At 40.8% G+C, this 72,089-nt stretch overlaps 3 protein-coding genes across 3 annotated transcripts in view; all 3 read right to left on the bottom strand.

Moving 5' to 3' along the window:
* The window catches only part of LOC137332059 (protocadherin alpha-C2-like), a 2,370-nt gene extending 2,163 nt beyond the window's left edge, over positions 1-207 (bottom strand). The window contains exon 1 of the mRNA XM_067995785.1: positions 1-207. This exon is cut by the window's left edge and continues 2,163 nt beyond it. Coding sequence (XP_067851886.1) covers positions 1-207 — 207 coding nt within the window.
* A 22,141-nt stretch (positions 208-22,348) lies between these two features.
* On the bottom strand, positions 22,349-25,869 carry LOC137332058 (protocadherin alpha-C2-like). The gene has a single exon (XM_067995784.1). The coding sequence runs from the start codon at positions 25,773-25,775 to the stop codon at positions 23,373-23,375; it is 2,403 nt and encodes an 800-aa protein (XP_067851885.1). The 5' UTR covers positions 25,776-25,869; the 3' UTR covers positions 22,349-23,372.
* A 14,715-nt stretch (positions 25,870-40,584) lies between these two features.
* Positions 40,585-51,017, bottom strand: LOC137332304 (protocadherin alpha-C2-like). The gene has a single exon (XM_067996015.1). The coding sequence runs from the start codon at positions 50,829-50,831 to the stop codon at positions 48,429-48,431; it is 2,403 nt and encodes an 800-aa protein (XP_067852116.1). The 5' UTR covers positions 50,832-51,017; the 3' UTR covers positions 40,585-48,428.
* Positions 51,018-72,089: the final 21,072 nt, after the last annotated feature.

Here is a 72,089-nt window from a genome sequence, read left to right as displayed (position 1 = left end):
GAAATATAGCATTCCCTCATCAGAGAGCAGCCTAAATTTCCGTGCTAATAATTCGCGAACGGTTATCCTTAAATCTTCAGCGATGTTTCCAACAGAGGCACCGACCTCCAGTTCCTCGGGAATAGAGTAACGAATCTGTCCAAAAACCAGGTCCGAGACGCAAAGCAGTAACATAAAATACGCCCCGCCGCTAAGCGTATTCGCCATTGCTCTGAATTGTATTCTACATATAACAAAATTCCTGACAATCGTTTCAATCGCCGCTTGTTCCCGCCGCAAAATACGGATTGTCTTACATCGAAATGCGATTATTAAATCCATAAATGCACAAACGCGAACTGAGCGATTCTTCTAAACATGGCTGCACCACGGAAACGCAAGCACTGTGTCACTTTCCCTTCGATTCTGGTCTGCATTTGATGATGAGAGTGGGGGTAGATCTCTCACAGTGCCTCAGCTCCTTATTGGTAGACTTCGACACAAAGAGCTTCAACCAATAACTGCACCAAGCTTTTCTTAAAGCAAGCTTTTAAAAAACATTTACTTACTAATTATTGCATTGAATAGTGTTCAATAAAAAATCCCAGGCATGTATGCTATTCATGTCTTTTATATTCTTATAATAAAAAAACAGCGTTTTAAAAGTGGATGAGTACAGTTTAAAAATCACAAATAACCATTATTTAATTTCTACAAATTCAACGCATTTCAGACATCTATTTACGGAAGCTTGTTATTAAAGTTTGTTGAAAATAAAGTTTTAAAAATTGAATTAACAACACAATCTGAAAGTGTACTCTCCCGTGTAATCAAAGTTTACAGGTTAAGTCCTTCGAAATTAAATGCCAGCTTCAAAATATCGAATGGCATGTTTGAATTCCAAGCGTACAGAGATAACTGATCTCTGCTCGGGTTGACGTTCCACAATATTCTATTGATGGAGAAAATGTGATTCGTAACATTGGTACAGGAAATCCAAATATATTCTGTCTTTGTTTTCATTTTATGGACAAGGTAATTGCATCAACAGTGCGACTATGTCCCGAACAGCATTTTAATTAGAAGACCATGAATGGCTTGGGATAGTGGCAGGTTAACACACTTTCCATTCGCATTTGGATCATTAGTTCAAAATCAGACCGAATTTAAGGAATGGAGGTCCATTATCTTGTTTATTCTTGGAGCTAAATCTCACAAACGTCCATAGTCAGAAATGACCAAGAGCGCAAAACTAACACGCGTTCCATGACATTGCCAGGCTCGCTCAGAAGGGCCGCAAGAATGGTTGGCGTCAGAAACGAAAATGTCTCATTATTCTCATACTTGATGTTGTTCTGAAGTCGGGGTGACGGCCCGTTTTTAGGCTCGAACCAAAAGAACTCTGCGGCCAACTCTTTTGTACCTCAGCTGGGTTTGCGTAATGCTGGTGCCAGTTATTGGGATTGGAAGCGTTCTTCATTGCGCAGTGGCCTCACGTTACCCTATTCGCCTTAAATACAGTAACTGAGAAAAAGTCTTGAGCTTTGCAGACTGAGCTGCCCTCTGCTGGAAATGTAGGTGCCTTATTGCTTTCCACGTTTGGAGAACAGTCTTGGTCAGCCGATGCATGAAAATGAGCAATAAAATCTCTTTAAATTGTCCTGTCGTCTTTATGGAACTAAACACCATGATGCTGAACGCAAAATTATGCACCTTTACATTTCCTTTTTTTTCCAAAAGAAAGCCAACGGTTATACATTCAATAATTTCTTAAGGCACTATTATACATTATTAAACCAGCAGTTAAACGACCGAAGCAAGCCGCTGTACTTTTCTTTGCATTTAGCAACTAATAATGAACCAAGGACTGGAACTTATTAAAGTTAACACAGGGAAAAACATGATCAGGAAAAATAATAGCACTAAAGACTAACAAATCCCTAGGGCCTGACCGTTTCCACACATGGTTTTGACGGAAGCAGGCGAGGCAATTTCAGATGTTTTAGTCGTAATCTTTCAAAGCTCATTCAGAAATTGCCCCTTTAAATTGGAAATTTGCAAATGTAACTCCATTATTTAAGAAAGGAGAGAGGAACCAAAACATTATAGACCTGTTAATCTATTTGCTGCCGTCAGTCATGCCATTAGTTAGCCTTACCAAAATCTGAAATCTTACCAACTGTGTTAAGGCTCTCCTTGTCACACCTAATATTGAATTCGATCATATTATAATCATTGTTCCCTTACTGTTAGATTATTAACTAAGTCTGGTTCATTACTGTGGGGAAGTTATTTGGATCTATAATTAAAGTTAGAGTGACTGAGCACTTCAAGAAATTTGAGCTGATTAGAGAGAACCAACATGGATTTGTAACGGGTGGGTCATGTCTAACGAAACTATTCGAATTTTTTGAGGAAGTAACTAAAGTAGTAAATAGGGGAATGGATATGAATGTATTTTATATGAACTTCCAAAATGAATTTGATAATGTTCCACGTAAGGGACTGTTAGTTAATACCAAAGTATTGAAGGGAAATTGTTGTCCAGGTCAGAAGATTAGTTGGTTGGTAGAAGGCAGAGTTTTGTGAGAATGGTTATGTGCTTGAATTGGAAGGAAGTGATTAACAATGACCCAAAAGGATCTTTGCTGGGACCTCAACTAATCACTATATTGATTAATGACTTAGATAACACAATAGAGAGCTAAATGTTCAAAACTGCCGACGACATAAAGATTGGTGGCATAGTAAGTAATGTAGACGGGAGCACAAAATTAGAGAGAGACTGATAGATTAAGTTCGTGGGCAAAACTGTGGCAGATGGATTTCAACGCAGATAAGTGTGAGGTCGTCCATTTTGGATCTAAAAAATGATCGATCCGAGCACTTTCTTAAATGGTGAAAAGTTAGGAACCTTGGAGGTCCAAAGAGTTTTAGGGGTCCATGTATACAGATCGTTAAAATGTAGTAGAGGTGCAAAGAATAAGCAAAAAGGCTAATGGAATGTTAGCCTTTATAACTAGAGAGCTAGAATACAAAGGGGATAAAATTGTTCTACAGCTATACGAAGTCCTGGTTCGAACTAATCTGGAGTAAAGTTTTGGGCATCGCACAGAAAGGATATACTGGCCTTAGAAGGAGTGCAGCGCAGATTAGCCTGGGTGTTACCAGGGCTCTAATTTATGAGAAGATAGATTTTGAGAAGAGATTACATAAAAAAGAATTGTACTCCCTGGAATGTAGAAGGTTAAGGGATGATTTGATTTGAGGGCTTTAAGATTTTGAAAGGAATTGATAGGGTAGATAGAGTGAAGCTTTTGCCACTTCCAGGGGAATCAGATCCACGCCAAACAGGAGAGAAGTTAGGGAAAACTTCGTCACACTCAGATGGTAGAAATTTGGAAATCTCTCCCGCAAATAGTACTGGATGCGAGCTCAATTAATATTTTAAAATGTGAGATCGATAGAGTTTTGCTAGCAAAGGATATTAAGGGATAGAGCCAATGAGGATGGATGGAGTTAGGATACAGATCAGCCACGATCTCATTGAATGGCGGAACAAGCCATGATTTCATTGAGGGGCTGAATGGCCTACTCCTGTTCATATGTTCCAATATTTCGATGTTCATATCTTCCTAAGTGTGTTGAAATGTTGGCCAGGAGATCCAAGTGACCAGCCCGGACATATTTTATGTTTGTTTGTAGGATTAAATGCATTTACATCCAATGCCGTGCGCGTATTACAGAAAAGCCGTTCGAGACTCTTTTCTCCCAATTGTCAGGTCAGCTCCTTCACTCCAGATTCAAATCATATCCAGAATTTATACTACAAATTTAAAGTCAGTACCAAGCGGAAATTGGTTGGCACCCATGATGCACTTTTAGAGTAAATGCACCTTAGTACTTAACCTCCAGTTCACACGTATTGTTCGTAACATGCAAAACAACATTCCCGTTGCATGGAACGTCTCCCGTATCTCAGCAAAGAAGATTCGGATCCATTATTATCATTATTTGATGCCCTCCCGTACATTAAGTCGCTGACCTTCTTATTTATTCCAATCTTCCTCTTTTATTTCACGGTGTTAGAAGATTAGACATAGAATAAAAATGTAGTCACATGTGTAAATTACATTTAGAATGAAAGTGTAATCATAAAACCGATTTTCTTTGTTTTATATACATGCATGTTTATGAACCAAACTATGAGCTTCTATATAAAAACACTTTGCTTACCAGAAACTCTAGCGTTGCAGGTGACTTTGCAGCACTAGCAGTTTAATTATGCATTCGATATAAACAATTCCCTGACAATCTTAAAAAGGCTTTGGGTTCATCCAGGGCCTGCGTGTGTGTGAGAGAGACAACGGGCTGGATTTTAGGGTCGGGTTACCTGCGGGTTTCCAGCGGGGGGGGGGGGCGAAAATCCCGATCTCCGGTCACGTGACCGGATCGCGACGAAATCCCGGCCACTTCCGGGTACCGCGCTGACGTGCGGGGCTGCGCGGGCAAGCCCCGCTGGTGGGAATCCCGCAGGCAATTAAAGCCAGCAGGGTTCCACTTGAGAGTACTTACCTTGCTCGTTGTGGTCAGTTAATGAGCTGAAGCAGCTGTCAAAAGAGGAAGTGTGGGATTTTAGGTTCAAGGCAGTGAGTTTCCCACACTGGGCGAAACAGTCTCCATCCAACCAGGCGTGTTGCAGCCAGCAGCCTGTGGCAGGTGCAAAGGTGCGCTCCACGGGGGAGAGCCCGCACCCACGCAGGAGGCCACCGCGTCACATAGGGCAACCCCTGTCCTCCACCACCCCCGCCAAGCCAGAGGACAGACCGACATGAGACCGCAGCCCCAGTCCGAGGAACCACACACCTACCCTGCACAACCCCTCAGACCAACACCTGCCAGTTGGGTGGTGTGTGGATACCCTCGGAGGACGAAGAGCATGACCAGCACCAGCAGCCTCGCAGTCCACGCCGTCCGCCGCAGAGACGTGGATCCCCCCAACACGGTGTTGTTGCACGCCCACCTGCACAGCAGGAGGGAGGGCTACCGCAGAGAGAGACGCGTCGCAGAGGGCACTACCCTCGCCACAGGGTCCACAGACCGAGGCGCAGGTCCCCGGACCTCTCCGAGCAGCAGTGCACAGGGAGGCGCAGATTCGCTCGACATGTAGTCGTGGAGATCTGCAGCCTCTTTCATGCCGAGCTGCTCCTGGCTGGCCCCAGCACCAACTGCTTACCTGTCGCTGGCAAAGTCACCACTGCCCTCCACACCTTCTCCTCCGCATCCTTCCAGGGTGCAGCCGGCTACACCGCCGATGTCTCTCAGTCGTCTGCGCGGACGAGCCCTGCAAATACACCTGCACCTACTCTGCAGTAACACGATGGGTGGCATCAGTGGTGGGTCCTCAGAGTGATACCCAGGAGCGGGCATTATTGGACACAACGGACAGGATTCGCGGAGACATGGCAGTGGTGGTGTCAATATAATGTGTGCTGTTTGTTGCTCTGAAATTCAATATGGGTAACACACATGACAAACCCTCAGACACCCTTGTGCACCCCCTTCATGCTGACGAGACGTTTGCCTTACGCTGCCTACTGCACATATGTGATGCATGCCCTGTGGCTGCAGCACAGGTGGTGGCAGGTTGAGTGAGGCTGGCCGTGAGGGAGATGCACGAGAGGGTGAGTATGGGATGGAGCAATGAGATTGTATGAGGAGTGGATTGCGTGTTAGTGGCAGGGTGAGTACTGGCGAGGTGAGTAGGTGGAGGTAAGATGAGGACGGGGTGTGAGTGGGTATGAAGGGTGATGTGACAGAATAGTGTTGGCGGTGCCGAAGGAGATTTGGGGTGGGGGCAGTGTTGTGGCAGATGGAGTGTAGGGGAAAGACTTCGTGTTCTCACTGTGGCGGACCTACTGCGGTCATTGCAGCGCCTCCTGCACTGTATGCAGGTGGGCCATATGTTGGTGGCGCAGGTGACCCCCTCTGCCACCTCGAGCCAGGCCTTCTTGGTGGCAGAGGCAGGCCGCTTCCTCCCGCCCGTCGGGGGGAAGATCTGTGTCCTCCCCCTCCTCCTAACCCCATCTGATGATACCTGGGGTGAGGCATCATTAAACTGGGAGCAGCCTTCCCCCTGGGCTGCTCCATGCTGCAATTTGTCCCATTGGTTGCAGCATCTGTCAGTGGAGGACTGCCCCTTTAACTAGAGAGCCTCCAGCTGACAGATCGTACTGCGCATGCGCAGCCCGACCGACGCGCAGGCCAGCGCCGTGTACCCCGGGGGAGCAGGTAATTGATTCCTATTAGTGGGTTGCCTGCTACCATCGCGTGGGCAACCCACTAATTTCGCCGTCCGCGTTTTCGACGCTCCCGGAGGACCACCCGCTGGGAACCAGCAGGCCTGCTAAATTCGAGCCCAACATGTCTGCACCCATTCCATCCATCTTTCCAGGTTCACGGCGAAGCAGGAGGTGTTTGATTTTCTTTTTGATGGCTCGGGGTCGTTACAGGTTGATGAAGCTGATGATGTCTGCGCAGGAAGGAATGTTGGGGAGATACATAAACAACGTTTTGTTGTTTAGTTAAAGGGCAACGCCTGGTGTATTATCTATCAATTTAAGAAGGTTGTAATTCCTGAGGCACAACACCTAATCGTGGGAAAAATATGCTAAAGGATTGTTAGTTACTAAGCCCGTGATGCAAGGTGGAAGGATGGTGTTTACAAAAGAAATAAGTTGTCCCTCGGAATCAAGCATTTTATTGCATTATATTTACGGAAAATGGAATGATGCTTTTCAATTACTGGTCAGAGTTTGTCAGCGCAGCGATGATAATAACGATAAAACGGTAAGTTATTGAAAGAATATTGAAGCAGGTATTACTGAGGAAATCACAAAAGCGTCAACTTTAGACAGGATTTACTATCAATTTAATCAAGATGTACGTCAGCTGCTGCAGTTACTTATTAACATAAGGAAATCACTATTACGCAGTAAATCATTACAGCGTAATATATCAGTTCCTCAAAGAGGTTTGGTTATAAGGAAGTGATGCTTCTTTAGTTAGATAGAGAACACCTGTGAAAGGAATGCAATGGATGATAAGGGAGCAATACGCCTTGCAGTCTTAGTTAGTTCTGTAATGTCGCCCTTTTTCATTTTACTTTGAAAGTGTCCTGCAGCATAATGACCTGATCAACAGGTGCAACAATAGTCACGTAGGCTGTAATTTTTAGGCCATGACATGATCAATAGCTAGCAGCCTAGTTGATAGTCTGCGCCCCGGGATAAAAAAGCTGACAGCTACAGTGAAGGTGAAACATCTTTTGATGCCTCCCAGGTTTGGTAACTATCAATCTGTTCAGTTTGCCGACCCGGCCTATTCGGTGAAGAACTTTATTATACAACTATAATAATATATGCATATTACAAGAATTCTTTTGTAGAATCTGTTATGTAATGAATCTTATGTACTTATTTAGTATATGAGGTGTATTACTGTGGAATCTACAGCTTAAAAATAAAACCTGACCTCAGAGGGGCTAAGGTGTGTGGATTGTTTTATAGAAGGGTTCGAACTAAACCATGATATCGAAATAAGCATGAAGGTTAACAATTGTCGCAGTCCGCGTGTGCGGTTATGATTCATATTGGAATATTAGAGAACCTCAGACGTTCACAGTACACAAAATGGTCAATTGCGGACTTAAGGCATTTTTTGCTGGATAAATCCAAAATTAATCCAATGACACCACTGTAGTCAAATAGACTTATGTTTCCCTCTGCGTCAAATGTTAATTCACATTTCCCTTAAAATGTTGAAAGGTCTCTGCATCAGCTACTTCCTCCAACACATAATTCCATGATCTAACAACTGTGTAATATTAATTCCGGCTACACCCCTCGACTTCATTATTACATGAAGTGCGCATGTGAATATAGAATTGTTCCAACATGCATTAATCTCTACTCAGAAACCATTATCACACAAATTAATGCCCTTCTGATTACGAGGCAATTAAATGCGCGATTGTCGTCGTCAAATTGTAAAATAGGCAATTTAAGGAATGTACGTATAATGGTGCTACTTTTAAAGAATGGTGTTTACAAACGAAGTAATGTGTTCTTCGCAATCAAAAGTGAAACGAAACGTTTTAATACATTATAGTTACTGTGGAAAATGCTACTATGGCGTGATGCTTCAAAATTACTGGTCAAAGTTTGTCAGGGAAGCGATGATAACACCTGTAAACGGTAAGTTATTGAAGGAATATTGAAGTAGGTATTGCTCAGAAAATCAAAAAGGATCAACTTTAGACATGATTTACAAAAAAATATAATCAGTATATACGTCAGCTGCTGCGGTTACTTACGAACAAACACTGAACTCACTCTTGAAAATTGCTGCGTAATATATCAGTTCCTCAAAGAAGTGCATTACCCATCACCCGCAATATAAAGTTGCAATCTAAATTACAACCTGAAACTGGTGTCATCAACAATGATGTCACTCAGAGGTATGTAGGATGGCAAGAATTTAGAAACAAAATATCATTTTTGGATGATTCCGGGGCTAAGCGAACCATGTAACGATGAGTTTTGGAAGAAGGGAGCATCTGACCAGTTACATAATAATTCAAAGATTCGTTTGGTGCAGGTCTCCGATTAATGACATCATTCGAATTCCTCCGCATGCAGCAAACTAAATTGTATGGCTGTAGTAACGTATGTTATTTCAGTCTTGTTTACACTTAAGGGCGACTAAGAAGATCATGGTTACAAGAAATATGAAGCTCGTCGATCCAAAAATTATAATTAAATATACATTTGGATCCGAGAGATATTCAGCCTGTCTGGGGTGGTTTATTTTTTCAGTCGGGGTTCAGTGACTTTCGCTGCGATCGAAAAGAGGATTGTGACCGTGCTTGACAGATTGGGTTGTCCGTTGTTCTTCACCAAGACCACCACTCATTGTGTGATGGTGTCTTGGTCCGTAAAGCTCCTGGTTGTCGTGATTTCTAAGGAGTAAAGGTACACATTGAAGAGACTCTGATCAGTGGCCCCAATCAATTCGTTGGAAAGCCGTGCGTTCTGCCTGGAATCTGCATCATTAGCCATGACCTTAGTGACTATGTACCCTGGATATATTCTCCGGTGCACAATCTCCGCTGCCGCTGAACTGTTCCACATTAATGGTGAAATCATAAGCGGAGCATTGTCATTTAGTTCCAAGAGAATAATGTTCACCCTAGCAGTGCTGCTCAGTGACCGAGATCCAGCACCCTGAGCTTGAAGTTGATCTGGCAATTTTTCAATTGCTCATAGTGAAAGGAGCGCAGCGAATAAATGCTCCCACTTTTTGAGTTAACTGTTAAATAAGGAAGCGCAGGGACGTCTTCTATCTGATTCACCAGAATAGAAGAGGAGGTGACGCAGTTCTTGTGCAAATCAGGATCCAAAGCGGTAACAGAAAAAATAGCTGCACCAGGTGTTTTTTTCCCATTTGATACACATTATTTGAGGACTGTGTAAACCGCGAAACGTTGTCATTTATATCAGACATAAGCGACAATGGTTTTATTTGTGGAAAGCGCGGAGGACCCAGCATCCCATGCTGAAATTGATAAGTTGTATATTGCAGTAGTTTCACGGTACAGTATATCACTGGTTACTAACTTGTAGTTATTCATCCAAGTCGTTTCAAGTTTGAATGATATATTGATTGGAATTGATATCGGACGAGGCCGTTTCCCCAGAATCTCGATCCGTGATACTGAATACCGCCAGTAGAGAACCCGGTGTTGCGACCTCTGGTACCATTTTCTTTACTGAGGTCAGCTTTATCTCGGGGGCTTTATCATTCACGTCAATAATTTGAATCAGAACTTTGGCATCCTAAAGTGTGGAGCGCTGTCCACAGCCTGTACCTCAAGCTAATAAACGTCCGATTTTTCAAAATCCAGAAAATTTGAACACTCATCTCTCCCATATCCGCGCCCAATTTGAACAACTTTTGCCCTCTTTGTGAAGCGTAATTACTGAAGTAATATTTGGATTCAGCGATTGCACTTTCGTCTCAATCAACTGAATGTAGTTTCATCATCAAGGTGCCTTAGGTGAGTTTGCTAACACACTCCTCCTTTATGTTTCAAGATCGAATACTGGTGCGTTATCGTTAGCGTCGCAATCATGAAGATAATCTGAGCTGTGCCAGACCTGTACAGGATCCCTCTATCAATAGCCGTCAATACCAGTTGAAATAACGACTGTTTACGTTCTAACTGTTTCCCCTACAATGATTTAACGATTTTGCTACCATCGTTTCTTGTCTGCATCTTGAGGCCGAAGTGCTCATTTGAACTAATTTGATAAGTGCTGATAGTGTTTGTGTCCACGTCTGCGTCCTGCGCGCTCTCGAGACCGAAGCGTGCTCCTGGTGCAACGGACTCTGCAACCTTGAATGATTATCTACATTGCGGAAAAATCAGTGAACTATCGTTTAGATCTAATTCCTCCGCTTGGATAGGAAACACTTCGAAAGGATTTTCCACCGCTCGTTCTGAAGACATGGGTCAGATCGACATTTTCATGCAAAGCTGTTCTATCTCGAATCTTTCATGAACAAATAAAACCCCATTTTCCACATTTACCTCGAAATATTGCTTTCCGTCCTCAGAGAGCAGCTTAAACTTTCGGGCTGATAATTCTCGAACGCTTATCCTGAAATCTTCAGCGACGTTTCCAACAAAGGCACCATTCCCCAATTCCTGGGAAATAGAGTAGCAAATTTCTGGGATAACCAGGTCCGAGAAAAAAAGCCAGAACATAAATTATGCCCTGCCCCTAAGCGTATTCGCCAATGCTTTGGATTTTATTCTACATTCATCAGAATTTATGGCAATCGTTTCAATCACCGCTTTATCCAACCACAAAATGCGTATTTTCTCGCATGGGATGCCGAGATTAAACCCAGAAATGCACAAACTCGACCTGAGCGATCCTTCTAAACATAGCTGCTCCGGGTAAACGCAGGCACTGTGTCTCTTTCCCTTCGATTGTGGTCTACATTTGATGATGAAGGTGGAGGGCAGATCGCTCACAGCGTCTCTGCTCCTTATTGGTTGACAGCAACACAAAGATCCTCATCCAATAATTGCGCCAACCTTTTATTAAAGCAGGCTTGTTTTTCAAATTATTTACAAATTAAGTATGATGTTTAAAAGTGCTCAATAAAAAATGGTTGGCATGTAGGCTAATCAGATTGTTTACATTATTATTCATAAAGAAAAGTATGTGTGTATTACAATTAGATATGTGCAGTTTAATGATCATAAATAATCATGATTTAATTTCTAGAAAGTCATCTCAAATAAATGTTTTCCCACATATACCCATTTCAGACATTTGTTTTTGGAAGTTTATACCAATATTTGTTAAAAATAAAGTTATCAAAAATGATTGAACAATGCAATCTGGAATCCACTATGCCTGGACATAATGTGATTCGTAATATTGGTACTTAAAATGCAAAACCTACTTCTCTTTCTCTTTTTATATTTATACATGACCCATTTACATCAACAGGGCTGTTATGTCCGCAAATATTTTAAATGTAGATTCAAAAAGGGCTTTGTGGTTTGGCAGATCAACACACTTTTCTTTCGCATCTTTTTCATTAGTTCAAAATCAGCCCAAATTCGTGGAATGTACATCCATTCTCTTGTATATTTTACGAGCTAAATCTCAGAACCGTCCATCGTCGGGAGTGAACCAGAGCGCAAAATTATCACTTCTTCCCCGACTAGTCCAATATCTTTCAAAAGCGCTACAAGGATGGTTGTTGTCATAAACTAAAATATCGCATTATTCTGATATTTGATTTTGCTATGAGTTCGGGGCGAAGGCCCATTTTTCGGCTTGAACGGAAATAACTCTGCGACTATCTCTTTTACACCTCAGCTGGAATGTACGTAATACTAGCACCAGTTATTTGGAATGTAAACGTTAGAATGGGCCTATATGCTCTGGAATTTGGAAGAATGAGAAGTGATCTCATTGAAACATTTAAGATTATGAGGGGTTTTGACAGGCTAGATGCCAAGCGATTGTTTCCCCTGGCTGGATAACTAGGGGGCATAATCGCAGGATACGGGGTGGGCTATTCAAGACTGAGATGAGGAGGAACTTCTTCACGCAGAGGGCTGTGAATCTTTGGAATATTCTACCCCAAAGAGCTGTATATGCTGAGTCATTGAATACATACAAGGCTGAGATGGATAGACTTTTGTACTGTGGGGAATCAGGAATATGGCGATCCAGCTGGAAGGTGGACTTGAGGTCGAAGATCTGCCATGGTCGAATTGAATGGCGGAGCAAGCTCGAGGGACCGTATGGCCTATTCCTGCTTATATTTATTGCGTTTTATGTTTGCTTCTTTCTTAAATTATTTCTTTATTTTTTCATTTTATTCTTCCTTCCTTCTTCCTTCTCTCTGTATGTATCTATGGAAGTCTGGCAATAGATATCTCTCGCAAATATTTTCCTTGGATTTATCTTAGTCTCCTGGACACTAGCATTTATCGTTCTTTGTTTTTCCGCTATAAAGACCTGAAGGCCGATTCAGGCTTCACAACTCCGATCAGCACAAAAAAAGATTGCGCCGCTCCCCACACACACACTCTGCGAGCAGAAAGCAGATGTGTTTATCATCTTATTGCAGCCAGCAATTCATTCACTCTTCAGGACACAGTCAAGGGCCTGTAAAAGGTCAGTTACAAGGTCATGAAGGGAAATCAATGGGTTTTCGACCGGATAACCAGTATCAATTATTTGTAACACTGGGTGAATTCTGTGGTCAACATTCTTCAGGCAATTCACCTAAGTAGTGAATACTCCCTGTCTTTTGGCATGACATTCACACTGAGCCAGTGATGCAGATTTCTCCACGTCTCTCAAAAAGCAAATGAAGAGAGATAATGTAGAATCCCTCCGAGCATATCGTTACCAATAGGAAATGGCCTCATACTATGAATTTCGCGCTGTCTCCAAAATATAAATAACCTAAAGGTTTTGATAAGCCACAACAAGGATAAGCATGATATTCTCCTTTCACTTTATAGATTCCAAAATCATCTTTTCCACCAGTGCGGTCTGCCGGTCTTTAGTTAACCTATAAGCTCCATAATTAGATCATCTATATTATTTGATGATTTTACTTGTACCAACCACTACTTACACCGTTTAGGCCGCACTAACTAGATATCTACTAATATACCTGTATAATATTATACATGAACACAATCCCTCTACTAAAGGATGTCCATAAGTGCAGAACACCAATTTAAAGCCCACGTTTTTCACTTTGCAGGCAATACATGCATAACTGTTTTTGATCATCTCTCACACATCCTCCATGTAAATTAGTTATTTCCAATGATCACCACTTGTTCCTTTACTGCTCCCTGCTATGTTTTCAACCCATTTATCAAGTCCATTATCTAGAAGACATCTCCGAAAAAGAACAATTGCCTTCCTTGCCTAATCTTACTACAAAATAAAGGAGCCACTATCGAACTGTTTTCCCCATTTCCCTCGACCGACCTGATCCTTATTCAAGTGAACTGCTTTAATTTACTGTGATCGCATGCGTCCTTTCTCTTCATAGCACTCCAGTGCCTAAACCATAATTATTAATTTAATTTGCTCTATCTCTCTGCTTCATATGGGCATTCTTCTATTTGTCTAAGCTTTAGCCCGTTGCCAACCAACCCAGTTGTTGTCTTTGTTCTCTGTCACTTCAATGAAAACTTCTTCAGTGCTGATATAAAACAGGAAACATTGAAAAAACAAGGCTAGTCATTTATCACGTTTAAAGATTCAAGTTTCAGACTTGCACGCTTCCTCCCTAAAGCTCAGCAGTTTCTATTTCTGTGTCAAAAACCAGCCTCTATTCTCTATGAAGTTACTAGATTTTAAACTATGACATACACCAAATGAAGAACACATCGATTCCAATGCTAATCTCGATTGTGCTCTCTTTCATCTCTATAACAATTGAGCAAAAATGGCATCCTCTGCGCATTAATACTGAAATGTCAGCATATCCCATTGCCCTACATTCTCTTCTCTCTGGGCTCAGTAAATTTATAAGCACCTTTTAGTATACTGTCAATGGATCTTATATCATGGGACATGGAAACAATACCACCTACACGTCCCCCTCCAAGTCACACAACATCTCGACTTGGAAATATATCGCCGTTCCTTCATCGTCGCTGGGTCAAAATCCAGGAACTCCCTTCCTAACAGCACTGTGGGACAACCTTCACCACACGGAATGCAGCAGTTCAAGAAGGCGGCTCACCACCATCTTCTCAACGGTAATAAGGGATGGGCAATAAATGCCGGCCTCGCCAGCGACGCCCACATCCCATGAACGAATAAAAAAAATTCTCTGCGAAACCCGAAACATCAAAGTATTTCCCACTGAAGGCATTGTAAAATTTATACTCTACTACTAAAGTGACACTATTTCCTTCCAAAAATATTTAACTCTAATACCTTAATATATGCGTGACCCAATTCAAACAGCTTGTGTAAACTTCAAACCACATTTTTAAAAATGACTTTAAAATTACGTGTAAGCGTAGGCAGTATTGAACTGCAATCACAGTTGTCGGGCGATACAGCAATTCCGGTTTCAGCCTGGTAATGCGTTCTGTGTAAGAATAGAAACGTATAGATCAAATAGAATAAGTTAGCTAGTATTATGTTGCTGTATATGGATAATAATCAAAAAGTTTGAAACGGTTAAGTTGGATAAAACACACTTCAGACACAAACACATATCATGTACCAGGCTCTGCAGCCAAGTGTGGAGAGAATCCCTGAATAGAATGTTGATTGTTGAAGTGAGGCCAGAGTGCCTGGGAGACACCTGCGGAGAGTGGATGGGGAATCAGCCCACTTTCGAATAAATATCAGAAGAGATAAAACAATAAAGGCTACAGTGAATCGTAATGGCCGCTCATGAACGGGAAACACCCGGAGGGTATTAAGCCTAAAACACACTGATTGACGCCAAATTGAACAACTCGCGCCCTTTTTGTGAAACGTGATTACTAAAGGAATATTTGATTCAGCCTTTGCGCCTTCGTCTAAATTAGCTGCGCGTAGTTTCATCAACAAAATACCTTTGGGTTTTCTAACACAATCGTCCTGTATATTTCGTGATCGAATACAGGGGCGGTTTCATTAATGTCCGCCACCGTGATAATCTGAGCGCTGCCAGTTCTGTGCGGGATCCCATCATCTGGGGTTTTCCCCAACTTCCACAAAGCGATATCCTACCATTCTTTCTTGACTGCATTTTGAGGCCGAACAATTCAATCGAACTATTCTCGTAAGTGCTGATGTGCGTGTACCCATGTCCGGGTCATGTGCACTCTCGAGATGGAAGCGTACTCCTGGTGCACGGGACTCAGCGATCTGCAATGATAATCTACTTGACGGCAAAATCGTTGAATTATCACTTACATCTAATACCTCCATTTCAAAGGGAAACAATTCGAATGGATTTTCCGCCGCGAGTTCCAAATACATGGAACAGGTATAGCTTTCCATGCAAAGCTGTTCTCAGTCGATTCTTTCATTAGCAAATAAAATCCCATTTTCCATATTTACCTCAAAGAATTGCTTTCCGTCATCAGAGAGCAGACAGAACTACCGGGCTGATAACTCACGAACGCCGACTCTTACATCTTCAGCGGTGTTTCCAGCAAAGACACCAATCTCCAGCTCCTCGGGAATAGAGTAACGAAAACCAGGTCCGAGATTCAAAACAGGAGTATAAAATAGGTCAAGCCACCATTGCTCTGGCTTTTATTCTACGTAGATGAGAAATTCTGGCGCCCGTTTCAATCGCCGCTTTATTCCATTACAAAAGTTAATCTTTTCTCGCATAGGTATGCAGATATTAAACCCAGAAATGCACAAATGCGACCTAAGCGATCCTTCGAAGTATGGCTGCACCGAGTAAACGCAGGCACTGTGTCCCCGTCCCTTCGAATCTGGTCCGTATTTGATGATGATGTTGGGGTAGATCTCTCACAGCGTCACAGCTCATTATTGGTAGACAGTGACACAAAGAACACCAAGCAATAACTGCACCAACCTTTACGTAAAGCAGGCTTGTTTGTTTACATCGTTTACAAGTGAAGTATTATATCCGAAAGTGTTCATTTCAACATCCCCGACACGTATGCTTATCATATATTAATGCTCTTATTTACGATATAATGAGTTTTCAAATTCGATATGTACAGTTTCATTATCATAAATGACCATTATTTAATTTCTAGAAAATCAACTCAAAAGAAAGTTAATTTTTTGCCACATGACTCCATATTAGAGAGCTGTTTATATGAGATGAATATTAATGTTCGTTTAGAAAATGAATTAACAACGCGAGCTGGAATTGTTCTCTCTTGTTTAATCAATAGGTCCCAAACAATACTTTAATTCGAATTTCGTAAATGGCTTGAGGGATTGGCAGGCCAACGTTCCTTCCTTTCGCATTGGATCTTTAGATCAACAGTAGTCCAGATTCAAGGTATGAAACTCAATGCTCTTGTGTATTTATGAACTAAATCTCTCAATCGTCCCTATTCGGAAATGACCCACAGTGCAAAACTACTACTACTTCCACGATTTTGCCAGGCTCCACCAGACGGGCCACGGATGATGGTTGGTGTTAGAAACGAAAATATCGCATTATTCTCACATTTGATGTTATTGCGATGTTGGGCTTATGGCCCATTTTTCAGCTAGAACGGAAAGAACTCTGTAGCTATTTCTTTTTTACCTCAGCTGGGAGAGTGCAATGCTAGTTATTTGGATTGGAAGCGTTCTTCAATGCCCAATGGCAACATTTTCACCTCTTCGCCTTGAGGACAACAAGTGACAAAAAAAATCATGGGCTACGCAGACACAGCGGCCCTCTGCTGGAAAGGCGGGTGCAATATCGATTACCAAGTTTCGAGGAAAACCTTGGTAAACCGATGCAAGAAAATGCAAAATGAAATCACTTTTAAATTGTTTTATTTTGATAGTATTACGCAGTTAAGAACATAAGTGTATAAGAACATAAGAAATAGGAGCAGGAGTATGCCATACCACCGCTCGAGCTTGCGCCGCCATTCAATAAGATCATGGCTGGTCTTCGATCACAACACCACTTTGCCGATTGATCGGCATATCCCTTCATTCCCCCAGAGTCCAAAAATCTATGTATCTCAGCCTGAAGTATGCTCAACGACTCAGCATCCAAAGAGTACGTAATCTCTCCTCATCAAAAAACACTCTCATCCGAGGAATCAATCTACTGAATCTTTGATGCAGCGCCTCCAAAGCAAGCTTATCCTTTCTTAGATAAGGAGACCAATATTGTACACAGTACTCTAGGTGTGGCCACGCTAAAGCACCGTGCAATTGTAGCAAGGATAATTTACCCTTGTACTCCAATCCCCATGCAATGAAGGCCAACATACCATTTGCCTTCTTAATTGCTTGCTGTATATAACTGCTAACTTTCTGTGTTTCTTGTACGAGGCCATCCAAGTCTCTCTGAACACCAACATTTAATAGTTGATCACCATTTTAAAAATATTCTTTTTCTTAATTCTTCTTACCATAGTGAATAAACTCACATTTCCCCACATTAGACTGCATCTGCCACCTCCTTGCCCAATCATTTAACCTGTCTATTTTCGTTTGCAGGCTCTTTGTGTCCTCCTCACAGCTTACTGTCCCACCTAGCTTTGTATCATCAGCAAGCTTGGATGCATTACATTCGGTCCCTTCATCAAAGTCATACTATAGATTGTAACTTGCTGAGACCCAAGCACTGATCCTTGTGGCACCACACTAGTTACAGCCCGCCAACCTGAAAGTGGGCCGTATATCCCTACTCTCAGTTTTCTGTCCGATAACCAATCCTCTATCCATGCTAATGTATTACCCCCAACTCCATGAGCCCTTATCTTGCATAACAACCTTTTATATGGCACATTATCGAATGCCTTTTGAAAATACAAATATACTACATCCGCTGGTTCTCCATTATCTACTCTGTTAGTTACATCCTGAAAAAAAACTGTAATAAATTTATCCCCACCTCCCATTTTTTAGTTTAATGCCCTATCTACCACCCTATTTATTCGATTCGCCAGGACACTGGTCCCAGCTCAGTTTGAGTGGAGCCCATCCCAACTCTGACGTTGTGTGCAGAACAATCCAACTTTACTGCTCCTAACCTTATTGGCAAAGAAAAAAAACATTTTACATTGAGCCGGAAATTGCTGTCAAAGTAATGGCGCTCGCCGTTATTTATGGGCACAAACAATTGTTAAGCAGCCAAACCCCACCGCTGCATATTACATTGCATTTAGAAAACAAAGGTAACATAACACAGATTATGTTCAGCAACTAGAACATGTCTATTTCATTTTTTTCCTCAGCTACCTCTGTTTCGTGAACACGTTAAATCTGAAGCTATCCTGCACTTGAAAATTAAATTTAATCATAGACTTCCTTCAATCAACCCTTCTCTTATACAATGAATTCGCGCTTTTCTGTTTCTCTCATACATCTTTCTTTCTTTCCTTCTTTCTTCTTTCCTTTATTCTTTTCTTCGTCCGTTCCTTCATTCATGTATTTCTCTCTGTATGTATCTGTGGATAACTGGTAATCGATATCTAACGCAAACATTTTTTTCTGAATTTATCTTGGTATCTTGTACTCTATCAATGACCGTTGTTCTTGTTGCTGAAGGCAGTTTCAGGCACCACGAAAAAAAATATCGCCACTCTCCAATTCTGGGAGACGTGGGCAGCAGTCCCTATCATCCTGTTGCGTATAACAATTCATTCATTCTTCAGGCCATAATCACGTTCCTGTAATAGGCTAGTTTCAAGACCATGAAGAGAAATTATGCTTTTATCGACTTGATTGCCAATAATAATTGACGCGTTTGTTATCTCGAACTCGACTATTGCAATGGTCCACTGACCGGCCTCCCAACTTGTACCTTCCGTAAACTTCAGCTCATCCAAACCCTGCTGCCCTTAAATTAACTCGCACCAAGTCCCCTTCACCTATCATCCCAGTGCTGCTCCAGGGATAGCAAAAACACAATTTTAACATTGTCGCCCTTGTTTTCAAACCTCTCCTTGGCCTCGCCCCGACCTATCTCTGTAACCTCCTCCAGCTCTACAATTCCCCGAGATCTCCGTGCTCCTCCAATTCTGACCCCTTGCGCAACCCGATTTTCATCGCTCCACCATTGGCGGCGTAGCATTCAGCTGCCTAGGTCCTAAGCTTTGGAACCCCTCCCTAATCCTCTTCCCCTCTCTCGCTCTCCCTCCCCATTAAGATGCTCCCTGATATCCACCAGTTTTTGGATGCTTTTGGTCACCTCTTCTAATATTTCCTTAAGTGGCTCCGTGTCAAACTTTGTTTTCAAAACAGTCTTGTGTTGCGGCTTGGGAATGTTTACTACAAAATGCAGATATGGAAATGCAAGTTGTTGTTGTTGTTGTTAATTATTTCTAATACTGGGGGAATTCAGTGGCCAACACTCTTTGGACATTTCACCTCAGGAGAGATGACTCAGCGTCTTTTGAACTGATCAGTGATATCTCCATCTTTCCCAAAAAACAAATGAAGGGAAACACAACAGAATCTATCCCAGTATATATTTAACGATATGAAATGGCCTCAAAAGTGACAGTACTATAAATTCAGTACAGTCAACAAAAAATTAAAGTGCCTCAAGTATTTAATGTTATTTAAATAGGCCACGTAAATGATCTGTTACGCATTATGTAATATTCTTCTTTCACTTTAATAGCTTCCAAGCTCAGCTTTCCCACCAATATGGTCAGGACCTCTTTATTTAACCTTAAAGATCCTTACTATGATTATCTATATTAATAGATGGTTTATCTCGTATCAAGGAATGCCTGCACTATTCAAAATGCCGTAACAAGCCAGCGACTAATAGAAGTGTATCATATTACGCATGCACTGATTACCTTCACCGAATTCTACTGTTAAATGCACAACACTAAATTAAAACCCACATGCTTCAATTTGCAGGCAATACATGCACATTTGCATTAAAGCATCTCTGACACCTGTTTGTCTACATAACTTAATTATTATCAATGATCACCAGTGAATCGTTTCCTGGCCAGTGCACTGCGTTCAATCCTTTCATTCATGTCAATAATTTCGCTAGCCCCTCTGAAAATTAATCATTGCCCTTCCTAGCTTAATCTATGCTACAAAATAACCTAGTCATGATCTCACTATTGAAACTCCCAATGTTCGATATTTCGCCCCAACGATCTGATCATTATTGCAGTGACCTGTTTAAATTTACTCTGGTCAATTCCATCCTTTTGCTGCATATCATACAAGTGCCAAAACATAATTATTTTGTTGATGCCCTCGAAAACTCTGATTCTCACATTCGCTATCTTAATTCTCTAACCCTTAATCAATGCGGCCATGAAACAGAAAACGTTGAAAAAAAAACAGCTAGCCATTTATAAAAATTCAAGTATCAACTTGTACCCTTCAACGTTAATGCTGCTCTTTCTCTTTCATGAGACAAAAAACAATTTCTTCTTCTCTATGAAGTTACAATCTATTGCACTATGACATTGACAAATGCAAAGAGCACATCAAGCCCAATTCTCAACTCTATTGTCCTCCCTTTCATCTCAAAAACCAGTGAGCAATAGTCACTGCAATGACCTTATCTGAACTCAAATGCTGAAATGACAGCACAACTCATTGCACTCCATTCTCCCATCTGTGGACTGAGTAAAAGTATGAGTAAATTTTAACAGACTTTCAATAATTCCGAGAACATTCTCTATTAAACCTTAAACATTAAACTATTCCAATATGTTCCATAGATGCATTTATCGTGCAGTCCAGATAAAAACACGCATGTCTAAATGCACTGCAGCAACTCGCCGAGGCTTCTTCGACAGCACCTCCCAAACCCGCGACCTCCACCGCCTTGAAGGACAAGGGCAGCCGGAGCATGGAAACACCACCTCCTGCACATTCCCCTCCAAGTCACATACCATCCTGACTTGGAAATATATCGCCAGTCGCCACTGGATCAAAATCCTGGAACTCCCTACCTAACAGCATTGTGGGAGAACCTTCACCACACGGACTGCAGCGGTTCAAGAAGGCGGCTCACCACCACCTACTCAAGGGCAATTAGGGATGGGCAATAAATGCTCGCCTTGCCAGCGACGCCAAAATCCCATGAATGAATAAAAAAACACATGAGGGAGAATGGAATAGCAGGATATGCTGCGGGGATTAGATGAAGTAAGGAGGGAGGAGGCTCGTATGGAGCACACACACTCATATGGCCCTATTGGCCGAAAGGCCTGTTCCTGTGCTGTACATCCTATGTAATTTTATGTAATCTATGTACAGGTTTTGCAGCAAAGTGGGGTAATAGCGTGTGAAACGATTGCTAACTATTGGCGAGACACCTGAGTGTTTGGAAGACATCTAGGCAGCACGGATTGGGAATACGTCCCCTTTGTAATAAATATCACAAGAGATCCGACATTAAATGCGACAGAAAATCGCAATTGTCAATCATGTATGGGGGACATCCAAAGTGTGATCTACCTAAAAGACATTAATTTACATGCGGGCTGAATGATAGCAGCTGACTTAACCACTAAACAAGCTGACGGAACAACAGCATCTACGCAGAAGGTAATGACGTATTGGAACCAGTAATTAACCACACAAGCACAGGCTACACTGTTATATATTAGGAACTTTGCATAGTCTGACCCTGAACAAGAGTAAGCAGTGGGGAGAAGCCAACTCACCAGGCTTGATGAATTCTACATCTGCAAGTATATTTAGCCTGGATCTCATGGACAATGCACCTAATGTGTTGTAGTTGTGTGCTTATTAATAAAAGTATGTAATCAGACGTCACGATCTTTCCTGGTCATTGAATTGCATTGAGGTGAATGATAGTGAGGTTTACAAGCCTTAATTAGCAGCCAAGTTGAGAGTCTGCGCGCTAGGCAAAAGAAAGCTAACAGCTATAATCAAGGTGGAACATCTTCTGGTGCCTCCCAGAGTTGGAAACTATCAATCTGTTCAGCTTGTTGTATGATTTACTTTATATACAACTATAATATTGTATCAATATTAAAATAAATATTCCTTTGTAGAATCTTTCATATAATGAAGATTTTGCAATTTATTATACGAATTGTATTACTGCCGAAGCTAAATATTAAACATAAAGCCTCACCTCAGCGTGACAAATGAGTGTGGAGTGTATCATTTAAAATCTCGAACCAAACCAGCAGGAAGCAGAAAGCAACTGTCGCATTGCGAATGTGCGGTTATGATTGGTTTTGAGATAATATAGGGCCATGGACATTCACATCACATCAGTAGGAAATTGGGCCAATTGTATCCGTATGATTTCTACGCGAGATCTAACCTGAATTAATTTAATTGCACTGCCCTTTCCAAATAGCCCTACATTTTCATCTGTGTCAAATGGTAGTTCAATTTTCCCTTAAAAGATTGGATGGGCTCTGCCTCAGCTACTTCCTCCAGCCAATCTATCCATGCTCTAACAACTTGTAGTATAATGTTACTTCCTGCTCCATTCTTAGTTTTCATTAGTATTTGAAGGGTCTTTGTGGATATAATCTTTGCAAGACTATTTCGCGTGGATGTACCGACTCTGTGCGATCTGATTAAAATAGTGCTCTCGTATAAATCTGCCTGATCACTCCAATATGCAATAACCTCACCTCAGAAGTGATTGTCACACAATTTAATTTCCTTCAGATTCCAAGATTTTGTATGGGCGATTATATTCGGCACATTGTAAAAAAAAATTCTCATGGAAGGCATCTACGCATAATGGCTGATACTTTAAAAGGACGGTGTTTACAAATGAAGTAAAGTTGTCTTCACAGTCAGACAGGCAACGAAATATTTTACTGCATTATTGTTTGTGCGGAAAAACGCTGTTATTGGATCATTCTTTAGAATTAGTGGTGACAATTTTTCGACAGAGCGATGATAAAAACTGGAAATTGGAAAGTTATACCAGGGCTAGGAAAGTAGCTATTAGTCAGCAAATCACGAAACAGGCAACTTCAGACAGGCATCACGATCTTTACATCACGGTTACGTCATCTGCTGTTGTGAATGATTAACATACACGGAACTCACAATTGCGTTGTACTGCGCAATATATCAGTTCCTTGGAGAAGTACATTCCCCAGCCCTCGCACAATAAATGTGATGACTAAATTATGTCTTTACACTGGTTTCACCAACACTGTTGTCACTCAGAGGTAACTTAGGATGGCAGGCCTTTAGAAACAAAAAATCACTGTTGGATGATTCCGGGGATAAGCGAACCCTGTAACTATATGTTTCGGACACAGGGAGCGTCTGACCAGCTCCGTAGTAATTTAAGGATTGATTTAGTGCAGGTCTCCGATTAAAGACATCGTTAGAATTCCTCCGCAAGCAACAACAGCAAATTGTAGGGCTGTGGTAACGCATGTTATTTCGGTCTTGTTTACACTTCAGGACGAGAAGCAATAATATCGTTATCATAAATATCAAACTCGTTGATCCAAAAATTATTATTAAATATACATTTACATCTGAGAAATATTCACGGTGCCTGAGATGGTCCAGACGTTCAGAAGGGTTATCAGTAACGTTCGCTGAGATCGAAAAGTGGATTGTGACCGTGCTTGACAGACTCGGTTGTCCACTGTCCTTCACTAAGACCACGACTCTTTGTGTGGTGGTGTCCTTTTCCGTAAAGCTTCGTGTTGTTCTGATTTCTCCGGAGTACAGGCCCATAGTGACGAGAGAACGATCAGTGGCCTCAATCAGTTGGTAGGAAATCCGTGCGTTCTGACCAGAATCCGCATCATTAGCCGTTACCTTGGTGACCAAGTATCCCGGATATATTGAGTGGGGCCTAATTTCCACTGCAGCTGAATTGTTCCACCTTAATGGAGAAATAATAAGTGGGGCATTGTCATTTTGATCCAAGATAATAATGCTCACCAAAGCTGTGCTGCTCAGTGGTGGAGATCCAGCATCTTGAGCTTGAACTTTAATCTGGAAGTTCTTCAGTTGCTCATAGTCAAAGGAGCGCAGCGCATAAATGCTCCCACTTTTCGAGTTAATGGTAAAGTAAGCAGGCGCACCCACGTCCTGTATCTGATTCTCCAAAATAGAATAGGAAATATCTCCATTCTTGTCCAAATCAGGATCCAAAGCGGTAACAGAAAAAAATGATGCCCCTGGAGTATTGTTCTCCATCAGATACACATTATACGTGGACTGTGTAAATCCTGGCGCGTTGTCATTTACATCAGAAATGGAAACGACGATGGTTTTATTGGTAGAAAGAGAGGGAGACCCAGCATCCCATGCTGAAATCGATATGTTGTACAGTGCAGTCTTTTCACGGTCCAGCAACTCAGAGGTCACCAACTTGTAGTGATTTTTCAAAGTCATTTCAAGTTTGAATGGGACACTCATTGGAATCCGACATCGAACGTGCCCGTTCTCCCCAGAATCTCGATCCATGACACTGAATACAGCGATCAGAGTGTCTGATGCAGCATCCTCGGGTACCATTTTGGTTACTGAGGTCAGCTTTATCTCGGGGGCGTTATCATTCATATCAATTATTCTGACCAGAACTTTTGCATGGCCGACGTGAGGAGCGTTATCCACAGCCTGTACCTCAAGCTCATAAACGTTTGATTTTTCATAATCCAGTAACCCGTGAACTTTGATCTCTCCGGTATCCGCGTCCAAATTGAACAACTCTCCCCATCTATGCGAAGCGTAATTACTGAAGGAAAATTTAAACTCAGCGTTTGCGCCTTCGTCTAAATCAGCTGCTTTGAGTTTCATCACCAAAGTGCCCTTCGGTGCGTTTTCTAACACACTGGTCCTGTATATTTCATGATTGAATACAGGCGCGTTATCGTTAGCGTCCGTTACAGTAATAATAACCTTAGCTGTGCCAGATCTGTGCGGGATCCCACCATCAACAGCCGTCAATACCAATTCAAAGCTTGATTGTTGTTCGCGGTCCAGGGGCTTCTCCAACAACAATAGAGCGATTTTGCTTCCATCAGTTCTTGTCTGTATTTCGAGGCCGAAGTGCTCATTTGAACTAATCTGATAAGTGCTGATTGTGTTTGTACCCACGTCCGGGTCGTGTGCGTTCTCGAGATGAAAGCGCGCCCCTGGTGCAAAGAACTCAGCAAGCTGCAATGAAAATCTACTTATCGGGAAAACCGGTGAATTGTCATTTACATCCAATATCTCCACTTCAACAGGGAACACTTCGATAGGATTCTCCACCGCTAGTTCCAAAGACAGGGAACAAGTTAAGCTTTCCAGGCAAAGCTCTTCCCTGTCGATTCTTTCATTAACAATTAAAATCCCGTTTTCCACATTTAACTCGAAATATAGCATTCCCTCATCAGAGAGCAGCCTAAATTTCCGAGCTAATAATTCGCGCACAGTCGTCGCTAAATCTTCAACGATGTTTCCAACAAAGGCACCGATCTCCAGTTCCTCGGGAATAGAGTAACGAATCTGTCCAAAAACCAAGTCCGAGACACAAAGCAGTAACAGAAAATACGCCCCTCCGCTAAGCGAATTCGCCATTGCTCTGAATTGTATTCTACATATCTCAAAATTCCTGACAATCGTTTCAATCGCCGCTTGATCCCGCCGCAAAATACGGATTGTCTTACATCGAAATGCGATTATTAAATCCAGAAATGCACAAACACGAACTGAGCGATTCTGCCAAACATGGCTGTACCACGGAAACGCAGGCACTGTGTCGCTTTCTCTTCGATTCTGGTCTGCATTTGATGATGAGAGTGGGGGTAGATCTCTTACAGCGCCTCAGCTCCTTATTGGTAGACAGCGACACAAAGAGCTTCAACCAATAACTGCACCAAGCTTTTCTTAAAGCAGGCTTTTAAAGAATATGTACTTACTAATTATTTTATTTTAAAGTGTTCAATAAATAATGCCAGGCATGTATGCTGTTCATGTCTTTTATATTATTTTACATTTAAAACAACAGCGTTTTAAATGTAGATGAGTACAGTTTAAAAATCACAAATAACCATTAATTAATTTCTACAAATTCAACGCATTTCAGGCATCTATTTACGGAAGCTTGACATTAAAGTTTGTTAAAAATGAAGTTTTAAAAATTGAATTCACAACGCAATCTGAAAGTGTACTCTCCCGTGTAATCAAAGTTTACAGGTTAAGTCCTTAGAAATTAAATGCCAGCTTCATAATATAGAATGGCATTTTTGAATTCCAAGCGTACAAAGATAAATGATCTCTGCTGGGGGGATGATCCCCAATATTTTATTGATGGAGAAAATGTGATTTGTAACGTTGGTACAGGAAATCCAAATATATTCTGTCTTTGTTTTCATTTTACGGATAAGGTAATTGCATCAAAAGTGCGACTGTGTGCCGAACAACATTTTAATTATAAGACCATGAATGGCTTGGGATACTGGCAGATTAACACACTTTCCTTTTGCATCTGGATCATTCGTTCAAAATCAGACCGAATTTAAGGATTGGAGGTCCATTATCTTGTTTATTCTAGGAGCTAAATCTCACAAACCTCCATAGACAGAAATGACCAAGAGCGCAAAACTAACACGCGTTCCAAGACATTGCCAGGCTCGCTCAGAAGGGCCAAAGAATGGTTGGCGTCAGAAACGAAAATGTCGCATTATTCTCATACTTGATGTTGTTATGAGGTCGGGCCGACGGCCCATTTTTCGGCTGGAACCGAAAGAACTCTGCGGCTAACTCTTTTCTACCTCAGCTGGGTGTGCGTAACGCTGATGCTGGTTATTGGGATTGGAAGCGTTCTTCATTGCGCAGTGGCATCACGTTACCCTATTCGCCTTAAGTACAGTAACTGAGAAAAAGTCTTGAGCTTTGCAGACTGAGCTGCCCTCTGCTGGAAATGTAGGTGCCTTATTGCTTTCCACGTTTGGAGAACAGTCTTGGTCAGCCGATGCATGAAAATGAGCAATAAAATCTCTTTAAATTGTGCTGTCGTCTTTATGAATCTAAACGCCATGATGCTCAACGCAAAATTATGCACCTTTACATTTCCTTTTTTTTTAAGAAAGCCAACGATTGTACATTCAATAATTTCTCAAGGCACTATTATACATTATTAAACCAGCAGTTAAACGACCGAAGCAAGCCGCTGTACTTTGCTTTGCATTTAGCAACTAATAATGAACCAAGGACTGGAACTTATTAAAGTTAACACAGGGAAAAAACATGATCAGGAAAAATAATAGCACTAAAGACTAACAAATCCATAGGGCCTGACCGTTTCCACACAGGGTTTTGATGGAAGTAGGCGAGGCAATTTCAGATGTTTTAGTCGTAATCTTTCAAAGCTCATTCAGAAATTGCCCCTTTAAATTAGAAAATTGCAAATGTAACTCCATTATTTAAGAAAGGAGAGAGGAACCAAATCATTATAGACCTGTTAATCTATTTGCTGCCGTCAGTCATGCCGGTAAAGTTAGCCTTACCAAAATCTGAAATCTTACCAACTGTGTTAAGGCTCTCCTTTTCACACCTAATATTGAATTCGAAAATATTATCATCATTGTTCCCTTACTGTTAGATCATTAACTAAGTCTGGTTCATTACTGTGGGGAAGTTACTTGGATCTATAATTAAAGTTCGAGTGACTGAGCACTTCAAGAATTTTGAGCTGATCAGAGAGAGTCAAAATGTGGAGATGCCGATGATGCACTGCGGTTGACAAATGTAAACAATCTTACAACACCAGGTTATAGTCCAACAATTTTATTTCAAAATCACAAGCTTTCGGAGATTATCCCCTTCGTCAGGTGAATGAAGGGGATAATTTCCGAAAGCTTGTAATTTTAAAATTAAATTGTTGGACTATAACCTGGTGTTGTAAGATTGTTTACATTTGAACTTCGAAAAGGCATTTGATAATGTTTCACGTAAGAAACTGTTGGTCAATGTCAAAGTATTGAAGGCAAATTGTTGACCAGGTTAGAAGATTGGTTAGGTGGTAGAAGGCAGAGTGTAGTGCTAATGGTTATGTGCTCGAATTGGAAGGAAGTGATTAACAGTGACCCACAAGGATCTGTTCTGGGGCCTCAACTATTCACTATATTGATTAATGACTTAGATAACACAATAGAGAGCTAAATATTTAAGACTACCGACGAAATAAAGATTGGTGGCATAGTAAGTAATGTAGACGGGAGCACAAAATTAGAGAGAGACTGATAGATTAAGTTAGTGGGCAAAACTGTGGCAGATGGATTTCAACGCAGATAAATGTGAGGTCATCCATTTTGGATCAAAAGAATGATCGATTCGAGCACTTTTTTAAATGGCGAAAATTAGGAACCTTGGAGGTCCAAAGAGATTTAGGGGTCCATATACACAGATCGTTAAAATGTAGTAGTGAGGTGCAAAAAATAATCAGAAAGGCTAATGGAATGTTAGCCTTTATAACTGGAGAGCTAGAATACAAAGCGGATAAAGTTTTGCTGCAGCTATACGAAATCCTGATTAGAACAAATCTGGAGTACTGTGTAAAGTTCTGGGCAACGTCCAGAAATGATATAATGACCTTTGAAGGAGTGCAGCGCAGATACGCCTGGGTGTTACCAGGGCTCTAATTTATGAGAAGATAGATTATGAGAAGAGATTACATAAAAAAGAATTGTACTCCCTGGAAGATAGATGGTTAAGTGATAATTTCATTGAGGGCTTTAAGATTTTGAAAGGAATTGATAGGGTTGATAGAGTGAAGCTTTTTCCACTTCTAGGGGAATCAGATCCACGCCAAACAGGAGAGAAGTTAGGGAACACTTCGTCACACTTAGATGGTAGAAGTTTGGAACTCTCTCCCACAAAAAGCAGGGGATGCAAGCTCAATTAAAAATTTTAAATGTGAAATCGATAGAGTTTTGCCAGCAAACGATATTAAGGGATGGAGTCAATGCGGATGGATGGAGTTAGGATACAGATCAGCCACGATCTCATTGAATGGCGGAACAAACCATGATCTCATTGAGGGGCTGAATGGCCTACTCCTGTTCATATGTTCCTATATTTCGATGTTCATATCTTCCTAAGTGGGTTGAAATGTTGGCCAGGAGACCCAAGTGACCAGCCCGGACATATTTTATATTTGTTTGGAGGATTAAATGCATTTACATCCAATGCCGTGTGCGGATTACAGAAAAGCCGCTCGAGACTCTTTTCTCCCAATTGTCAGGTCAGCTCCTTCACTCCAGATTCAAATCATATCCAGAATTTAAAGTCAGTCCCAAGCGGAAATTGTTTGGCACTCATGATGCACTTTTAGAGTAAATGCACCTGAGCACTTAACGTCAAGTTCACAGGTACTATTCGTAACATTCAAAATAACATTCCCGTTGCATGGAACGTCTCCCGTATCTCAGCAAAGAAAATTCGGATCCATTATTATCATTATTTGATGCCCTCCCGTACATTAAGGCGCTGATGTACTTATTTATCACAATGTTCCTCTTTTATTTCACGGTGTTAGAAGATCAGACATAGATTAAATATGTAGTCACATGTGTAAATTACATTTCGAATGGAAGTGTAATCATAAGACCGATTTTCTTTGTTTTATATACATGTATGTTTAAGAACAAAACTATCAGCTTCTCTATAAAAACACTTTGCTTACCAGAAACTGTAGAATTGCAGATGACTTTGCAGCACTAGCAGTTTAATTATCCTTTTGATACAAACAATTCCCTGACAATCTTAAAAAGGCTTTGGGTTCATCCAGTGCCGGCGTGTGTGTGAGAGAGACAACATGTATGCACCCATTCCACCCATCTTTCCAGGTTCACGGGGAAGTAGGAGGTGTTTGACTTTCTTTATGATGGCTAGGGGTCATTACAGGCTGATGAAGCTGATGATGTCTGCGCAGGAAGGAATGTTGGGGAGATACATAAACAACGTTTTGTTGTTTAGTTAAAGGGCAACGCCTCATGTATTATCTATCAATATAAGAAGGTTGTAATTCCTGAGGCACAACACCTAATCGTGGGAAAAATATGCTAAAGGATTGTTAGTTACTAAGCCCGTGATGCAAGGTGGAAGGATGGTGTTTACAAAATAAATAATGTGTCCATCGCAATCAAACATTTTATTACATTATAGTTACTGCGGCAAGTGCTACAATGGAATGATGCTTCACAATTACTGGTCAGAGATTGTCAGCGAAGCGATGATAATAACTGTAAAACGGTAAGTTATTGAAGGAATAGTGAAGTAGGTATTACTCAGGAAATCACAAAAGCGTCAACTTTAGACAAGATTTACTAACAATTTAATCACGGTGTACGTCAGCTGCTGCAGTTACTTATTAACATAAGGAAATTACTATTACGCAGTAAATCATTACTGCGTAATATATCAGTTCCTCAAAGAGGTTCGGTGATAAGGAAGTGATGCTTCTTTAGTTGGATAGAGAACACATGTGAAAGGAATGCAATGGATGATAAGGGAGTAATACGCCTTGCAGTCTTAGATAGTTCTGTAATTTCGCCCTTTTTCATTTTACTTTGAAAGTGTCCTGCAGCATAATGATCTGATTAACAGATGCAACAATAGTCACGTAGGCTCTACTTTTTAGGCCATGAAATGATCAATAGCTAGCAGCCTAGTTGATAGTCTGCGCCCCGGGATAAAAAAGCTGACAGCTACAGTGAAGGTGAAACATCTTTTGATGCCTCCCAGGTTTGGTAACCATCAATCTGTTCAGTTTGCCGACCCAGCCTATTCGGTGAAGAACTTTATTATACAACTATAATAATATTTGCATATTACAAGAATTCTTTTGTAGAATCTGTTATGTAATGAATGTTACGTACTTATTTAGTATATGAGGTGTATTACTGTGGAATCTACAGTTCAAAAATAATACCTGACCTCAGAGGGGCTAAGGTGTGTGGACTGTTTTATAGAAGGGTTCGAACTAAACCATGATACCGAAATAAGCATAAAGGTTAACAATTGTTGCAGTCCGCGTGTGCGGTTATGATTCATATTGGAATATTATAGAACCTCAGACGTTCACAGTACACAAAACGGTCAATTGCGGACTTACGGCATTTTTTGCTGGATAAATCCAAAACTAATCCAATTACCCCACTGTAGTCAAATAGACTTATGTTTCCCTCTGCGTCAAATGTTAATTCACATTTCCCTTAAAATGTTGAATGTTCTCTGCCTTAGCTACTTCCACTAACACATAATCCCTTGCTCTAACAACTGTGTAATATTAATTCGGGCTCCAACCCTAGACTTCATTAGTACTTGATGCGCCTTTGTGGACATAGGATTGTACCAACATGCATTAATCTCTACTCAGAAACTATTATCACACAACTTAATGTCCTTCTGATTACGACGCAACTAAATGTGCGATTGTGGTCGGCAAATTGTAAAATAGGCAGTCTAAGGATTGTACCTATAATGGTGCTACTTTTAAAGAATGGTGTTTCCAAACGAAGTAAGGTATTCTTCGCAATCAAAAGTGAAACGAAACCTTTTATTACATTATAGATACTGTGGAAAATGCTCCTATGGCGTGATGCTTCAAAATTACTGATCAAAATTTGTCAGGGAAGCGATAATAACACCTGTAAACGGTAAGTTATTGAAGGAATAGTGAAGTAGGTATTGCTCAGGAAATCAAAATGGTCAATTTTAGACAGGATTTACGAAAAATGTAATCACTATATACGTCAGCTGCTGCGGTTACTTACGCACAAACACTGAACTCACTCTTGAAAATTGCTGCGTAATATATCAGTTCCTCAAAGAAGTGCATTACCCATCACCCGCAATATAAAGTTGCAATCTAAATTACAACCTTACACTGGTGTCATCAACACTGATGTCACTCAGAGGTATGTTGGATGGCAAGAATTTAGAAACAAAATAACACTTTTGGATGATTGCGGGGATAAGTAAACCATGTAACGATGAGTTATGGAAGAAGTGAGCATCTGACCAGTTACATAATAATTCAAAGATTCGTTTGGTGCAGGTCTCCGATGAAAGACATCATTCTAATTCCTCCGCATGCAGCAACCTAAATTGTAGGGCTGTAGTAACGTATGTTATTTCAGTCTTGTTTACACTTAAGCGCGACCAAGAAGACTATGGTTAGAAGAAATATGAAGCTCGTCGATTCAAAAATTATAATTAAATATACATTTGGATCCGAGAGATATTCAGCCTGTCTGGGATAATTTATATTTTCAGACGGAGTTCAGTGACTTTCGCCGCGATCGAAAAGAGGATTGTGACCGTGCTTGACAGATTGGGTTGTCCGTTGTTCTTCACCAAGACCACCACTCATTGTGTGATGGTGTTTTGTTCCGTCAAGCTCCTGGTTGTTGTGATTTCTCCGGAGTAAAGGCCCACATTGAAGAGACTCTGATCAGTGGCCCCAGTCAATTCGTTGGAAAGCCGAGCGTTCTGCCTGGAATCTGCATCATTAGCCATGACTTTAGTGACTATGTACCCTGGATATATTCTCTGGGGCACAATCTCCGCTGCCGCTGATCTGTTCCACATTAATGGTGAAATCATAAGCGGAGCATTGTCATTTAGTTCCAAGAGAATAATGTTCACCCTAGCAGTGCTGCTCAGTGACCGAGATCCAGCACCCTGAGCTTGAAGTTGATCTGGCAATTTTTCAATTGCTCATAGTGAAAGGAGCGCAGCGAATAAATGCTCCCACTTTTTGAGTTAACTGCAAAATAAAGAGGCGCAGGGACGTCTTCTATCTGATTCTCCAGAATAGAACACGAGGTGTCGCAGTTCTTGTGCAAATCAGGATCCAAAGCGGTAACAGAAAAAATAGCTGCACCAGGTGTATTTTTCCCGTTTGATACACATTATATGAGGACTGTATAAACCGAGAAGCGTTGTCATTTATATCAGACATAAGCGACAGTGGTTTTATTTGTGGAAAGCGCGGAGGACCCAGCATCCCATGCTGAAATTGATAAGTTGTATATTGCAGTAGTTTCACGATACTGTATATCACTGGTTACTAACTTGTATTTATCCATCAAAGTCGTTTCAAGTTTGAATGACATATTGATTGGAATCTGACATCGGACGTGACCATTTCCCCTGAATCACGATCCGTGATACTGAATACCGCCATCAGAGAACCCGATGTTGCGTCCTCTGGTATCATATTCTTTACTGAGGTCAGCTTTATCTCGGGGGCGTTATCATTCAGGTCAATAATTTGAATCAGAACCTTGGCATCCCAAAGTGTGAAGCGCTGTCCACAGCCTGTACCTCATGCTCATAAAAGCCCGATTTTTCAAATTGCAGCAAATCTTGAACACTCATCTCTCCCATATCTGCGTCCAATTTGAACAACTCTTGCCCTCTTTGTGAAGCGTAATTACTAAATCAATATTTGAATTCAGCGATTGCACCTTCCTCTAAATCAACTGAATGTAGTTTCATCACCAAGGCGCCTGAGGTGAGTTTTCTAACACACTCCTCCTTTATGTTTCAAGATCGAATACTGGTGCGTTATCGTTAGCGTCGCAACCATAATGATAATCTGAGCTGTGCCAGACCTGTACAGGATCCCTCTATCAATAGCAGTCAACACCAGTTGAAATAACAACTGTTTACGTTCTAACTGTTTCCCCTATAATAATTTAACAATTTTGCTACCATCGTTTCTTGTCTGCATCTTGAGGCCGACGTGCTCATTTGAACTCATTTGATAAGTTCTGATCGTGTTTGTGTCCACGTCCGAGTCCTGAGCGCCCCCGAGACGGAAGCCTGATCCTGGTGCAACGGACTCTGCACCCTTCAATGATTATCTACTTGCCGGAAAAATCAGTGAACTATCGTTTGCATCATATTCCTCCGCTTGGACAGGAAACACTTCGAAAGGATTTTCCACCGCTCGTTCTAAAGACATGGGACAGATAAACCTTTTCATGCAAAGCTGTTCCATCTCGATTCATTCATGAACAAATAAAACCCCATTTTCCACATTTACCTCGAAATATTGCTTTCCGTCATCAGAGAGCAGCTTAAACTTTCGGGCTGATAATTCTCGAACGCTTACCCTGAAATCTTCAGCGATGTTTCCAACAAAGGCACCATTCCCCAATTCCTGGGAAATAGAGTAGCAAATTTCTGGGATAGCCAGGTCCGAGAAAAAAAGCAAGAACATAAAATATGCCCTGCCGCTCAGCGTATTCGCCAATGCTTTGGATTTTATTCTACATACATCAGAATTTATGGCAATCGTTTCAATCACCGCTTTATCCAACCACAAAAAGCGCATTTTCTCGCATGGGATGCCGAGATTAAACCCAGAAATGTGCAAACTCGACCTGAGCGATCCTTCTAAACATAGCTGCTCCGGGTAAACTCAGGCACTGTGTCTCTTTCCCTTCGATTGTGTCGAAATTTGATGATGAAGGTGGAGGGCAGATCTCTCACAGCGTCTCTGCTCCTTATTGGTTGACAGCGACATAAAGAGCCTCAACCAATAATTGCGCCAACCTTTTCTTAAAGCAGGCTTGTTTTCCAAATTATTAACATATGAAGTATGATATTTAAAAGTGCTCAATAAAAAATGGTGGTCATGTACGCTAATCAGATTGTTTACATTATTATTTATAAAGAAAAGTATGTGTGTATTACAATTGGATGTGTGCAGTTTAATGATCATAAATAATCATGATTTAATTTCTAGAAATTCAACTCACAGAAACGCTTTCCCACATATACCCATGTCAGACATTTGTTTTTGGAAGTTTATACTAATGTTTGTTAAAATTAAAGTTATCAAAAATGATTGAACAATTCAATCTGGAATCCACTATGCCTGGACATAATGTGATTCGTAATATTGGTACTTAAAATGCAAAACATACTTCTCTTTCTCTTTTTACATTTATGCATGACCCATTTACATCAACAGTGCTGTTATGTCCCCAAATATTTTAAATGTAGATTCATAAATGGCTCGGTAGTTTGGCAGATCAACACACTTTTCTTTCGCATCTGTTTCATTAGTTCAGAATCAGCCCCAATTCGCGGAATGAACATCCATTCTCTTGTATATTTTACGAGCTAAATCTTAGAACCGTCCATAGTCGGGAGTGAACCAGAGCGCAAAATTATCACTTCTTCCACGACTAGTCCAGTATCCTTCAAAAGCGCCACAAGGATGGATGTTGTCATAAACTAAAATATCGCATTATTCTGATATTTGATTTTGCTATGAGTTCGGGGCGAAGGCCCATTTTTCAGCTTGAACGGAAATAACTCTGCGACTATCTCTTTTACACCTTAGCTGGAATGTACGTAATACTAGCACCAGTTATTTGAATTGGAAACGTTAGAATGGGCCTATACGCTCTGGAATTTAGAAGAATGAGAAGTGATCTCATTGAAACATAAAAGATTATGATGGGTTTTGACAGGGTAGATGCCAAGCGATTGTTTCCCCTGGCTGGAGAACTAGGGGGCATAATGGCAGGATACCGGGTGGGCCATTCAAGACCGAGATGAGGAGGAATTTCTTCACGCAGAGGGTTGTGAATCTTTGGAATTCTCCACCCCAAAGAGATGTTTTTGCGGAGTCATTGAATATATACAAGGCTGAGATGGATAGATTTTTGTACTCTGGGAAATCAGGAATATGGCGATCCAGATGGAAGGTGGAGTTGAGGTCGAAGATCAGCCATGATCTAAATGAATGGCGGAGCAAGCTCGAGGGACCGTATGGCCTATTCCTGCTCATATTTCTTGTGTACTTATGTTTGCTTCTTTCTTAAATTATTTCTTTATTTCTTCTTTTTATTCTTCCTTCCTTCCATCACGTATGTCTCTCTGTATGTATCTATAGAAGTGTGGCAATAGATATCTCTCGCAAATATTTTCCTTGGATTTATCTTAGTCTCCTGGACACTAGCATTTATCGTTCTTTTCTTTTCCGCTATAAAGATTTGAAGGCCGATTCAGGCTCCACAACTCCGCTCAGCACAATAAAAGATTATGCCCCCCTCCCACTCTGCGAGCAGAGAGCAGACGTGTTTATCATCTTGTTGCAGCCAGCAATTCATTCACTCTTCAGGACACAGTCAAGGGCCTGTAATAGGTCAGTTACAAGGTCATGAAGGGAAAACAATGGGTTTTCGACTTGATAACCAAAAGCAATTATTTGTAACACTGGGTTAATTCTGTGGCCAACATTCTTCAGGCAATTCACCAAGAAGTGATTAATCCCTGTCTTTTGGCATGACATTTACACCGAGCCAGTGATGTAGATTTCTCCACCTCTCTCAAAAAGCAAATGAAGAGAGATAATGTAGAATCCCTCCGAGCATATCGTTACCAATGGGAAATGGCCTTATGCTATGAATTTCGCGCTGTCTCCAACATATAAATAACCTAAAGGTTTTGGTAAGCCACAACAAGGTAAATAATGATATTCTCCTTTCACTTTAGAGCTTCCAAAATCAACTTTTCCACCAATACGGTCAGCGCGTCTTTAGTTAACCTATAAGCTCCATAATTAGATCATCTATATTATTTGATGATTTTACTTGTACCAACCACTACTTACACCGTTTAGGCTGCACTAACTGGCTATCTACTAATATACCTGTATAATATTATACAGGAACTCAATCCCTCTACGAAAGGGTGTCGATAAGTGCAGAACACCAATTTAAAGCCCACGTTTTTCACTTTGCAGGCAATACATGCATAACTGCTTTTGATCATCTCTCACACATCCTCCATGTAAATTAATTATTATCAATGATCACCACTTATTCCTCTATTGCTCCCTGCTCTATTTACAACCCATTTATCATGTCCATAAACTGGAAACCCTCTCCGAAAAAGAACAATTGCCTTCCTTGCCTAATCTTACTACAAAATAAAGGAGTCCCTATCTCACTGTTAAGACCCCATAATTTTCCCCACCTCCCTCGACCAACCTGATCCTTATTCAAGTGAACTGGTATAATTTATTGTGATCGCATGCGTCCTTTCTCTTCATAGCACTCCAGTGCCGAAACCATAATTATTAATTTAATTTGCTCTATCTCTCTGCTTCACATGGTCATTCTTCTATTTTTCTAAGCTTTAACCCGTTGCCAACCAACCCAGTTGCTACCGTTGTTCTCTGTCACTTCAATGAAAACTTCTTCAGTGCTGACTTAAAACAGGAAACGTTGAAAAAAATTTATCACGTTTAAAGATTCAAGTTTCAGACTTGCACGCTTCCTCCCTAAAGCTCAGCAGTTTCTATTTCTGTGTCCAAAACCAACCTCTATTCTCTATGAAGTTACTAGATTTTAAACAAAGACATACACCAAATGACGAACACATCGATCCCAATGCTTATTTCGATTGTTCTCTCTTTCATCTCTATAACCATTGAGCAAAATGGCATCCTCTGCGTATTAATACTGAAATGTCAGCATGTCCCATTGCCCTCAATTCTCTTCTCTCTGGGCTGAGTAAAATTATAAGCACCTTTTAGTAGACTGTCAATGAATCTTATATCATGGTACATTGGAGCAATACCACCTGCACTTCGCCCTCCAAGTCACACACCATCCCGACTTGGAAATATATCGCCGTTTCTTCATCGTCGGTGTGTCAAAATACTGGAACTCCCTTCCTAAAAGCACTGTGGGAGAACATTCACCACACGGACTGCAGCGGTTCAAGAAGGCGGCTCACCACCACCTTCTGCTAAACCTTAAACATCGAAGTATTTCCCATTGAAGGCATTGTAAAATTTATACTCTACTACTAAAGTGATACTATTTCTTTCCAAAAATATTTAACTCCAATAACCTAATATATGCGTGACCCAATTCAAACAGTTGTGTAAACTTCTAACCACATTTAAATAAATTACTTTAAAATTGCGAGAAAGCGTATGCTGTATTGAACTGCAATCACAGTTGTCGGGCGATACAGCAGTTCGGGTTTCAGTCTGGTAATGCGTTCTGTGTAAGGATAGATACGTATAGATTAAATAGAATAATTAGCTAGTATTATGTTGCTCTATATGAAACGGTTAAGTTAGATTAAAGCACACTTCAGACACAAACACATATCACGTACCAGGCTCTGCAGCCAAGTGTGGAGAGAGTCCCTGAATGGAACCTTGATTGTTGAAGTGAGGCCGGAGTGCCTGGGAGACACCTGGGGATGGTAGATGGAGAATAAGCCCACTTTGTAATAAATATCAGAAGAGATAAAACAATAAAGGCTACAGTGAATCGTAATGGCCACTCATGAACGGGAAACACCCGGAGGGTAATAAGCCTAAGACACATTAATTGACGCGAAATTGAACAACTCGCGCCCTCTTTGTGAAACGTGACTACTAAAGGAATATTTGATTCAGCCTTTGCGCCTTCGTCTAAATTAGCTGCGCGGAGTTTCAGCAACAAAATACCTTTGGGTTTTCTAACACAATCGTCCTGCATATTTCGTGATCGAATACAGGGGCGGTTTCATTAATGTCCGCCACCGTGATAATCTGAGCGCTGCCAATTCTGTGCGGGATCCCATCATCTCGGGGCTTCCCCAACTGTCATAAAGCGATATCCTACCATTCTTTCTTGACTGCATTTTGAGGCCGAACAGTTCAATCGAACTATTCTCGTAAGTGCTGATGTGCTTGTACCCATGACCGGGTCATGTGCACTCTCGAGATGGAAGCGCACTCCTGGTGCCCCGGACTCGGCGATCTGCACTGATAATCCACTTGACGGCAAAATCGTTGAATTATCACTTGCATTCAATACATCTATTTCAAAGGGAAACAATTCGAAAGGATTTTCCGCCGCGAGTTCCAAATACATGGAACCGGTATAGCTTTCCATGCAAATCTGTTCCCTGTCGATTCTTTCATTAGCAAATAAAATCCCATTTTCCATATTTACCTCGAAGTATTGCTTTCCGTCATCAGAGAGCAGGCAGAACTACCGGTCTGATAACTCACGAACGCCTACCCTTACATCTTCAGCGGTGTTTCCAACAAAGACACCAATCTCCAGCTCCTCGGGAATAGAGTAACGAAATCCAGATCCGAGATTCAAAACAGGAGCATAAAATAGGTCAAGCCACCATTGCTCTTGCTTTTATTCTACGTAGATGAGAATTTCTGGCGATCGTTTCAATCGCCGCTTTATTCCATTACTAAAGCCAATCTTTTCTCACATAGGTATGCGGATATTAAACCCAGAAATGCACAAATGCGACCGAAGCGAACCTTCGAATCATGGTTGCACCGATTAAACGCAGGCACTGTGTCCCCGTCCCTTCGATTCTGGTCCATATTTGATGATGATGTTGGGGTAGATCTCTCACAGCTTCACAGCTCATTATTGGTAGACAGTGACACAAAGAACACCAAGCAATAACTGCACCAACCTTTACTTAAAGCAGGCTTGTTTGTTTACATCGTTTACAAGTGAAGTATTAAATCCGAAAGTGTTCAATTCAACATCCCGGACACGTATGCTTATCATATATTAATGCTCTTATTTACTATATAATGTGTTTTCAAATTCGATATATACAGTGTCATTATCATAAATGACCATTATTTAATTTCTAGAAAATCAACTCAAAAGAAAGTATTTTTTTAGCCAAATGACTCCATATTAGAGAGCTATTTATATGAGATGACTATTAATGTTCGTTTAGAAAATCAATTAACAACGCGAGCTGTAGTTGTTCTCTCTTGTTTAATCAATAGGTCCCAAACAATACTTTAATTCGAATTTCGTAAATGGCTTGAGGTATTGGCAGCCCAGCGGTCCTTCCTTTCGCATTGGATCTTTAGATCAACAGTAGTCCGGATTCAAGGTATGAAACTCAATGCTCTTGTGTATTTATGAACTACATTTCTCAAGCGTCCATATTCGGAAATGACCCACAGTGCAAAACTACCACTACGTCCACGATTTTGCCAGGCTCCACCAGACGGGCCACGGGGATGGTTGGTGTTAGAAACGAAAATATCGCATTATTCTCACATTTAATGTTATTGCGATGTCGGGCTTATGGCCCATTTTTCAGCTAGAACGGAAAGAACTCTGCAGCTATTTCTTTTTTACCTCAGCTGGGAGAGTGCAATGCTAGTTATTTGGATTGGAAGCGTTTATCAATGCTCAATGGCAACATTTTCACCTCTTCGCCTTCAGGACAATAACTGACAAAAAAAAAATCATGGGCTGCGCAGACACAGCGGCCCTCTGCTGGAAAGGCGGGTGCAATATCGATCGCCAAGTTTCGAGAAAAAACTTGGTAAACCGATTCAAGTAAACACAAAATAAAATCACTTTTAAATTGTTTTATTTTGATAGTGTTAAGCAATTAAGAGCATAAGTGTATAAGAACATAAGAAATAGGAGCAGGAGTAGGGCATAGAACCCCTCGAGCTTGCGCCGCCATTCAATAAGATCATGGCTGGTCTTCGATCACAAAACCACTTTCCCGACCGATCGCCACATCCCTTGATTCCCCTAGAGTCCAAAAATCTATGTATCTCAGCTTTAAGTATACTGAACGACTCAGCATCCAAAGCCCTCTGGGATAGAGAATTCAAAGATTCACAACCTTCGAAATGAAGAAATTCCTCCTCATCTAATTCTCAAACATCCGACCTGGTATCCTGTGACTATGCCACCTAGATCTAGACTCTCCAGCCAGGGGAAATAACCTCTCAGCATCTACTCTATAAAGCCCCCTCAGAATCTTATATGTTTCAAAGAGATCTCTTCTCATTCTTCTAATGAGAGGACGTAATCTCTCCTCATAGAAAAACCCACTCATCCAAGGAATCAATCTGCTGAATCTTTGATGCAACGCCTCCAAGGCAAGCATATCCTTCCTTAGATAAGGAGACCAATATTGCACACAGTACTCTAGGTTTGGCCTCGCTAAAGCATATGCAATTGTAGCAAGGATAATTTCCCCTTGGACTCCAATCCCCATGCAATGAAGGCCAAAATACCATTTGCCTTCTTAATTGCTTGCTGTACCTACCTGTTAGCTTTCTGTGTTTCTTGTACGAGGACATCTAAGTCTCTCTGAACACCAACATTTAATAGTTGCTCACCATTTAAAAATATTCTTTTTTAAATTCTTCTTACCATAGTGCATAAACTCACATTTCCCCACATTATACTCCATCTGCCACCTCCTTGCCCAATCATTTAACCTGTCTATTTTCATTTGCAGACTCTTGGTGTCCTCCTCACAGCTTACTGTCCCGCCTAGCTTTGTATCATCAGCAAGCTTGGATGCATTACATTCGGTCCTTTCTTCTAAGTCATAATATAGATTGTAACTAGCTGAGACCCAAGTACTGATCCTTGTAGCACCAAACTAGTTACAGCCCGCCAACCTGAAAGTGGGCCGTATATCCCTACTCTCAGTTTTCTGTCAGAGAACCAATCCTCTATCCATGCTAATATATTACGCCCAACTCCATGAGTCCTTATCTTGCGTAACAACCTTTTCTATGGCACCTTATCGAATGCCTTTTGAAAATATGAATATTCTACATCCGCTGGTTCTCCATTATCTACCCTGTTAGTTACATCCTGAAAAAAAAACTGTAATAAATTTATCCCCACCTCCCATTTTTTAGTTTAATGCCCTATCTACCACCCTATTTATTAGATTCGCCAGGACACTGGTCCCAGCTCAGTTTGAGTGGAGCCCATCCCAACCATGAGGTTGTGTGCAAAACAATCCAACTTTACTGCTCCTAACCTTATTGGGAAAAAAAAACATTTTACATTGAGCCGGAAATTGCCGTCAAAATAATGGCTCCCGCAGTTATTTACGGGCACAACCAACTGTTAAGCAGCCAAACCCCACCGCTGCATATTACATTGCATTTACAAAACAAAGGTAACATAACACGGATTATGTTCAGCAACTAGAACCTGTCTAATTCATTTTTTCATCAGCTACCTCTGTTTCGTGAACACGTTAAATCTGAAGCTGTCCTGCACTTGAAAATTAAATTTAATCATAGACTTCCTTCAATCAACCCTTCTCTTATATAATGAATTCGCGCTTTTCTGTTTCTCTCATACATCTTTGTTTCTTTTCATCTTTCTTATTTCCTTTATTCTTTTCTTCGTCCGTTCCTTCATTCATGTATTTCTCTCTGTATGTATCTGTGGATAACTGGTAATCGATATCTCACGCAAACATTTTTTCTGAATTTATCTTGGTATCCTGTACTCTATCAATGTGACCAATGTTTTTGTTGCTGACGGCAGTTTCAGGCATCACATCTCCGATCACCACGAAAAAAATATCGCCACTCTCTAATTCTGGGAGCCGTGGGCAGCAGTCCCTATCATCCTGTTGCGTATAACAATTCATTCATTCTTCAGGCCATAATCACGTTCCTGTAATAGGCTAGTTTCAAGACCATAAAGAGAAATTATGCTTTTATCGACTTGATTGCCAATATTAATTGACTCATTTGTTAACTCTAACTCGACTATTGCAATGGTCCACTGACCGGCCTCACACCTTATACCTTCGGTAAACTTCAGCTCATCCAAACCCTTCTGCCCTTAAATTAACTCGCACCAAGTACCCTTCACCTATCATCCCAGTGCTACTCCAGGTATAGCAACAACAGAATTTTAATATTGTCACCCTTGTTTTCAACCTCTCCTTGGCCTCGCCCCTACCTATCTCTGTAACCTCCTCCAGCTCTACAATTCCCCGAGATATCCGTGCTCCTCCAATTCTGACCCCTTGCGCAACCCGATTTTCATCGCTTCTCCATTGGCGGCAGATCCTTCAGCTGCCAAGGTCATAAGCTTTGGAATCCTCTCCCTAATCCTCTCCCACTCTCTAGCTCTCCCTCCCCGTTTAAGATGCTCCTTGATATCCACCAGTTTTTGGACGCTTTTGGTCACCTCTTCTAATATTTCCTTAAGTGGCTCCGTGTCAAACTTTGTTTTCAAAACAGTCTTGTGTTGCGGCTTGGGAATGTTCACTAAAAAGCAGTGATGTAAATGCAAGTTGTTGTTGTTGTTAATTATTTCTAATACTGGGGGAATTCAGTGGCCAACACTCTTTAGACATTTCACCTCAGGAGAGATGACTCAGCGTCTTTTGAACTGATCAGTGATTTCTCCATCTTTCCCAAAAAACAAATGAAGGGAAACACAATAGAATCCATCCCAGTATATATTTAACGATATGAAATGGCCTCAAAAGCGACAGTACTATAAATTCCGTACAGTCTGCAAAAAAATAAGGTGCCTAAAGCATTTAATGTTATTTAAATAGGCCACATAAATGATCTGTTAAGCATTATATAATATTCTTCTTTCACTTTAATAGCTTCCAAGCTCAGCTTTCCCAGCAATATGGTCAGGACCTCTTTATTTAACCTTAAAGATCCTTACTATGATCATCTATATTAATAGATGGTTCATCTTGTACCAAGGAATGCTTGCACTATTTAAAATGCCGTAACAAGCCAGCGACTAATAGAAGTGTATCATATTACGCATGCACTGATTACCTCCACCGAATTCTACTGTTAAATACAGAACATTAATTTAAAATCCACATGCTTCACTTTGCAGGCAATACATGCACACTTGCATTAAAGCATCTCTGACACCTGTTTGTCTACATAACTTAATTATTATCAATGATCACCACTGAATCGTTTCCTGGCCAGTGCACTGCGTTCAATCCTTTCATTCTTGTCAATAATTTCGCTAGCCCCTTTGAAAATTAATATTTGCCCTTCCAAGCTTAATCTATGCTACAAAATAACCTAGTCATGATCTCACTATTGAAACTCCCAATGTTCTTTATTTCTCTCCAACCATCTGATCATTATTGCAGTGACCTGTTTAAATTTACTCTGGTCAATTCCATCCTTTTGCTGCATATCATACAAGTGCCTAAAACATAATTATTTTGTTGATGCCCTCTAAAACTCTGATTCTCACATTCGCTATCTTAATTCTCTAACACTTAATCAATGCTGCCATGAAACAGTAAACGTTGGATAAAAAACAGCTAGCCATTTATAAAAAATCAGGTATCAACTTGTACCCTTCACCGTTAATGCTGCTCTTTCGCTTTCTGAGACCAAAACCAATGTCTTCTTCTCTATGAAGTTACAATCTATTGCACTATGACATTGACAAATGCAAAGAGCACATCAAGCCCAATTCTCAACTCTATTGTCCTCCCTTTCATCTCTATAACCAGTGAGCAATATTCACTGCAATGGCCTTATCAGAACTCTAATGCTGAAATGACAGCACAACTCATTGCACTCCATTCTCCAATCTCTGGGCTCAGTAAAAGTATGAGTAAATTTCAACAGACTTTCAATAATTCCGATTACATTCTCTGTTAAACCTTAAACATTAAACTATTCCCATATGTTCCATCGATGCATTTATCGGGCAGTCCAGATAAACACACACATGTCGAGATGCACTGCAGCAACTCGCCTCGGCTTCTTCGACAGCACCTCCCAAACCCGCGACCTCCACCGCCTAGAAGGACAAGGGCAGCAGGAACATGGAAACACCACCTCCTGCACATTCCCCTCTAAGTCACATACCATCCTGACTTGGAAATATATCGCCAGTCGCCGCTGGGTCAAAATCCTGGAACTCCCTACCTAACAGCACTGTGGGAGAACCTTCACCACACGGACTGCAGCGGTTCAAGAAGGCGGCTCACTACCACCTTCTCAAGGGCAATTAGGAATGGGCACTAAATGCTGGCCTTGCCAGCGACGCCCTCATCCCATGAATGAATAAAAAAACACATGAGGGTGAAAAGAATAGAAGGATATGCTGCGGGGATTAGATGAAGTAAGGAGGGAGGAGGCTCGTATGGAGCACACACACTGACATGGACCTATTGGACGAAAGGCCTGGTCCTGTGCTGTACATTCTGTGTAATTTTTTGTAATCTATGTACAGGCTTTCCAGCAAAGTGGGGTGATAGCGTGTGAATGGATTGCTAACTATTGGAGAGACACCTGAGTGTTTGGAAGACATCTAGGCAGCACGGATAGAGAATACGTCCCCTTTGTAATAAATATCACAAGAGATCCGACATTCAATGCGACAGAAAATCGCAATTGTCAATCATGTATGGGGGACATCCAAAGTGTGATCTACCTAAAAGACATCAATTTACATGCGGACTGAATGATAGCAGCTGACTTAACCACTAAACCAGCTGACGGAACAACAGCATCTATGCAGAAGGTAATGACGTATTGGAACCAGTAATTAACCACATAAACACAGGCTACATTGTTATACATTAGGAACTTTGCATAGTCTGACCCAGAACAACAGTGAGCAGTTTGGAGAAGCCAACTCACCAGGCTTGATGAATTCTACATCTGCAAGTATATTTAACTTGGATCTCATGGACAATGCACCTAATGTGTTGTAGTTCTGTACTTATTAATAAAAGTATGTAATCAGACGTCACGATCTTTCCTGGTCCTTAAATTGCATTGAGGTGAATGATAGTGAGAATCTTAATAACTCAACATTGTGCACACTGCTTGGGTGAAAGTTTAATTATTCTGCACAGAAAAGAGAATGCTTATTCTGTGCGCAGAGCTTTTAACTTTAGACTTGGTCGAAAATGCTCAGAGAAGGAGAAAGCAGCGTCTGTGGTTTCTGAACACTGAAGTGCATTGCACGTGGGTTGACTATTTGGCCAAGGGATCAATGTAACCGCCCCGCTATTTGCTTTCAGAATCAACTGTATTTACATCCAATGCGATGTGCAAATCAAAGAGAAGCCATGCAAGACATTCACTCCCAGAATTTACAATACAACTTAGGCGCCAGTCCCAAGCAGGAACTGCTTGACACTCATGATGCACTTTTACCGTAAATGCGCCTTTACTCTAAACCTCAAGCTCCCAGATACCACTCACAACCTGCACAACAGCATGGCCGTTGCACGGAGCGCCTCCCACATTTCAGCTAACAAAGGTAAGATCCATTACAATCATTATCTGATGGCTTGACCTGCATTTCAAACGTTGACGTTCTTATTAATTCCAATGTTGTTTTGTTATTTCAGTGTGTTAGAAGATCTGTTTTAGAAAGGAAATAAAGTCACAAGTGTAAATTAGATTTAGAATGAAAGAATAAAGCAGCTTTAGTTTATTTTAGATACATGCATGTTGAAGAAAGAGACTATTAGATTCTCAATTAAAACACGATGCTGACTAGGAAGTCTTGAATTATAGTTGATCTTAAAGCACTAACAGTTTAATTATCCCCTTGCTTTTAGTAATGCCCTCACAACATACAAAGGACTTGGAATCATCCAGCAGCTGAACTGCACCCATCCTATCCAACTTTGCAGGATCACGATAAGGCAGGAAATGTGTGATATCTTTCTGATGGCTAGTTGTCATTACATGCTATTGAAGCAACAAGCTGTTGTTCTTGTCCGCGAAAGAATGTTGGGGACGCAAACGAACATCATTATGTTGTCGAGTTAATTGGCAAGGCTACGTGTTCAAACAATCAATTTATACGGTATTTAGTTCCAACTGATCCATGAGACACAACACCTAATTGTTGGAAGGAAATGTACTAAAGGAACTGTTAATACAAAGATAATCCGTGGACGAGTGTAGTTGGATACCAAGGAAATTATACTCCTTCAGTTAGATAGAGGATATCTGTGAAAGGAATGCAGCTAGGTGATAAGGAAGTAGTTCAATCGAGGGCTTCAGTTAGTTCTTTAATTTCACCCTTTTTGGTTTTGAACTGTAACGGTACTTCAACATAGTAATCTGATTGACAGGTGCAACAAGAGTCAAGATGTACGCTTCAAGCCTTAATTATCAGCCAAGTTGAGAGTCTGCGCGCTTGGCATAAGAAAGCTAACAGCCATAGTCGAGGTGAAACATCTTCTGGTGCCTCCCAGAGTTGGAAACTATCAATCTGTTCAGCTTGTTATATGACGTACTTTTTTACAACTATGATATTGTATGAATATTATAATAAATATTCCTTTGTAGAATCTTTCATGAAATGAATATTTGCAGTTTAGTATATGAATTGTATCACTGCCGAACCTAAATATTAAACATAAAGCCTCACCTCAGGGTGACAAACGAGTGTGGAGTGTATCATTTAAAATCTCGAACTAATCCAGCAGTAAGCAGAAAGCAACTGTCGCATTACGAATGTGCGGATATGATTGGTTTTGAGATAATATAGGGCCATGGACATTCACATCACATCAGTAGGTAATTGGGCCAATTGCATCCGTATGGTTTCTTCGCTAGATCTATTCTGAATTAATTTAATTGCCCTACTCTTTCCAAATAGCCCTATATTTTCCTCTGTGTCAAATGATATTTCAATTTTCCCTTAAAAGATTGGATGGGCTCTGCCTCAGCTACTTCCTCCAGCAAATCATTCCATGCTCTAACAACTTGTAGTATAATGTTACTTCCTGCTCCATTCTTATTCATTATTAGTATTTGAAGGGTCTTTGAGGATATAATCTTTGCAAGAATATTTCGCGTCGATGTACCGACTCTGTGCGATCTGATTAAAATAGTGCTCTCCTATAAATTTGCCTGATTGCTCCAACATGCAATAACCTCACGTCAGAAGTGATTGTCACACAATTTAATTTCCTTCAGATTCCAAAATTTTGTATGGGCGATTATATTCAGCATATTATAAAAAAAATATCATGGAAGGCATCTACGCATAATGGCTGATACTTTAAAAGGACGGTGTTTACAAAAGAAGTATAGTTGTCTTCACAGTCAGACAGGCAACGAAATATTTTACTGCATTATTGTTTGTGCGGAAGAACGCTGTTATTTGATGATGCTTTACAATTAGTAGTGACAATTTGTCGACAGAGCGATGATAAAAACTGAAAATTGGAAAGTTATACCAGGGCTAGGAAAGTAGCTATTCGTCAGCAAATCACGAAACAGGCAACTTCAGACAGGCATCACTATCATTTGCATCACGGTTACGTCATCTGCTGTGGTGAATGATTAATATGCACGGAACTCACAATTGCGTTGTACTGCGCAATATATCAGTTCCTTGGAGAAGTACATTCCCCAGCCCTCGCACTATAAATGTGTTAACTAAATTATTTCTTTACACTGGTTTCACCAACACTGTTGTCACTCAGAGTTAACGTAGGATGGCAGGCCTTTAGAAACAAAAAATCACTGTTGGATGATTCCTGGGATAAGCGAACCCTGTAACTATATGTTTCGGATACAGGGAGCGTCTGACCAGCTCCGTAGTAATTTAAGGATTGATTTAGTGCAGGTCTCCGATTAAAGACATCGTTAGAATTCCTCCGCAAGCAACAACAGCAAATTGTAGGGCTGTGGTAACGCACGTTATTTCGGTCTTGTTTACACTTCAGGACCAGAAGCAATATTATGGTTATCATAAATATCAAACTCGTTGATCCAAAAATTATTATTAAATATACATTTACATCTGAGAAATGTTCACGGTGCCTGGGATGGTCCAGACGTTCAGAAGGGCTTTCAGTAACGTTCGCTGAGATCGAAAAGAGGATTGTGACCGTGCTTGACAGACTCGGTTGTCCACTGTCCTTCACTAAGACCACGACTCTTTGTATGGTGATGTCCTTTTCCGTAAAGCTTCGTGTTGTTCTGATTTCTCCGGAGTACAGGCCCATAGTGACGAGAGAACGATCAGTGGCCTCAATCAGTTGGTAGGAAATCCTTGCGTTCTGACCAGAATCCGCATCATTAGCCGTTACCTTGGTGACCAAGTATCCCGGATATATTGAGTGGGGCCTAATTTCCACTGCAGCTGAATTGTTCCACCTTAATGGAGAAATAATAAGTGGAGCATTGTCATTTTGATCCAAGATAATAATGCTCACCTTAGCTGTGCTGCTCAGTGGTGGAGATCCAGCATCTTGAGCTTGAACTTTAATCTGGAAGTTCTTCAGTTGCTCATAGTCAAAGGAGCGCAGCGCATAAATACTCCCACTTTTCGAGTTAATGGTAAAGTAAGCAGGCGCACGCACGTCCTGTATCTGATTCTCCAAAATAGAATAGGAAATATCTCCATTCTTGTCCAAATCAGGATCCAAAGCGGTAACAGAAGAAAAAGATGCCCCTGGAGTATTGTTCTCCATCAGATACATATTATACGTGGACTGTGTAAATCCTGGCGCGTTGTCATTTATATCAGAAATGGAAACGACGATGGTTTTATTGGTAGAAAGAGAGGGTGACCCAGCATCCCATGCTGAAATCGATATGTTGTACAGTGCAGTCTTTTCACGGTCCAGCAACTCAGAGGTCACCAAATTGTAGTGATTTTTCAAAGTCATTTCAAGTTTGAATGGGACAATCATTGGAATCCGACATCGAACGTGCCCGTTCTCCCCAGAATCTCGATCTATGACACTGAATACAGCGATCAGAGTGCCTGATGCAGCATCCTCGGGTACCATTTTGGTGACTGAGGTCAGCTTTATCTCGGGGGCGTTATCATTCATATCAATTATTCTGACCAGAACTTTTGCATGGCCGACGTGAGGAGCGTTGTCCACAGCCTGTACCTCAAGCTCATAAACGTTTGATTTTTCATAATCCAGTAACCCGTGAACTTTGATCTCTCCGGTGTCCGCGTCCAAATTGAACAACTCTCCCCATCTATGCGAAGCGTAATTACTGAAGGAATATTTAAACTCAGCGTTTGCGCCTTCGTCTAAATCAGCTGCTTTGAGTTTCATCACCAAAGTGCCCTTCGGTGCGTTTTCTAACACACTGGTCCTGTATATTTCATGATTGAATACAGGCGCGTTATCGTTAGCGTCCGTTACAGTAATAATAACCTTAGCTGTGCCAGATCTGTGCGGGATCCCACCATCAACAGCCGTCAATACCAATTCAAAGCTTGATTGTTGTTCGCGGTCCAGGGGCTTCTCCAACAACAATAGGGCGATTTTGCTCCCATCAGTTCTTGTCTGTAATTCGAGGCCGAAGTGCTCATTTGAACTAATCTGATAAGTGCTGATTGTGTTTGTACCCACGTCCGGGTCGTGTGCGTTCTCGAGATGAAAGCGCGCCCCTGGTGCAACGGACTCTGCGACCTGCAATGAAAATCTACTTATCGGGAAAATCGGTGAATTGTCATTCACATCTAATATCTCCACTTCAACAGGAAACACTTCGAAAGGATTATCCACCGCCAGTTCCAAAGACAGGGAACAAGTTAAGCTTTCCATGCAAAGCTGTTCCCTGTCGATTCTTTCATTAACAATTAAAATCCCGTTTTCCACATTTAACTCGAAATATAGCATTCCCTCATCAGACAGCAGCCGAAATTTCCGTGCTAATAATTCGCGAACGGTTATCCTTAAATCTTCAGCGATGTTTCCAACAAAGGCACCGACCTCCAGTTCCTCGGGAATAGAGTAACGAATCTGTCCAAAAACCAGGTCCGAGACACAAAGCAGTAACATAAAATACGCCCCGCCGCTAAGCGTATTCGCCATTGCTCTGAATTGTATTCTACATAAAACAAAATTCCTGACAATCGTTTCAATCGCCGCTTGATCCCGCCGCAAAATACGGATTGTCTTACATCGAAATGCGATTATTAAACGCAGAAATGCACAAACGCGAACTGAGCGATTCTTCTAAACATGGCTGTACCACGTAAACGCAGGCACTGTGTCACTTTCCCTTCGATTCTGGTCTGTGTCTGATGATGAGAGTGGGGGTAGATCTCTCACAGCGCCTCAGCTCCTTATTGGTAGACAGCGACACAAAGAGCTTCAACCAATAACTGCACCAAACATTTCTTAAAGCAAGCTTTTAAAAAACATTTACTTACTAATTATTGCATTTAATAGTGTTCAATAAATAATCCCAGGCATGTATGCTATTCATGTCTTTCATATTCTTTCAAATTAAAAAACAGCGTTTTAAAAGTGGATGAGTACATTTTAAAAATCACAAATAACCATTCTTTAATTTCTACGAATTAACGCATTTCAGACATCTATTTACGGAAGCTTGTTATTAAAGTTTGTTACAAATAAAGTTTTAAAAATTGAATCAACAACGCGATCTGAAAGTTTACTCTCCCGTGTAATGAAAGTTTACAGGTTAAGTCCTTAGAAATTAAATGCCAGCTTCATATTATCGAATGGCATGTTTGAATTTCAAGCGTACAGAGATAACTGATCTCTGCTGGGGGACGTTCCCCAATATTCTATTGGTGGGGAAAATATGATTCGTAACATTGGTACAGGAAATATAAATATATTCTGTCTTTTATTTTCATTTTATGGATAAGGTAATTGCATCAACAGTGCGACTATGTCCCGAACAACATTTTAATTGTCAGATCATGAATGGCTTGGGAGAGTGGCAGTTTAACACACTTTCCTTTCGCATCTGGATCATTAGTACAAAATCAGACCGAATTTAAGGATTGGAGGTCCAGTATCTTGTTTATTCTTGGAGCTAAATCTCACAAACGTCCATAGTCACAAATGAACAACAGCGCAAAACTACCACTAGTTCCATGACATTGCCAGGCTTGCTCAGAAGGGCCGCAAGAATGGTTGGCGTCAGAAACGAAAATGTCTCATTATTCTCATACTTGATGATGTTATGAGGTCGGGCCGACGGCCCATTTTTAGGCTAGAACCGAAAGAACTCTGCGGCTAACTCCTTTGTACCTCAGCAGGGTGTGCGTAATGCTGGTGCCAGTTATTGGGATTGGAAGCCGTCTTCATTGCGCAGTGCCATCACGTTACCCTATTCGCCTTAAGTACAGTAACTGAGAAAAAGTCTTGAGCTTTGCAGACTGAGCTGCCCTCTGCTGGAAATGGAGGTACCTTATTGATTTCTACGTTTGGCGAAAAGACTTGGTTAGCCGATGCATGAAAATGAGCAATAAAATCTCTTTAAATTGTGCTGTCGTCTTTATGAAACTAAACACCATGATGTTGAACGCAAAATTATGCACCTTTACATTTCCATTTTCTTTCCAAAAGAAAGCCAACGGTTATACATTCAATAATTTCTCAAGGCACGATTATACATTATTAAACCAGCAGTTAAACGACCGAAGCAAGCCGCTGTACTTTGCTTTGCATTTAGCAACTAATAATGCACCAAGGACTGGAATTGATTTAAATTAACACAGGGAAAAAACATTATCAGGAAAAAAAATAGCACTAAAGACTAACAAATCCCTCGGGCCTGACTGTTTCCACACATGGTTTTGACGGAAGTAGGCAAGGCAATTTCAGATGTTTTAGTCGTAATCTTTCAAAGCTCATTCAGAAATTGCCCCTTTAAATTGGAAAATTGCAAATGTAACTCCATTATTTAAGAAAGGAGAGAGGAACCAAAACATTATAGACCTGTTAATCTATTTGCTGCTGTCAGTCATGCCGTTAAAGTTATCCTTACCAAAATCTGAAATCTTACCAACTGTGATAAGGCTCTCCTTTTCAAACCTAATATCGAATTCGACCATATTATAATCATTGTTCCCTTACTGTTAGATTATTAACTAAGTCTGGTTCATTACTGTGGGGAAGTTATTTGGATCTATAATTAAAGTTAGAGTGACTGAGCACTTCAAGAAAATTGAGCTGATTAGAGAGAGCCAACATGGATTTGTAACGGGTAGGTCATGTCTAACGAAACTAATCGAAATTTTTGAGGAAGTAACTAAAGTAGTAAAGAGGGGAATGTATATGGATGTATTTTATACGAACTTCCAAAAGGCATTTGATAATGTTCCACGTAAGAGACTGTTAGTTAATGTCAAAGTATTGAAGGCAAATTGTTTACCAGGTTAGAAGATTGGTTGGGTGGTTGAAGGCAAAGTGTCGTGAGAATGGTTATGTGCTTGAATTGGAAGGAAGTGATTAACAGTGACCCACAAGGATCTGTGCTGGGACCTCAACTATTCACTATATAGATTAATGACTTAGATAACACAATAGAGAGCTAAATGTTAAAGACTTCCGACGACATAAAGATTGGTAGCATAGCAAGTAATGTGGACGGGAGCACAAAATTAGAGAGAGACTGATAGATTAAGTTAGTGGTCAAAACTGTGGCAGATGGATTTCAACGCAGATAAGTGTGAGGTCATCCATTTTGGATCTAAAAAATGACCGATCCGAGCACTTTTTTACATGGCGAAAAGTTAGGAAACTTAGAGGTCCAAAAAGATTTAGGGGTCCATGTACACAGATCGTTAAAATGTAGTAGTGAGGTGCAAAAAATAATCAAAAAAGCTAATGGAATGTTAGCCTTTATAACTAGAGAGCTAGAATACAAAGGGGATAAAGTTTTGCTGCAGCTATACGAAATCCTGGATAGAACAAATCTGGAGTACTGTGTAAAGTTCTGGGCAACGCACAGAGAGGATATACTGGCCTTTGAAGGAGTGCAGCGCAGGTACGCCTGGGTGTTACCAGGGCTCTAATTTATGAGAAGATAGATTATGAGAAGAGATTACATAAAAAAGAATTGGACTCCCTGGAATATAGAAGGTTAAGGGATGATTCGATTGAGGGCTTTAGGATTTTGAAAGGAATTGATAGGACTGATAGAGTGACGCTTTCTCCACTTCTAGGGGAATCAGATCCACGCCAAACAGGAGAGAAGTTAGGGAACACTTCGTCACACTAAGATGGTAGATTTTTGAACTCTCTCCCGCAAAAAGCAGTAGATGCGAGCTCTATTAACATTTTTGTTAAATGTGAGATCGATAGAGTTTTGCTCGCAAAGGATATTAAGGGATGGAGCCAATGAGGATGGATGGAGTTAGGATACAGATCATCCACGATCTCATTGAATGGCGCAACAAACTATGATCTAATTGACGGGCTGAAAGGCCGACTCCTGTTCATATGTTCCTATATTTCGATGTTAATATCTTCCGAAGTGGGTTGAGATGTTGGCCAGGAGACCCAAGTGACCAGCCCGGACATATTTTATATTTGTTTGGAGGATTAAATGTATTTACATCCAATGCCGTGTCCGTATCACAGAAAAGCCGTTCGAGACTCTTTTCTCCCAATTGTCAAGTCAGCTCCTTCACTCCAGATAACTGAGGCACAACACCTAATCGTCGGAATAATATGCTAAAGGATTGTTAGTTACTAAGCCCGTGATGCAAGGTGGAAGGATGGTATTTGCAAAAGGAATAAGGTGTCCCTCGCAATCAAACATTTGATTGCATTATAGTTACTGCGGAAAATGCTACAATGGAATGATGCTTTATACATACTGGTCAGAGTTTGTGAGCGAAGCGATGATAATAACTGTAAAATGATAAGTTATTGAAAGAATAGTGAAGTAGGTACTACTCAGGAAATCACAAAAGCGTCAACTTTAGACAGGATTTACGAACAATTTAATCACGGTGTACGTCAGCTGCTGCAGTTGCTTATTAACATAAGGAAATCACTATTACGCAGCAAGTCATTACAGCGTAATATATCAGTTCCTCAAAGAGGTTCGATGAGAAGGAAGTGATGCGTCTTTAGTTAGATAGAGAACACATGTGAAAGGAACGCAATGGATGATAAGGGAGTAATACGCCTTGCAGTCTTAGTTAGTTCTGTAATGTCGCCCTTTTTCATTTTGCTTTGAAAGTGTCCTGCAGCATAATGATCTGATTAATAGATGCAACAATAGTCACGTAGGCTGTACTTTTTAGGCCATCAAATGCTCAATAGCTAGCAGCCTAGTTGATAGTCTACGCCCCGGGATAAAAAACCATGATACCGAAATAAGCATAAAGGTTAACAATTGTCGCAGTCCGCGTGTGCGGTTATGATTCATATTGGGATATTATCGAACCTCAAACGTTCACAGTACACAAAATGGTCAAATGCGTACTTCCGGCATTTTTTGCTGGATAAATCCAAAATTAATCCAATTACCCCACTTATGTTTCCCTCTGCGTCAAATGTTAATTCACATTTCCCTTAAAATGTTGAAAGGTCTATGCCTCAGCTACTTCCTCTAACATATAATCCCTTGCTCTAACAACTGTGTAATATTAATTCCGGCTCCACCCCTAGACTACATTAGTACTTGAAGCGCCTTTTTGGATATAGGATTGTACCAACGTGTATTAATCTCTACTCAGAAACCATTATCGCACAACCTAAGGTCCTTCTGATTACGAGGCAATTAAATGTGCGATTGTCGTCGGCAAATTGTAAAATAGGCATTCTAAGGAATGCAGGTAAAATGGTGTTACTTTTAATGAATGGTGTTTACAAACGAAGTAAAGTGTTCTTAGCAATCAGAAGTGAAACCAAACGTTTTATTACATTATAGTTACTGTGGAAAATGCTACTATGGCGTGATGCTTCAAAATTACTGGTCAAAGTTTGTCAGGGAAGCGATGATAAAACCTATGAACGGTAAGTTATTGAAGGGATAGTGAAGTAGGTATTGATCAGGAAATCAAAAAGGGTGAACTTGAGACAGGATTTAGTAAAAATGTAATCACTATATACGTCATCTGCTGCGGTTACTTACTAACAAACACTGAACTCACTCTTGAAAATTGCTGCGTAATATATCAGTTCCTCAAAGAAGTGCATTACCCATCAACAGCAATATAAAGTTGCTATCTAAATTACAACTTTACACTGGTGTCATCAACAATGATGTCACTCAGAGGTATGTAGGATGGAAAGAAGTTAGAAACAAAAATATCACTTTTGGATGATTCCGGGGATAAGCGAACCATGTATCGATGAGTTTTGGAAGAAGGGAGCATCTGATCAGCTACATAATAATTCAAAGATTCGTTTGGTACAGGTCTCCGATTAAAGACATCATTCGAATTCCTCCGCATGCAGCAACCTAAATTGTAGGGCTGTAGTAACGTATGTTATTTCAGTCTTGTTTACACTTAAGGCCGACCAAGAAGACCATGGTTACAAGAAATATGAAGCTCGTCGATCCAAAAATTATAATTAAATATACATTTGGATCCGAGAGATATTCAGCCTGTCTGGGATAATCTATATTTTCAGACGGGGTTCAGTGACTTTCGCCGCGGTCGAAAAGAGGATTGTGACCGTGCTTGACAGATTGGGTTGTATGTTGTCCTTCACCAAGACCACCACTCATTGTGTGATGGTGTCTTGTTCCGTAAAGCTCCTGGTTGTTGTGATTTCTCCGGAGTAAAGGCCCACATTGAAGAGACACTGATCAGTGACCCCAATCAATTCGTTGGAAAGCCGTGCGTTCTGCCTGGAATCTGCATCATTAGCCATGACCTTAGTGACTATGTACCCTGGATATATTCTCTGGGGCACAATCTCCGCTGCGGCTGAACTGTTCCACATTAATGGTGAAATCATAAGCGGAGCATTGTCATTTAGTTTCAAGAGAATATTGTTCACTCTAGCAGTGCTGCTCAGTGACCGAGATCCAGCACCCTGAGCTTGAAGTTGATCTGGTAATTTTTCAATTGCTTATAGTCAAAGGAGCGCAGCGAATAAATGCTCCCACTTTTTGAGTTAACTGTAAAATAAGGAGGCGCAGGGACGTCTTCTATCTGATTATCCAGAATAGAACAGGAGGAGTCGCAGTTCTTGTGCAAATCAGGATCCAAAGCGGTAACAAAAAAATAGCTGCACCAGGTGTTTTTTTCCCATTAGATACACATTATATGAGGACTGTGTAAACCGCAAAACGTTGTCATTTATATCAGACATAAGCGACAATGGTTTTATTTGTGGAAAGCGCGGAGGACCCAGCATCCCATGCTGAAATTGATAAGTTGTATCTTGCAGTAGTTTCACGATACAGTATATCACTGGTTACTAACTTGTAGTTATTCATCCAAGTCGTTTCAAGTTTGAATGACATATTGATTGGAATCTGACATCGGACGAGACCGTTTCCCCAGAATCTCGATCCATGATACTGAATACCGCCATTAGAGAACTCGCTGTTGCGTCCTCTGGTACCAGATTCTTTACTGAGGTCAGCTTTATCTCGGGGCGTTATCATTCACGTCAATAATTTGAATCAGAACCTTGGCATCCTAAAGTGTGGAGCGCTGTCCACAGCCTGTACCTCAAGCTCATAAACGCCCGATTTTTCAAAATCCAGAAAATTTTGAACACTCATCTCTCCCATATCCACGTCCAATTTGAACAATTCTTGCCCTCTTTGTGAAGCGTAATTACTGAAGCAATATTTGGATTCAGCGATTGCACCTTCGTCTAAATCAACTGAATGTAGTTTCATCACTAAGGTGCCTTAGGTGAGTTTTCTAAAACACTCCTCCTTCATGTTTCAAGATCGAATACTGGTGCGTTATCGTTAGCGTCAAAACCATGAAGATAATCTGAGCTGTGCCGGACCTGTACAGGATCCCTCTATCAATAGCCGTCAATACCAGTTGAAATAACGACTATTTACGTTCTAACTGTTTCCACTACAATGATTTAACGATTTTGCTACCATCTTTTCTTGTCCGCAAAGAAATCTTCTTCATTGCTGACATAAAACAGGAAACGTTGAAAAAACAAGGCTAATCATTTATCACGTTTAAAGATTCAAGTTTCAGACTTGCACGCTTCCTCCCTAAAGCTCAGCAGTTTCTATTTCTGTGTCCAAATCCAACCTCTATTCTCTATGAAGTTACTAGATTTTAAACTATGACATACACCAAATGAAGAACACATCGATCCCAATGCTTATCGCGATTGTTCTCTTTTTCATCTCTATAACCATTGAGCAAAAATGGCATCCTCTGCGTATTAATACTAAAATGTGAGCATATCCCATTGCCCTCCATTCTCTTCTCTCTGGGCTCAGTAAAATTATAAGCACCTTTTAGTAGACTGTCAATGAATCTTATATCATGGTACATGGGGACAGCACCACCTGCACGTCCCGCTCCAAGTCACACACCATCCCGACTTCGAAGTATACCGCCGTTCCTTCATCGTCGCTGGGTCAAATTCCTGGAACTCTCTTCCTAACAGCAGTGTGGGACAACCTTCACCACATGGACTGCAACGGTTCAAGAAGGCGGCTCACCACCACCTTCTCAAGGGCAATTAGGGATGGGCAATAAATGCCGACCTCGCCAGCGACGCCCACATCCTATGAACGAATAAAAGAAAATCTCTGCTAAACATTAAACATCAACATATTTCCCACTGAAGGCATTGTAAAATTTATACTCTACTACTAAAGTGACACTATTTCCTTCCAAAAATATTTAACTCCAGTCCCCATTTCAAACAGCTTGTGTAAACTTCAAACTACATTGAAATAAATGATTTTAAAATTAAGTGTAAGCGTCGGCTGAATTGAACTGCAATCACATTTGTCGGGCGATAGCAGCAGTTCGGTTTCAGTCTGGTAATGCGTTCTGTGTAAGGATAGATACGTATAGATTAAATAGAATAAATTAGCTCGTATTATGTTGCTGTATATGGTTAATAATCCAGAGGTTTGAAACGGATAAGTTAGTTTGAATCACACTTCGACACAAACACATCACACGTAACAGGCTCTGCAGCCAAGTGTGGAGAGAGCCCCTGAATGGAACGTTGATTGTTGAAGTGAGGCCAGAGTGCCTGGGAGACACCTGGGGAGAGTGGATGGAGAATAAGCCCACTTTGTAATAAATATGAGAAGAGATAAAACAATAAAGGATACAGTGAATCATAATGGCCACTCATGAACAGGGAACACCCGGAGGGTAATAAGCCGAAAACACATTTGTCTCTATTTATAAAGCCCAGGATCCTGTATGCATTTATCGCAGCTTTATCAACCTGCCCTCCCACCTTCAAATGTTAGAAGTTTACGCATAGTGGTTGATATTTTAAAAGAACCATGTTTACAAAAGAATTAAAATTGACTTCGCAATCCTACGGGAAAAGAAATATTTTATTGCGTTCTGCGGAAAATGATGTTTTGGTACGATGCTTTCCTGCTGAATTTTTACTTTCTTTTCTTCGTCAAAGGGATGATAAAAACAGGAAAAAGGAAAGTTATTCAAGGGAAAGGAAAGAAGGGGTCACTCAGTAAATCACAATTGTCACAATTTTACACAGATATCACTATCATTTTCATTACTGCATGCGTCAGTTGCTGCGATGAAAGATAAGCATACGCGAAACTCACTCTTGACTTGCACTGCGTAATATATCAGTTCCTCAGGGAAGTACATTATCTGTCATTCGCAGCATAAATTTGTTGAAACATTACTTCCTCACACTAGCCACACCACAATTGATATCACTCAGAGGTAATGTAGGAAGGCAGGGCTTCAGAAACAAAATATCACATTACCTGATTCCGCAGTTAAGCGAAGCATGTAACGATAAGTTTCGGAAACAGGGAGTGTCTGACCAGCTCCAAAATTATTTAAAGATTTTTTTAGTGCAGATCTCCGATTAAAGACATCTTTCGAATTCCTCCGCATGCAACAACAGTAAATCGTATGGCTGTGGTAACGCAAGTTATTTCGGTCTTCTTTACACTTAAGGGCACGCAGCAAAATGATGGTTATCAGAAATATGAAGCTCGTTGATCCAATTATTATTAAATATATGTTTAGATCCGAGAAATATCCAGCGTTCCTGGAATGGCCTGTGGTTTCAGAACTGTTTTCAGTCACATTCGCTGGAAGAGAAAACAGGATTGTGACCGTGCTTGACAGACGTGGTTGTCCATCGCCCTTCAACAAGACCACCAGTCTTCGTCTGGTGGCGTCTTGTTCCGTAAAGGATGGTTGTTCTGATTTCTCAGGAGTCAAAGCCCAGGTTGAAGATTCTCCGATTAGTCGCCTCCATCATTTCAAAGGAAAGCCGTGCGTTCTCACAAGAATCTGCATCATTTGCCATTACCTTGGTGGTCAAGTATTCTGGATATATTGACTGGGGCACGATCGCCACTGCCGCTGAGCTGTTCCACATTAATGGTAAAATTATGAGCGGAGCGTTGTCATTTTGATCTAATCTAATAATGCTCACCATAACAGTGCTGCTCAGTTGTGGATATCCAGCATCCTGAGTTTATACTTTGACATGGTAATTCTACAATTGCTCATAGCCAAAGGATCGCAGCGCATAAATGATCCCACTTTTCGAGTTAACAGTTAAGTGAGAAAGGCCCACGTGTTGTATCTGATTCTCCGGAATAGAATAGGAGACATCTACATTCTTGTCCAAATCAGGATCCAAAGCGGTAACATAACAAATAGATGCAGCAGGAGTAATGTTCTGCTCAGATACACATATGAGTACTGTGTAAACGGCGGAACGTTGTCATTCTATCAGAGTCAGAAACGACGACGGATTTGTTTGTAGGAATATAGCGTGTCCGAGCATCCCATGCTGAAATGGATAAGTTGTGCAATGCAGTCTTCTCCCGATCCATTACATCACTGCTAACTAAGTTATAGTGATTCGTTTGAAGTTTGAATGGCACAGTCATTAGAACCTGATATCAAACGTGCCCGTTCTCCTCAAAATTTACGTTTGATGTTGTGTATATGGACTTTCAAAAGACATTTGATAAAGTACCACATAATAGACTTGTTAGCGAAATTAAAGGGCATGGGATTAAAGGGACAGTGGCATCGTGGTTACAAAATTGGCTAAGGGATAGAAAGTGGCGAGTGGTGGTGAACGGTTGATTTTCAAACTGGAGGGAAGTATACAGTGATGTTCCCCAGGGGTCAGTATCAGGACCACTGCTCTTTTTGATATATATTAATGACTTGAATTTGGCTATAGAGGGTGTAATTTCAAAGTTTGCAGATGTCACGAAACTCGGAAATATAGTAAACAATATAGAGGATAGCAACAGACTTCAGGACGACATAGACAGTCTGGTGAAATGCGCAAACACATAGCAGATTAAATTTAACGCAGAGAAATGTGAAGTGATACATTTTGGGAGGAAGAATGAGGAGAGGCAATATAAAGTAAATGGTACAATTTTAAAGGGGGTGCAGAAACAAAGAGACTGAGGATGCACATGCACAAATCTTTGAAGGTGGGAAGACAAGTTAAGAAGGCTGTTAAAAAAGCATATGGGATCCTGGGTTTTATTAATAGAGGCATGGAGTACAAAAGCAAGGAACTGCTGCTAAACCTTTATACAACACTGGTTAGGCCTCAGCTGGAGTATTGTGTTCAATTCTGGGTAACACATTTTCGAAAGGATGTTAAGGCCTTAGAGAGGATGCAGAAGAGATTTACTAGAATGGTAACAGGCATGAGGGACTTCAGTTATGTAGAGACTGGAAAAGCTGGGGTTGTTCTCCTTAGAACAGAGAAGGTTAAGGGGAGATTTGATAAAGGTTTTCAAAACCATGAACGGTTTTGATAGAGTAAAAAGGAGAAACTGTTTCCAGTGGCAGAATGGTCGGTAACCAGAGGGCACAGATTTAAGGTGGTCGGCAAATGAGCCGGAGGCAACATGAGGAAACATTTTTTACACAGCAGTTGCAATTATCTGGAATGCACTGCCTGAAAGGCTGGTGCAAGCAGATTCAACAATAACTTTCAAAAGGGAATTAGATAAATACTTGAAGTGAAAACATTTACTGGGCTATGGGGAAAGAGCAGGGGAGTGGAACTAATTGGATAGGTCGTCCAAAGAGCCGGCACAGGAACGATGGGCCAAATGGCTTCCTCCTGTGCTGTACCTACTATGATACTATGATGCTATGGCTATATATCAGTACAGGCCAATTCAGCAACAAGGTGATATTCTCTGACAGAATGGAATGTTGTGGATGTACATAAACAACCTTCTTTTTTCTAGTTAATGGGCAAGACTATATGTTTTAACTATCAAATTAAGAAGAGTTCAGTTCCAATTAATTCTCGAGGCACAACACCTAATTTTGGGAAGAACATACAGTAAAGGAACTGTTAGTTACAGAAAAACATCTTAAAAGCTTTCATCTGTTGAGGAGTGTGGTTGGGTGAGAAGAAAGTGTTTCTCCTCCAGTTACAATCATCGTGCTATGTGGACTCTTTGAAACAGCTATCCAATTTGTCCCACTCCCCTGTTCTTTCGCCATTACCCTTATTTTGTTTCTTTTTCATGCATATATCCAATTCCCTTTTGAGGATATCTGTGAAAGGAATGCAGCTAGGTGAAAAGGAATCAATACTCCCAGACGATTGATAGAGGGCCGTTCTTAATCATTTAATTTCAACCCTTTTTTTTATTTTCTGAGATAATCGTTCAGCTTAATTGGCTGAATCATGCCAGCTGCACATTTCAGGCCTTAAAAAAGGGACAGTTGATAGCCTAGTTGAGAGGCTGCGTCCCCGACATAAGAAAGCTGAAAGAATTCAAAGTGGTAGATCTTCTGATGCCTTCCAGATTTGGGAACTATCAATCTTTTCCGTTTGCAGACGCAGCTTGTTAGGTGAAGACCGTCACTATACAACTATAATAGTTGATGAATATTGCAATAAATATTCCTTTGTACAATCTCTTATATAATCAACATGTTGTACTTTTTAGTACATAAGATACATTATTGTGGAATCTACGTGTTAAAAAGAAAGCCTGATCTCAGGAGGACTAAAGTGTGTGGAGTGTTGCATTGAAGGTCTCGGACTAAACCAGAAATAAGCATAATTACATAGAATTACATAGAATGCTCTGCACAGATACAGGCCTTTCGGCTCAACAGGTCCACATTGTTGGAACAATTGGACCAATTGGTGTTTATGCTCCACACGAACCTCCTCCCTCCCCGCTTCATCTAACACTATCAGCATACCATTCGACCCCTTTCTCCCTCAGGCGTTTATCTAGCTTCCTACTAAATCCATCGTTCCAATCATCTCAACTATTCCTTGTGGAGACGAGTTCCACATTCTAACCACTCTCTGGGTAAAGTTAGTTCTCCTGAATTCCTTATTAGATTTATTAATGACTATCTCATATTTATGGTCTCAAGTTCTGGTCTACCCCGCAAGCGGAAACATCTTCTCTATCTCAAACTTATCAAACCCTTTCATAATCTTAACAGTTCATTCCTCAGTTTTCTCTTTGCTTGAGAAACCCCCCCCCCCGGCCTATTTAATCTTTCCTGATAGGTAAAACCTCTCATTTCTGAGATCACCCTAGCAAATCTTTTTTACACCTCCTCCAGTGACTCTATATCTTTTTTTATAGTATGGAGACCAGAGCACTTCTTAAGAACATAAGAAATAGGAGCAGGAGTGTGCCATAAGGCCCCTCGAGCCTGCTCCGCCATTCAATAAGAGTGGCTGATCTTCAACCTCAACTCCACTTTCCCGCCCGATCCCCATATCTCTTGATTCCCTTACAGTCCAAAAATCTAACGATCTCAGTCTTGAATATACTCAATGACGGAGCATCCACAGCAATCTCGGGCAGAGAATTCCAAATATTCACAACCCTCTGAGTGAAGAAATTCCTCCTCATCTCAGTCCTAAATGTCCGACCCTTTATCTTTAGACGATGTCCCCTAGTCCTAGATTCTCCAGCCAGGGGATACATCCTCAGCATCTATCCTGTCAAGCCCTCTTAGAATCTTATATGTTTCAATGAGATCATGTCTCATTCTTCTTAGCACCAGAGAGTATAAGCCCATTCCACTCAATCTTTCCCCATAGGCTGAATCTTTCATCCCAGGAATCAATCTAGTGAACCATCGTTGCACCTCCTCTGAGGCAAATATATCCCTCCTTCGGTAAGGAGACCAAAACTGTACACAGTACTCCATTCTGTTCTAACCAACGTTCTATATAAGCTTAACATAGCTTCTCTGCTTTTCAATTCTATCTCACTGGAAATGAACCCAAGTGCTTGGTTTGCCTTTTTTTATGACCATGTTAACCTGCGTCGCTACTTTCAATGTTTTCCTTATCTGTACCCCGAGATTCCTCTGCTTCTGTACCCCATTTAGACTCTTATTTTCCAAGGAATATGTGGCCTCCTTATTCTTCCTACCACCTCGCACTTCCCTATATTGAAACTCATTTGCCAATTACATGCCCATTCTGCAAGTTTATTAATGTCTTCCTGTATTTTGTTGCAGTCCTCCTCACTAGTAACTATACCTCCTGAGTTGGAGTCTTCTGCAAATTTTGAATTTGTACTTCCGATTCCCGAGTCCAAATCCTTTATGTAAATGATGAACAACAGTGGTCCCAGCACCTATCCTTGTGGAACACAGCTTCCCACATTTTGCCAGTCTAATTAACTAACTTTAACCCCTACTCTCTGTTTTCTGTTTTGTAGTCGGTTTACTGCCCATTCTGCTACTCGTCCCTTGACGCCACATGCTTTGACCTTAGTCATGGATCTATTATGCAGTACCTTATCGAAGGCCTTTTGAAAAGTCAAATATATTACCTCTACTGCATTGCCGATTAAAGACATCAATCAAATCCTTGCGCATGCAACAACAGTAAATTCTAGAGCTGTGCAATTTTAATGCGTAATACTGTTGCAGGAGGTAAGTGTAGTTACGACTAATATTGATATGTCGAAACAGATAAGGAGGTTATTGGACCAGTTGAATCAGCACAGTATCGTTTAATAGATCTATCGAAAAATAATCCAATAGCCCTACTCTTCCCAAATCGCCCTATATTTTCCTGTGCGTAAAATGTTAATCTACTTTCCCCTTAAAACATTGACTTGCTTCTGCCATAGCTATTAACTCCAGCAAACAATGCCAAGCTCTAACAAATCGTTGTGTATCTACTTCTTGCTCTATGCATAGGGCTCTTTAGATCTGAAGCGTCTTTGTAGACATAATCTTTGGAAAGATATTTCGAGTGACTATAACGCCTTTTTTTGATACCATTAAAATGGTGTGTTGGTATAAATCATAGAAATAGAATCATAGAAAAAATACGGCGCGGAAGGAGGACATTCGGCCCATCATGCCCGAATGAGAATGCTGATTGCTGCAACATGCCTCAATCTCTAGTCAGAAGCTATTATCAACCGTACATTTAATTTCCTTCTGGTTTCAAGATGTATGTGCGATTCCATTTGGCACATTTTAAAAATGCAATGTAAGGAGATTACGCATAGTTGCCGATTCTTTAAAACAATGGTGTTTACAAAAGAAATAAAATTGGCTTCACAATCAGATGTGAAACGAAATATTTTATTGCGTCAATGTATCTGCGGCAAATGCTGCTATGTGATGATGTCCTGTAGTTATTGATGACATTTTTTTTCGGCATAGCGATGATAAAAGCTGGAAACGGTGACGTATGCATGGGATAGTAAAGTAGGTTTTACTCAGTGAATCGTAAAAGGTTCAATTTTAGCCAGGCATTACTATCATTTGCATTACGATTGCGTCAGCTGCTGCGTTGGATGATTAACATGCACGGAACTCACTCTTGAATTGTACTGCGTAATATATCAGTTACTCGGGGAAGTAAATCACCCATCAGCCGCAGGACAAATTTGCTGTCGAAATCACAAATTCACACTGTTGTCGCCAACACTGACGCCATTGCGAGCTAACGTAGAATGGCAAGTCTTTAGAAACAAGGCCTCGGTTGCAGTGAATCCGATCAGTGGCCCCCATCAGTTCGACGAAAAGCCGTGCTTTCTGACCAAAATCTGCATCATTAGCCATGACCTTGGTGATCAAGTATCGTGGATATAATGACTGGGCCACAATCTCCACTACCGCTGAACTGTTCAACTTCAACGGTGAAATAATAAGCGGAGCATTGTCGTTTTGTTCCAAAATAATGTTGCTCACCGTAGCTGTACTGCTCACTGTTGGAGATCCAGCATCCTGAGCTTGAAATTTGACCTGAAAAATCTTCAGTTGCTAATAGTCAGTGCATTAATGCTCCCACTTTTCGAGTTAATAGTGAAGTAATCAGGCGCAGGCTCGCCTTGTATCTGATTTTCCAGAATAGAATAGGAAATGTCTCCATTTTGTTCTAAATCAGAATCCAGAGCGGTGGCGAAAAAAAAATAGATGCACCAAGGGTATCGTTCTCCATCAGATACACATTATATGAGGAATGTGTAAACTGCGGAACGTCGTCATTTATATCAGCTACGGAAACTACGATCGTGTAATTTGTAGAAAGAGAGGGCTACCCATTATCAAATGCTGTGGTTGTTATGTTGTACAGTGCAGTCGTTTCACGGTCCTGTATATCACTGGTTACCAATTTGTAGTGATTCTTCGAAGTAGTTTAGATTTTGAATGGTAAAGTCATTGAAATCTGATATCGAAGGTGTCTCCCTCTACCACCACCCCCTCCTCGAATGTCTATACGTGACACCGAATACAGTGATCAGAGTAGCTGATGCAGAATCCTCGGGTAACATTTTGGTTACTGAGGTCAGCTCATTTCGGGACGTCATTATTCATATCAATTATTCTGACCAGAACTTTTGCATGGCACAAGTGATTAGCTTTGTTCACAGCCTGTACCTCAAGCTCATAAACGTCTGACTTTTCATAATCCAGTAATCCGTGAACTCTGATCTCTCCGGTGTTCGTGTCCAAATTGAACAACTCTCCCCATCTATGCGAAGCTTAATAACTGAAAGTATATTTAAATGCAGCGTATGCTCCTTCCTCTAAATCATCTGCGATGACTTTCATAGCCAACGTACTCTTGGGTACGTTTTTCAATACATCTGTCCTATATAATTCATGATCGAATACAGGTGCGTTATCATTGACGTCCGCAACCGTGGTGATATTCTGAGCTGTGCCAGACCTTTACGGGATGCCGTCATCAACAGTGGTCAATGCCAGCTCAAAGGACGATTGTTGTTCGCGATCTAAGGGTTTCTCTAACTATAGTTCGGCGATTTTGCTACGATCGTTTGTGTCTGCATCATATCAGAATTTCTGACAATCTTTTGAATCGCCGCTTAATCCCACCACAAAACACGTCTTTTCTTGCATCGAAACTCCAATGTTAAACCCAGAAATGCACAAGTGCGACCTGAGCGATCCTTCTCAACATGGCGTAAACGCCAACACTGTGTCCCTTTCCCTTCGATTCTGGTTTGAACGTGATGGTGAGTCTCGGGGTTGATCTCTCACTGCTGCTCAACTTGGTAGGTAACGACACAAAGCACTCAACCAATTATAGCACCAAGCTTTTCTTACAACTGGCCTGTTTTTCATTTTTCTTATAAATGAAGTATTATAGTTAAAGAAGTTCAATGAAAAATGTCCAATTTGTATGCTAAACATATTTTTATATTTTTTAATTAAAAAATATGTATTAAAATACGATATGCAGAATACGGTTATCATAAGTAAACATGATTTATTTTCTAGAAAATCAACCTAAATTCAAGTAAAGTTTTACCCACATAGCACCCTGACAGATATTAGTTCATAATTTTTTGATTATTCATGTTTGTTAAAAAAAAGTTTTAAAAATTGAATTGACAATGCAATCTAGAAGGTTCCTCTCTCATTTCAGCTATCGGCACAACTTCAGCCCTTGGAAATTTAATGCCAGCGCCATATTACCGGATGGCATACTTGAAGAGGGATGAGGTCCTGCAGGCAGGTTTTAGGGAACTAGGAAAGAGATTGATAATCAGGACCTCAAAGTTAGTAATCTCCGGACTACTCCTGGTGCTATGCGCAATAGCAGGATAGAGCAGGATAGAGCAGATGAATGCGTGGCTGGAGTGATGGTGCAGGAGGGAAGACTTTAGATTACTGAGGCATTGAAATCAGGGGGAGGTGGGAACAGTTCAAGCTAGATGGGTTGCACCTCAAAATGGCCGGGACCAATATCGTTGCGGGGAGGTTTACTACTACTGTTGGGGAGGGTTTCAACTAGCTTGGTGGGAGTTGGGAACCAGAGCAGATATTCAGAAGAGAGAGAAGCAGAGTTGGAAATGGAAAGCAGAAAATTAGTAAGCCAGTTCGGAAGGCAGAGGAAACAAAGGCTAGAAAACGGACCACAAAAGAGATTGGCAGTGCTTAATGGTATATACTTCAATGCAAGGAGTCTAGTGAATAAAGCAGATGAGCTGAGGGCACAGGTAGACATGTAGAAGTATGATGTCATAGCTATTGCTGAAACATGGCTTAAAGAGGGGCAGGAATGACTGCTCAACATTGCTGGGTACAGGTTTTTCAGGCGAGATAGATGGGGCGGGGGGATAAAAAAGAAGGGGGGAGGGTGGCAATATTGGTTAAAGAAGCAATTACAGCCGTGAGGAGGGATGATATGTTAGACGGATCATCAAATAAAGCCATGTGAGTTGAAATAAAGAGCAAAAAAGGGGCAATCACACTGCTGGGAGTGTATTATAGACCACCAAATATTCAGAGGTAGAAAGAAGAGCAAATATGTACGCAAATTTCTGAGAAGTGCAAAAGCGGTAGCGCAGTAATAGTAGGGTATTTCAATTACCCGAATATTAACTGGGATAAAATCATTGTAAAAGGTATAGAGGGTGCAGAATTCTTAAAATGCATTCAGGAGAACATTTTTTTAGCCACTATGTAGCATGCCCAACAAGAGAGGGGGCAGTTCTGGTCTTAGTTTTCGGGAATGAAGCTGGGTAAGTGGAAGCAGTTTCAGTGCGAGAACATTTTGGTGGTAGTGAACATAATTCGGTTAGATTTAATGTAGTTATGTAAAAGAACAAAGATAGAACAGGAGTAAAAGTTCTCAATTGGGGATAGGCCAATTTTACTAAGCTGAGATGTGGTTTAGGAAAAGTGGGCAAGAAACAGCTACTTGAAAGTAAATCATTGTCAGAGCAGTGGAAGATATTCAAGGAGGAAATTATGAGGATTCAGAGCAAACATGTTCCCACAAAGAAAAAGGGTGGGATGCCAAAATCTAGAGCCCCCCGGATGTCAACAGCATACAGAGTAGCATAAGGCAAAAAGGGAAGCTAATGTCAGATACCAAGAGCTCAATACTGCAGAGAGCCTATAGGTGTATAGAAAGTGCAGGGGTGAAATTAAAAAGCAAATTGGAAAGCAAAGAGAGGGCATGAAAAAATATTGGCAAGTAAATCAAGGAAAACCCAAAGATGTTATACAAATACACAAAGAACAAGAAGATAACTAAGGAAAGAGTAGGGACTATTAGGGACGAAAGTGTGTGGCGGCAGAAGACGTGGGTATGATTCTTAATGAATACTTTGCCTCTGTCTTCACAAAAGTCGGGGGGGGGGGCAGTGCAAACATGGTGGTTAAGGAGAGGAGTGTGAAATATTGGATGGGATAAACATACTGAGGGAGGAAATCCTAAGGTGCATAGCATCTTTGAAAGTAGATAAATCACCAGGCCCGGACGAAATGTATCCCAGGCAGTTAAGAGAAGCAAGGGAGGAAATAGCGGAGGCTCTGACCATCATTTTCCAATCCTCTTTGGCTACAGGCGTGGTGTTGGAGGACTTGAGGACTGCTAAAGCTGTACCGATGTTTTAAAAGGGAGAAAGGCATAGACGGAGTAATTACAGGCCAGTCAGTCCAACTTAGTTGGTGGAAAAATGGCCTCCTTCTGTTCCGTAAACTTCGATGATTTCTATTCTATGATTAAATTCCAAGCGCACAGAAAGAACTGACCTCTGCTGGAGGGACATGGCTCACTATGTTCTATTTGTGAAGATAATGTGATTTGTAACATTGGTACATAAATAGGAAAACATATGTTTCTGTCTTTTTTCTGTGTTTGGATGAACCACATACATTAGCAAAGGGCTAACGTTCCGAACAATAATTAAAACATAACTTCATAAAAGTCCTGGTTGTTGGCAGGTCAGCACATTTGCCTTCGCAACTCTGTCATTAGTTCAAAATCAGCCCGGATTCCAGGAATGAAAGTTCATTCTTTTGTGTATTTTGTGAGTTAAATCTCACAAGCATCCATAGTTGGAAATTATACGCAGAGCAAAACAAACATTACTTCCATGGCTTTGCCAGGCTCGTCAGAAGAACCACAAGGATGTTTGGTGTCAGAAACGAAAATATATCATTGCTCTCATTATTGAGATTGTTATGATGTCGCGCTTAATGCCATTTTGCGCATACAACGGAAGTAACTCTGCAGCTATCTCCTTTATAGCTCAGCTGGAATTGCGTAATGGTGTTACCAATTATTTGGATTGGAACCATGCTTCATTACGCAGTGGCAAGATTTTACGCTCATCCCCTAGAGGACAATAACTGAGAAAAAATCATGAGCTATACAGACTGAGCTGTCCTCTGTTGGAAATACAGGAGCCTCATTGCCTTCCAAGTTTCGAATAAAATATTGGTAATCGGACGTAAGAAACTGAGAAATAAAATCCCTTTTCAATTGTCCTACTGTTAATATGAAACATATCATATGTTGCCCCTAAAATAATCTAACGTTACGCTAACGTTATCATTTTGGAAAAGAAATGGGCACGGTTACATATTCAATAATAGCTCAAGACACGATTAAACATTATAGACAAGCTTTGAAACTACCAATGCCCATCACTATACGTTACTTTGCATTTGGCAGAAAAAGGTCATAGAAAACAAATTATTTTCAGCGATGTGGATCTAATTATTTGCCTTTCCCTTAACGTTTTAAAAATATAGCTTGCAAATTATGTCAAATTGAAGGCTTCCATAAACTATTTACCACTGCAGTCATTGTAAAATGTGAAGTGAAAATGTTTTATGTCCAAATATATGTAATGCTAACTCTAGTTGAACCATTTCAAATAGTTTGTCTAAACTTCAAGCCACATTTCAATACATTATTTTAAAATTACGGCTATGCGTAGCCTGCAGTTAACTGCAGTCACAATTATCAGTCGGTAGTAGCAGCTTCGGTTTCAGCCTGGCAGTGACCTGTACGTAAGGATAGATATGTATATATTAAATAGAATAAGCTAGCTAGCATCATATAGATATAAATGGATATTAAGATAGGATAATTGTAAGGGTTAAGCTAGGTTAAAATACACTTTGGACACAGACACATAATGATGTATAAGGCTCTGAAGCCAAGTGAAGATAAGAGCATGTCAATAGAATGTTGATTGTCGGAGAGACGCCAGAGCACCAGGAAGATACATGGGGTGTGTGGATAATGAATGCATTCCATTTATAATAAGTATCTGAGGAGATAACACATTAAAGCAGAGAATCGTAATGGACACGCATTCATGGGGAAACATCTGGAGTGTAATAAACCTTATAGATATACGGACGAAATGATAGCAATGGTCTTAACCACTAGAAAAGCTGATGTATCAACATCATGTACACAGAAGATAATGACGTATTGGACCCAGCAATTCAGCGTATAAGTGCAGGCTACACTGTTGTACTTTAGGAGCTCTGGATAATTTGACCCGGAACGTTTGTGAGCAGTAGAGGGAATCCATCTCATCAGTCTCGATGAGTTCTGAGCCTGTGCGTATTTTTGACGTTGAACTCATGGGCACTGAATGTAATGGGTTGTATTAGTGCGTATTTAATAAAAGTTATTAATTTGACTTCTCGATGATTCCTGGTCCTTGAATCGGCATTGAGATGAAGTATAAGTTTACGTGTATCTTGTATAATTGTCACATTAAGCTCTTAAAATATATATCCACATTTTAGTACTCCTTCTGCAATGGTTATACAACATCAGGCCTAAAGCAGTGGAAACCTTACTTGATTAACCCTTCCTGAGAAGAGATTAAGAAATATAGTGGGAGATTTTGGGAGGTAATTTGGTATGAATAGGCTTGTGTTATGAATATACTGGGAA

Source organism: Heptranchias perlo, chromosome 14 (genome assembly GCF_035084215.1).
Source record: "Heptranchias perlo isolate sHepPer1 chromosome 14, sHepPer1.hap1, whole genome shotgun sequence".
Lineage (NCBI taxonomy): Eukaryota > Metazoa > Chordata > Chondrichthyes > Hexanchiformes > Hexanchidae > Heptranchias > Heptranchias perlo.
Note: the sequence above shows the minus strand (reverse complement) of the source record. Positions and strands in the feature narration are given on the sequence as shown.

Excerpts from the sequence above, each read along its gene's own strand:
- LOC137332058 (XM_067995784.1), bottom strand. The coding sequence starts at position 25,775 with ATGGCGAATTCGCTTAGCGGAGGGGCGTATTTTCTGTTACTGCTTTGT.
- LOC137332304 (XM_067996015.1), bottom strand. The coding sequence starts at position 50,831 with ATGGCGAATACGCTTAGCGGCGGGGCGTATTTTATGTTACTGCTTTGT.